Below are 59,099 nucleotides of genomic sequence, written 5' to 3' on the forward strand. Positions count from 1 at the left end.
GGTTCAGTTGGCAACATAAACTTAGCACAAAAAGTAAGGAAATCTGTTTTTGGTAGATTATTTCTTTTTTGTAACAATGCTTCAATAAATATTGTACCGTTGGAAAGCCTGTTAATTTCCCTTTTAAATTGTGCCACATTTGTAAGGAACATGCATTTGTGGGATGAGCAGCAGAGCTGTGTATATGGGTTACACCCATGAAAAATTTGCCAAATCTTCTCTGCCATTGCCAAACAGCTTATTTTGCTGTTGATTAGCACCTAATTGGCAGCACCTGTGAGCATGGGCCCTGCTACAGTGTTCAGTAGGTGTCTGCTCCAAGAATCAGCATGCCATGTTTGACTGCTCTGGATAGGGCCCGTGCGATAGGGAAGCTTCAAGCTGGTGTTCCGCAAAACCAAGTTGCAGCATTATTTGGAGTGAGCCCTAGTACCATCTCTAAATTGAAGTTCCATATAACGGGCGACATCAGAGATAGGCTGCGAAGTGGGTGTCCCAAGAAGACGACACCCCAAGAAGATCGTTTCCTCAGCCTGTCAGTACTTTGGTATCGTAGGCTGTCTTCTACAGATTTGCAGGACGATATGGCTGACAGCTATCTGCCCAGACAATCCAGAACAGACTGCATGCAATCTCCAGTCTCATTGGGCTGCCAGGAGGCCTGCCATGACTGTCCTTCACTGTCAGGCCCATTTGCACTGGTGTCAGCAACACGTGCACTGGAACCTGATCATGTGGAGGAACATTATGTTCAGCGATGAGTCCAGATTCTGCCTACAGCAGTTGGATCGTAGGGTCAAAGTGTGCAGAAGACACGGAGAATGCTATGCTGATTGCTGCACCGATAGAGTAACATCTTTTGGTGGAGGCAGTGTGATGGTGTGGGGCGGCATCTCCCTCACTGGAAAAAGGAAGCTTGTCATCATTGGAGGCAATCTCAATGCAGAGAGATATCGAGATGAAATTCTTCAACCAGTGGCAATCCCATATCTCTACAGTCTGGGACCTTCCAATATGACATCGCTTGCCCCCACAGAGTGGGGTTTATCAGAGACTACCTCCAGCATTTGGGAGTGGAGAGGATGGAATGGCCTGCCAGCAGTCCTGACCTCAACCCCACTGAACACTTGGATCAGCTTGGGCGTGCTGTTCGTGCCAGAGTGACCAACACAACCACATTGGCTGACTTGCGACAAATGCTGGTTGAAGAATGGGATGCCATCTCACAGCAGTGTGTGACCAGGCTGGTGACCAGCATGAGAAGGAGGTGCCAGGCTGTTGTGGCTGTGTATGGTTCTTCCACAAGCTACTAAGGTTCCTGTTTGTTAAATGAATAAATTGATAAATTGCCAATATGTCTTGTTTCTTCAAACTTCAATCATCCAGTCCACCAAACACCAAACGAGCCAATGGCAGACTAAGCTGTTTGGCATTAGCAGAGAGTATTTGGCAAAGTTTTCATGTGCGCAACCCACATACTGAGCTCTACTGCTCATCCCACAAATGTATGTTCCATACAAATGTGACACCATTTAAAAGGGAAATTAACAGGCTTACCAACGGTATAAGATTTATTGCCAAGAGGCATTGTTACAACAAAGAAATAATCTACCAAACACAAATTTCCTTACTTTTTGTGCTAAGTTTAGATAGTTGCAAATAAATAGTTGACTATTGGTAAAACTGTCATTTTAATTGTTGACATACGTCCTATCAGAGAAATTCATCCAGCAAATTAAATAATCTCATATTGTTTTTAATAGTGTTGTAAAATTAAGGTGGAATAATTCTAAAGGCTTGGTGGTTACTGTTATAGCTAGATATGTAATACTTTCTGTGTTAGTTCAGTGGCAAGGGTGGACATCCTTGTCGTGTCCCACGAGAAAGTGTAAAGCTCGATGAGGTGATGTCATTAGTTATAACAGAGGCAATGGGTAATGAATATAATATTTTATTCCAGTCCATAAATGATGTGCCAAAGCTAAATTTATGTAGTGTACTAAAAAGAAAATCCCAGCTTACTTTATCAAAAGCTTTTTCCACATCTAAAGATAGTAGTTTCCTATTACTTTTTATTGTAAAGTTAATAAGTTTGATGAGATGACATGTGTTATATGTTGACTGTCTCCCTTTTGTAAAACCTGTTTGCTCTGGATGGATGAGATTGGAGATAACTTTTTCCAGTCTTTTTGAAAGTGCCTATGTTCATTAGTTATACTGGACGGTAACTTGAGCATAATGTTGAATCTTTATTTGGTTACTGAAATTAGTGCTGTATTCATTTGAGATAGTTCTTTTAAGTTCATTGATCATCTTTACAAACGGGGGAAATGGTTGGCCAGAAATGTTTATAGATTTCAGCAGGGAATCCATCCACAACTGGTGATTTATTGTTTGACATTAATTGAACTGCTTTCCTAAATTCTTCCTACGTTAATGGTGCTTCTAAAGAGTGTCATTGTTTAACCTAGGAAGGGTGATCATCAAGAAACGCATCAGTTTCAGTGTTCTGTAACTATAAAAAAGTATAAGGTCCAAAGTATAAGGTCTTGTAGTAATTTCATTTATCACTTTGGGGTTTTGGGTATTGTTCCCTGATGACTCTTGTAAAGTGGTTATAGTGTGTTTTTCTTTGTTTTGTTTCCATTTTCCCAATTTGTCATTATGTTCTAAGTGGTTTTGACAAAGTTGTGAAAGTAAAAATAGTGTTTTTTGATTGATTTAAGTATCTAGCTGGGCTTTAGTTTCATTACTGTTTTTAAGAGTTTTCTCAGTGGGATTTTCTGCATGTGAACTCTGGAGGTGTTTTAAAAGTTGTTCTAGGCTGTTTTGCTTTTCCATTTTTTTGTATGTCACTAAAATTAAAAGGAATTGTTGGAAAAGGATTGTTGATTTTGATACATGTGGTATGATGGAGTTGCTTTTGAGAAATATGTCAATGCGAGCGAATGAATGACGAACCTGAGAGAATTAAGTATGCTTTTTAACTGATGGGCTTTGCAAAGAAATATATTGTTATACAGACTCTTCATAAACTCTGGAATTCTGTCACACTGTCATGATTTAAGATGACTTGCCTGTTCTGATTCCTCCCTATCCCCACCCCCTCTTCTCTCCTCCTCTCTCTTTCTTTCTCTTTTTCTGTCTCTCTCCCTCTCTCTCTTTACCTTGGTGTTTGTCTTTAACTGTGAGAGGCTGTTTAGCTGTTTAACTTTAACTGTGAAATGCAGTAATAATGTCTGATTCTGTATGAAGTGATCAGCATGATTACTAGTAAAATATATTACAGTAAAAATCAAAGCTGGGTAAGTTGCTGAAGCTGCTGATTTTGATGGTAGAAGGGTTCTGATATCAGATATCAGTGAAAATGTACAGTTTGAGGGCTGTGAATGTGTTTACTGTCTGTAGAGGTTCACAGCTATTAATGTAAGCTAGAGTCCAGGGAGCTGATGGGCAGCAGGACTCACTAAAATGACTTTATTAATTAAGAATGTACTCTTAATTTTGACAGTTTTTTTTCTCTTAAATAAACTTCATTAAACAGTAACAACTCAATGAGAAGAGATAGATAACTAAGAAACTGGAGTTAGGGTTAGGTTAGGGTTAGAATAACCTCCTAATTTACTTTTACTTAAGTAGTTTTATTTACTAATACTTGTGCTTGAGTTTTACTTCAGTCTTTTATTTCTGTCAGTCAGTGAACTCCATTCCCACATCCTACATTTTTCAGTAAAGCCCTTTTGCAGTGTAATAACAATTATCAGTAAAACCACTATATAATAAAATTTTTACTCTTTCGTTCTTTTTTGTGGCTAAGCTGATTACCCTTAGTTCTTCAGAAGTCTGAAAAGTCTGAGTTGAACAGTTAGCTTGTTATGAGTCAGTATCACAATTTGACTCCCTCTTTGCTGTTGTATTGTCATCTGCGCTTGTTGGAATCAGCTACAGGTGATGCCGATTTCTCGTCTTCTGTTCCCCATCAGGAGAACGCACCACATATGAACGGGGTGTTGCACATTCATGTCCACTGTGTTTTCTTGAGCTTCTCCAGAAAAGGGCATAGCAGTCGCAAATCATGTTTCCACTTTAAGTAAAAGATGTGCTGCTTTTCAGCCTCCCTGTTACATTTGGACCACTTAGGGACCAGATTGAGCTCCACCGTTGGCAAAGTGGTGCACCAATCTTTGCAAACATTGCTTTTAATTTAACTACTACTTACTCTGCAGATGTGATAAGTAGGTGTAGAATTTCCAAATAATATGAATATTAATCATAAACTACAACATAGTGTCAGAATTGGTACTCATACAGATCAGTTGAAATTTGCTGTTATAGTCTATAAGGTAAGGGCATAGGACAATATTATTTTTCTTTTATACTAGATATATTTTGCTCTTTTATCCCAGAAGGTGTAACTGATTTTTTATGAAGACCCACTGCCCTCATCCATTGTGCCCAGCATGTGTTTAAGCCACAAAATGCTTATTTTGACAGAATATGGCTCCACTTTTTCTTTGAGCTGTGTTTTGGCTGGTTGAGTCTTTAGTGTTCTATACTCCTCAAAGCCTGAACTGACTTCCTTTATTCACCTGACACACCTCTGTTGCAGCCATTCTACTGAGGAGAATACTTTTCAATACTTTTGCTGCATGCATGGCAAGGGTGTCTTGCTTTGTGTGTCACAGCAGTGCTAAAATACCCAATGCAATGTAATGGACACCCTTGACTGTTGAGTGTTATGTTGGCTTTGTCTAACAGGTTTAGTGTTTGGAACGTCTTTCTGTTACGTTTGCTCCCATATGTTTTTTGAACATGTGTTTTACTGATGTTCAGAGTAAGAGACTAACATCTGTATTGTTGTCGGTACCTTACAGCTCTGAAGCAGTACTTTAATTCAATGACCTGCATTATTTCTTAAACCACTCTGCTTTTGCACTTATTGTCTTAGTGTGCTTTCTTTGTGCATCATCTACATTCAGTGCCTGATGCTGGATGATTCTGCTTGTTCTGTGAGTTTTGTTTTGCTCCACTTAGACAGTCATCCTCACTACTGTTTGTCTTGCCAGATTTTCTGTCTTTTGTTTGAGTTGACCTGGTGCCCATTCTCTGGACCTGTCTTTGGGGATGGGTGATCTCCTGAATCCTGCACATTGACTCATCCTGCTAGCTAGCTGTTTATGTGATGATTTCTGCTTCTTCTGACCATCTGAACAGCCTTGACTAAGTTAGTAGTCATTTTCACAAATCCTTGTGTTGAATGTCTACAACACTAGACTAGCATAAACCAGCTTAGGCTAGCATGGAATTCATGGTGGTCTGTGCCGTTTTTTTTTTTTCAGTAGTGCTGTAAAGAACTGTTGTATTGTGTACAATAAATATTTACAATAGCATCATGTACTCTGAAAGTACTTTATTAGCAGGGGGCGTAGTTGAGTGCTGTCTATAGGGTGGAGACCTGGTTCTGGTGGGACAGCAGACTGATTAGTCATGACTTCCACCTGTGTGCTGTTGTCTCTGGGCCTACTAATATGCCTCTTTTTCACTGAGTGGGTGTCAAGAGTCCAGAGAGAGAGGAGCTACGAGGCACTGAAGCAAAACAAGTCTGAGAGGACTCAAAGTTGACCGTCTTTATTTGTGTTTAGGAGCAACAGGTTTGTAGGTCATGTTTTTTATTGAATAAAATATTAGTTTGCTATGATTCATGGTAACTGCTGTCCAGTTCTAACAGTAAATCATAGAATTTGTGTACAAATTCACCTCTGCAGTGACTAATGTATGGCTTGTAAAAGTGGAGGTTTGAAATAAAATTGCGGCACCACACTGTACTTGGTGTGCCCTAAAAAAGTTGTTGTTACATATTTTATCTGCCATTGTTCATTTCACAAAGGGACACAGAAGTAGAGCTAAGCAGCTCAGTTGGGATTAAGTGCCAATACTATGTCTTTAAGAGAGTTTCATATGGCATAATGTGGTCATTCTGAACAATATTAGGGGAATAGCTTGATGAACAAAAAACACAGATTTATGTGAGACTCTTAAAGGGACCTCTTGATTGAAGGGATATATAATTCACAATTTTAAAAAGCAGTTAAATAGAGATCTCTGGTCAAATACTCATAAGAGCATGTTACTAGGCTGTTGTTACTAGGATATTTCAACTTGACAAAAGAGACATCTTTAGGCATTTTATTGATTTTGTTGATTTTCCATACAAATAACTATTAATAATGAATGGAAATTAATACACACACATAGCTTACTCAGAAGTTTCAAATTCATTTGATTCACATTCAAGCATGTGTTTACATAAACTGCTTAGCATCCTTAAACAATGTGATGCATGCAATCACTGGTTTTACTAATCAGTGGTTTTATTAATCAGTGGTTTTACTAACACCATTTAGATCACAGTTAAGGCACAGTTCAAAAGATTCACTTGTAATTATTTTGAATAGCATAATAAATTCTTTTTCTTATGACAATCCATTTCTGAGGGATGCCTATTCCAGCCAGGGAATGCTCAGGGAAGTCCAACATCACTCTCACAGCTGAAAAGAAACAACATTTTAAAAAGAGACTGTATTAAGGAAATTGTTCAGTATTGTGTTTCCCACTTTTTGAAATTAGTTTGATGAAACAACAAGACCAGGCCATCGCTTGGCCAGTTTTAGCTGAGCTCAATTCAGCCACAGTTTTTCTTATTCATTCTTCTTTATTCCACCATGACATTTTGACATTTTCATCTCCAAATTTACATTATACTCTGACAGCAGAGTGCTAAACCTTGGAGAGGCACTGCTGCTGCTCTAATCCAGCAATGCCTCAGTTGTGCTACCCAGGAAATTGCAGGAGACTTTAGGGAGGGAGAGCCATTTTGTCCTTTCACTTTGGGAGCCACAACATCTTGTGTCCATTTTACCAACATGTCCATTTCACCATCTTAGGTGTAAATATGTCTGTGTGTGCTAATGTACTAGTACAGGCTAAAAATATAATATAAGACTTACTTTGCTCTGCTTTAGTTATAGCCACTTTTCTCACATCTCTGACAGGAAATGTCTCCACAGTTGAAAAGTTTAATTAATTTTAACCTAAAAATCTAATTCTGCTGTGGAGCCACAATAGGGCAGCACAGGAGCAGCTCTGGAGCCAAGAGTCGCAGAATCTGCTTTAGGGGGTAAAAAAGCCCACATAAAGCACTCCTACTGTATTTCTAGGTCTAACAGTGTTCCAGCTTCTAGAGATGAATGGGGGGTCTATGAGGTTCCCAACATTCATATCAGTGTCTAAATGCTGTGCAACATCCTTAGCATTAACTCCTTAAATGGACAGGGCTTGCCCAAAGTTTCATTATACACTTATATAACCTAAGAATATCTCAGCCAGTTTGCCTTGTAGCTACTGAATAATAAGCCTTACTATGAAATAAGCCTGGGATTTTAAGGGAATAATAGCCTACACTCATAGCAAAAAGGGTTCTATAAAGTACCAAAAAGGGGTTCCTTGACTTGTAACAATAAAAGCCCTTTTTGGTGCTATTTAGAACCCTTTTCAAAAAGGTTATATATAAAACCATTTAAAAAACGCATGCTTTAATCATGCAATCAGGGTTCTTTAGTAAAGTACTCTTGAAGAACCATCTTTTTAAGAGCATATTTTTAAGTAGGTGATCTATAGGAGCATAACACTGGTACTATGGAGTGTCATTTATTCAGCTGCTCCACTGTGCTTATGTAATCAGAACTTGATGAAAATATTTTAAAATTATTACTTTAGCAAAGTGCTCAACATATGATATGACATTAACATTTCAGTGATATCTTGAATTATGGAGTTATGTATTTTCAGTGGTAATGATGGAGAGGATAAGACTCGTTATGAACTGTTGCTATTCTTATCTTCAAAAACAGCCTTTTTCAGATATTTCCAAGGGTGAGCTATGGCTATTAGAGCTAGACTCTCATTCACTGATTTTGTTTGGAGCACATGAGACGCTGCTGCAACTCATCTGCTATAAAATGCGCTGTTACAGTGAAATAAGATCCCGTGATAATGGATGCCCACGCAGCACATTACAGCCATCCTGCCCATTTTCTTTAGTGATTTTATAACTTGGGATTTGGTCATGTTGTAGAATCAGTTGTCACTGCATTAGTCTGCGAGATGGGACATGCACAACATAGCACAAAAGGCCCGTTTCTCAACAAGACTGCAGGTCACTTAGCAACAGCATCTCTCCTGGCTGGCAGCTATGAAAAAGCACAGAGAGATTTTTTTGGATACTTATTTGCATTTATAAGCAGCGCAGTTTGTTTCGTGGAATGTTAAATCTGCAACGAGAGACTGTCAAACACTAAAAAGTTTTGAAGCAGAAGCCGCTTCTCAGCCCCTCAGTCAGAATTTAAGGTGTAATGGAAAAATTTGAACAAGAAGCTGTAGAATAAGAAGCGGCTTCAGCCTTGTAACAGCCGAACAATGAGAGACATTTTATAATAAGCTGCTCTAAAGGTTTTCTGGTGGAGATGGCAGGAAAGCGGCTATAGCTGAGCTAAAGTTTAAAGCAGAGCAAAGTAGGTCTGTGTTTTCGTTCATAATTTTTTAGCCTAGACTAGGACATTAGCACACACTGAGACATACTGGGCATTAAATGCTGTGGCTCCCAAGGTGGTCTGATTTTTGTAGAAAGGACAAAATGTCTCTTCTTAACTTTTGGGTTGTGACTCCTGACCTAACCTGGCTTTAATGCAGAGCTGGTCGGATTTCTCACTCATCCAGCAGTGTTTTAGTTATGTGCCACCAGAGACTGTCTGGGCGCTGCACTTACCCACTTCCCAGTTCCGCTTTTTATATTCCGTCAACATTACGGTATAAATTCAAATTAAGAGAATCGATTTTTGACATTCATGAGTCAATTCAGAATCGTTCACGTCTGCATCACGATGCATCTAAGAATAGATTTTTTCTCACACCTCTACTGTGAAGTAATTCACAAACACACACACCCATCCTCTAAGCGGCTTCTCATTGTGGGTCATTGGTCTATTTTCATAGATACAGATTTAGTCATAGACTGTTAAACAGGACAGAAACCAGATACCATCCTGTAATAGCAATAGTTCACCATTCTGCGGATTCTTTGTATTTGAAAGTAGAAGTGCATTTTTAAGGATTAAAATAATACTTACCTTTGATCATACCCACAGTTTCATGAATGACAGATCCCCAGTTATATTTTGGAGGTTGTATTTAGGCTTTCAGTCGGACTCTGTGTCCAAGATGTTTCCAGGCCCACTGGATTAAACAGAAAAATCATATTCATGATAAGATTTTCACAGTGGAGTGCCATCTTCTATTAATACCAAACTGTTCAATGGTCTTCACATGATCTAAAAATGTATGTTGCATGTATAATTCCAAGAATGGGAAAACAAAGCTTTCTAATGACCTTTAAAGACAGGAACAGGATAATGTTTTCATATGAATATATATAGTAAACTGTATTTTGCAGCACAGATATTCACATAAACACATTCATTATCATGGTTCAACCATAATAGTCCGTCTTACTTGAGTCAGTACTGGGAGCTAGTTCCATATCAGAAACTGCAGCCTTCCAAGATTTATGCTCTGGGAAATCTACAGTCAAAGTGTCACCATTAACAGCTGCAGAAGGAGACAAAGACAATATTTATTACAATGAGATCATATGGATTTAGTGTAATATATATAATTAATTAATGAAGGACTCAGTTGCAGTAATGTTTTTCCAACTGTATAAATGACTGTAAATGTTCTTGCCTGTAACCACACCAACACTCCTGTGAGAAGCACTTCCCCAGTCGTATTTTGGAGAACTTACAGAGGCTTTCACCCTGACCCGGTCCCCGACCCTGAAGTTTTCTATAATGAGGTTAGAGGAAGTGTTCATCTTGCACTCTCTAAGTCAAATGTTATTTATAATAATTTTCTAACATTGTTCTTTTAGCCCTGCTTGTCTATGTGTCATTGTTTGTAAAGATCACCTGAGCCACTATTATCGTATTTTATAAGAATAGATACAAGAATAAATAAAATAAATAAATAAATAAATAAGCCCTTGATGTGGACATTGAATGGCCTTAAAGCGAGATATGTTTGGTATCAGGTGTTTCCTTCTTTAATGCATACTACATTCCCAAATAGTCAAACACTTTGCTTTTGCTTTAAATTAACTTAAGCACTGTATGACATACTGTTAACTATAGAAATGGACAAAAGGATAGACACAATTCAGGATTCCACATAGCTGCTACTGTTTATGCATTGTATTTTTTCTATTGTTATAGATACAGATGTAGTCATAGATTGTTACACCGTGTCAGAAACCACACAAGCAAGTCTATTTCAAATGCAGTTTGCACAATGCTAACAGGTTCCATAAACACCTTCGCTGCTTGTTAGCAGGGGTGTAGCAGCTGACTTTGGATTTCTACATTAGGACAACATTTAAAAGCACATACATAGTTTTCTTATTAGTGTTTAATTGTATGCCTTTGTTATACATTGTGCTTAATGTGAATTACTGTTACATTACTGTAACTGAATATTTTAAAGGAAATCAACAGAAAAGAAAACAGGATAAAATCATTTTCAGTTTTCCCAAAGCTACACTGTTTTTAAAAATGTGGCTCACTGGTATAATATTATTTTGTTAGTACAGTTTAGCAGCACTGCTCTGTGAGGATCATTATAAGGGGCTATGCAATGGTAAGATGAGTTAGCTATCAAAAATGATTAATGTTATTACTGTTAGTAACTATCATTTCTTGTTTAAGCTAAATATTTTGACAGCTGAGTGCTGTGTTTTATTTAGTAAGCTAGATTTCTTCAGAGGTGAATAAAGAAGTCTGACACTATGCTAGCAAAATAGTAGCAGTGGAAAATATTATTCTTATAATGTTATCTGCCTTTGTTTTTATAAAATCACTGGGTCAAAACTGGTCATCCTTTTGAAAAGACTCTTGCTACAAATGTGCCTCTTGGCCTTATAGCTAAAGTACAAAATTAAATAAGTAAATGTCAGACACAAAATGTCTTAGCTGATCAATTGCATTCAGGGTAAGGTGACAATTGTGTAGTTGTCTGACTGAATTTCAAAAATATCATAATCCAGTACACTCATTATTGTGGTGTCACCATTATATACAATCTTACCTGAGTCTTCACTGGGAGCCAGTTCCATTTCAGAAACTGCTGCCTTCCAAGATCTATGGTCAGGAAAATCTACCATCATACTTTCACCATTAATAGCTGCAGAAGGAGAATAAAGACAATATTTACTATATTCAACAAAATTATTTCAAATAGCGGTCCCACAGTAAAAAAGCTACTTAAAAAAACAATAATAAATCAGACCTAAAATATTTACATATATTATGTTATGATCTATTTAAAACCATTGCATTAATTGAGATGGTAAAAAGCTACATATATACAAAATCATAATTTATAGGCTATTTTCTATTTGGAGGTGGCTGTGCCAAACCCCTACATTTCAACTTGAGAAAAGAATGCTTGTATTGTACATCAAGTTGAAAGATTTAGATTTATCATGAGTTTAATTTTTAAATAAAAAAGTCAAGAAATGCTGTCTCATATTGTCATGTCACTACCAAACACAGAGAGTTTTATTTTTAAACAGGAAGTGAGACTGCATCCATGTCCTTTATGACTACACAGTAAACAGTTAAATTCCACTGTTTTGTAAATGTGCCCCAAAATCTGAAAATCAGTGTGTAACATTAAAATGGTTACTATCAAAACATTTTCTGCAATATATTTTTTGAGTTTTAATGAAGAATGTGATTTTATGTGTGCTCAAAGCAGTGTTTGATCCTCATGTACTGGATATTAATTTTGAGCTTCAAAATAAGCTAAAATTCTCAAAATCAAAACAGTCACCACAGAAACTTTTAGAAACAAAGTTTTAGAGACTTTGTTATTGTATTGGTAGTTATGAAATACTCTTTTATTTATGTTAAGAAAATAAATGTAATTAAGGTATAGGATCAGCAAAATGAAGCAAAATGTTTTATTCTGAAGTCCAATTCAGTTAAAAGTCTGAAATGGGTTTTTAACTCTGAGACTGAATTTGAGCCAGTTTGGTTAAATGGTCCAAATATGTCACACTGCAGCACCAAAGCATTACTACTCTCGTCCGTCTAGAGCAGATGTCTTTAATTAAAATTCAGTAAGGTCCAGTTAAAGAAAATTTCCTCAGGCAAAGGTCCAGAACCTCATAATGTCTAACTTGTGAATCAGTACAATATACTGTATACTGAAGTAGTAGTTATATAAACATCTTATGTAATCAACAACTGAATGTCGAATCAAATAAAGTACAATTAAATCAAATAAAGTACATTAATAGTTCAACAATATTTGTCAGTTTTCTCTTTTTAGAGCACACCATGTAAAATAACCTGCCTCACTTTCTTCTCCAACTGCTATGCCTTGCCTCGTCCCTCCATTGTTTATGAACCATTCACTCCAGTCTCAGTGCTCAACATAATGCACAGATCTGATTGGCTGAGTAGCATCACATGTGATTTTTATAACGCATGTGATTGGTCTGTGAGTTTCCTGGGCAGCTAACTCAGTACTGTAAATGATAGAAAAGTTACATCACTTAAAATAGGACCACCTGGTTGAAATTAAAACATTCTCCTTAGTTTATCGGTTATAGGCCCAGGTCTACATAAAACAGTGTCTGGGTCTGGACTCGGACGGCGGGCGCCTTTTAGCGACCTCTGGTCTAGACCTTTCTAGGTGTGGCTTTAAAGTTAAAGCCACCTTTCTCTCTCTGTAAGAATTCTGCCTTGCTTTTGGAATTGTTCCTTCCTATCTCTTTTTGTTCTTGCTTTTAGTTTCTTTATTTCTTCTATGCTTTAGGTTTTTCCTCTCAAAGGGTTTGTTAATAAAAAACACATCTGATGTAAGTAGCCCTACTGCATCCTGGTCTACATTGTGTTCAGCTGTGACAAAATAGAGCTGATGATACAGATTTAGTGCAACTGATATGACTGCTTCATGAAGAACAGTGAGTCACGTTTTTTTTTTCAGTTGCATAAATTGATTGTAAATGTTCTTGCCTGTAACCACGCCAACACTGCTGTGAGACGCACTTCCCCACTTGTATTTGGGAATACGAACAGAGGCCTTCACTCTGACTCGGTCACCAATCCTGAAGTTTCCTATAACATGGAGAGAGAAAACAAATACCTAGCAAAATTCTTTATATGGAATTTAGACCTGCTTATCACTGCTTAATAGTTTTAAAGACCACCTGAAACAACATAGAAATGATCTTACATTAATTAAGACACACCTTCTGAAGACACCAAAACAGATAAATTAAGGCTTTGACCCCTCAACTTCACAGACCTTTCAGTGAGTGCAGACTTCCATTTATAACTGACTTAATGACTCAAATGCTTTGTACAATTTTCCATGTAGTTACTGAATAAAAAGCCTTAAGATGTGGACATTAAAATGAGTTTAAGGGGTTAACCTTTGCTATAGCTTTTAGTTTACTGAATGCTAATAGCTTGTGCAAACTGCATGCCTATAACGTAATACATTTGCCTCTTGCCTCAGATCAAGTTCAGTTGTTAATTAATCTCAACTATTATTTTTTGTGTGGTTTCTGACACTGCACAACATGTGGTTATCTGCCTGTGAGAGGCACGTCCCCAGTCATCTTTTGGAGAAGTAACAGAAGCTTTCACCCTGAAGTTTCCTATAACATGGTTAGAGCAAGTACTGAATTTAGTAAAGATACAAATATTACATTTCAGCTAATCAGTACTGCTATAATCAGTCCATTCATTATTATGGTGTGACCATAATGGTCAGTCTTACCTGAGTCTGTATTGGGAGCCAGTTCCATTTCAGAAACTGCAGCCTTCCAAGATTTATGTTCAGGAAAATCTACAGTCATACTTTCACCACTAACAGCTGAAGATGGAGAAAAAAAAACATTGTTTACATATATGTGACTTGTTATTTAGTGTAATTGATATGAATAAAGGACTGCCTGTCTGCCTTCCAAAATGCAGCTACAAAGGCCAGAGGAAGTGATTTTGCTTATATCTAGACACTGCAATGAATCCAGAGTTGTTTACTACTATCAATTCTGCTCTGTCCTCTAGAAATTGTGAGGATTTACAAAGATTTTTATTGGCAAAATTAAGAAAATCAAAGTCAAGTTGACACACTCTGCCAATGACTCCCTCTAGATTTGGGATGCACTGACAGTTTTAGTGTCTTTGAGCCCATGTCTCTTTCAGACTGTTTTAGTCTCTTTGAGTCCATCTCTCCTTCATTTTTGAGATCAGTGGTTTTTCACATGAAACCTACAGCCTCTCCCGATGATATTATCCCCACTCCTCTCTTGGAAGAAATGTTTGACATAGTAGATCCCAGTGTGTTACTCATAATAAAAACATATCTTCTGGCACTGTTCCTGCTTGTTTCTAGCATACTTTTACTTTAAAAGCACAATCTTACCTGTTATACTCAATTTTCATTACTCATTTTTGTCTAATTTTAAAACTACCATTTCTCACTATGGTACAGGAGAAAGTTATGCTTTCACATCCATGGGTCCATATGACTAAAAATGACTTTTTTGATCGTTTTCAGTCTGGTTTTAAACCATTCCACAGTACTGAGTCAGCACTCTTAAAGGTGACCAATGACCTGCTGTTTGCTGTTGATACAGAAGTGTGCTATTCTGGCTTTACTGGACCTGACAGCTGCTTTTGAAACTGTGGACCACAACTTACTCATTCAGCATTTCGAGCACATGGTAGGCCTCAGGGGGACACTGCTGAATTGGTTTAAGTCCTATCTTTGTGATAAGACTTTTACAGTACATGTTGGTAATTTACTCCTCTACATCTACCATTAGTTGTGGAGTTCCTCAACAATGCATTTTAGAACTGTTGCTATTTTCATTATACATGCATGATATTCAACTCCATTGTTATGCCGATAGCACAGCTGTATCTCCCCTTGTGGCCTAAAGACCCGTGTTTACTCAAGTGACTGAATGAATGAATTGAGATTAAGGGTTGGTTGGAAGGCAGTTTTCTCCAACTAAATAAAGATAAAACTGAAGTGTCCCTCCACCTACCAGTCTTTTTATGAATAAACGGTGGACTAGTGGAATATGTGAAACCGCATGTAAAGAACTTTGGGGTAATATTTGACCCTGACCTGAAGTTTCATAAACAAATTGACTATGTAAATTTTAAGGCCTGGAGAAGGTTATGCATGCTCTCATATCATCTCACTTAGACTATAACATCAGCCTGTACCGGGGTGTAAATCTTCAGCTTGTTTACAGTCAGTCCAAAATGCAGCAACTTGCCTTCTCACTGGGACAAAAAGAGGAACCACATGACGCCCGTCTTGGCATCCCTACACTGGCTTCCTGTAAACTACATGATCCAATTCAAAGTTCTTTTATTTGTTTTTAAGTCACTAAATGGATCTACCATCTTAATTAAGGGATCTGCTCCAACCATATTCTTTCACCAGGTCATTGACATCATCAGATCAGTTGTTACTATCTGTGCCACATTCTGTGGAACAGTCTATCTGGATATTAGGTCTGCTCCGTCTACTGATGCATTTAAGTCTAGATTAAAGTCTAGATTACCTGTTTTTTATAGGTTAGCCTTTGATTCTGTGAATTGATTTTACTGGATATTTTTATTGTTATATTCCTTATGTTGTCTTTTATATGCACTTTAAACGTATCCCCTTTGTACAGCACTTTGGGCTTAAATTTGCTTTATAAATAAATACTTAACTTACATATTTGCAATGGAGATGATTACTTTATAAAGAGCTTTGAACTACAGTTACATTTTTCCAAAAATATGAATGATTTAAATAAATGTTAATTGTTCTTACCTGTAACAACACCAACACTGCCATGAGAGGCATGTCCCCAATCATATTTTGGAGAACTAACAGAGGCTTTCACCCTGACCCGGTCTCCAACCCTGAAGTTTCCTGTAGCATGGTTAGAAGAAGTATTGAATTCAGTAAAGACATAAAAAAAGTCCACAGTGATATGATGCCCAATCCATTTATTATCATGATGTTACTATTATAGTCAGTCTTACCTAAGTCAGCACTGGGAGCCAGTTCCATTTCAGAAACTGCGGCCTTCCAATTTTTATGTTCCGGATAATTTACAGTCATACTGTCACCATTAATAGCTGCAGAGGCAGACAGACGACACAATTTACTACACAAACTGGCCACTGTAATTACTCAATGAAGAACACAGTCAAAGTTTTACAGTTGTATAAATTACTATAAACAACTGTAAATGTTCTTGCCTGTAACCACACCAATGCTTCCGTGAGAGGCACTTCCCCATCCGTATTTAGGAGAACTTATAGAGGCTTTCACTCTGACCCGGTCTCCAACCCTGAAGTTTTCTATAACATGGTTAAAAGAAGCACTGACTTCAGTAAAGACATAATTATCACAATATTTCAGATCATTACAAGAAATCAATTTTGTAAAATCTAACTGATGACTTGGCTTTTAGCCTGGCTTGTCGTTGTATAATTTGTTATAAAGGTCACCTTAACCACCATAATCTTATCTTTTGGGAAAAAATAAATATGACAAAATGAATGACAAAAATAATTGATAAATGATGGAAGTGACTGCTTAAAGATAACTGTGATGGACATTCAATAATCCCATAATGATTCTATCATTATCAAGTAGTCATCATAACAATCGGTCTTATCTGACTTGCATGTCCATTAATCATCCTTTAAACGTCAGTCTTACCTAAGTCAGCACTGGGAGCCAGTTCCATTTCAGAAACAGTGGCCATCCAAGACTTATGCTCAGGAAAATCTACAGTCATACTTTCACCATTAATAGCTGCAGAAAGCAAACAAGCAAGCAAACAAACAAACAAAAATAAAGTACTGCTTATAGATATAGTGTAATTAATATGAGTATATAATATAAAAAAAAACTGTATGTCACAGTTACATTTTCCAATAGTGTAAATGACTGTAAATGGTCTTGCCTGTAACCACACCAACACTGCTGTGAGAGGCATCTCCCCACTTGTATTTTGGAGTAGTAACAGAGGCTTTCACCCTGACCCGGTCTCCAACCCTGAAGTGTCCTATAATATTGGTAGAGGACATACAGATTCCATTAGGGAAAGAAATATCAAATATTTAAAATATTATTATCATTTTTTAAATGCACAGTTATTGTATTGATTTGCAATATAATATTACAGCTGCCATTCTTTTCAGAAAACTTGCTTTAAGTGTTTCAACGAATTCTGCAGGGATATTTTTTCCACATCTACAAGTTCAGTCTTAAAAGCCGGTTGCATTTATTGCTTCTCTCGATCCCGGTTGTCCCTAACAGATTTAATTATAAGTAAGATCTGGTTTGGTCAGTCTGTTTTTCTAGGAATGCCAGCAGCTTCTTTTTGATTTGCAAACATTCTTATTTTCTTTTATAGCAACAGCTTCTTGAAAGATACACATCATGTTGTTTCTGTAATAATAATATCATGTTGTACAAATGTGTAATTAGGTTTTTTTAACTTCACTTTTTTGTTACTTAATTCATTATTTAATTAACTTTCCTTTATGTAATTATTCTGTTAGTAGGTTTCATGAAAAACTCTTTTTCTCTCCACTGCTGCTCCCAGAGCAGAGAGGCCACTGATGAGATTATTAGTTTGATCATTCATTTGAAAGACGTAATTCATTCTTTTCTTAAATTATGTGTGAAATGTATAAAACGTGCTACATTTCAACTCTAATTACATGTAAAACATTTGCATGATTTTCAAAGTTGTAAGAAACACCAGCTGCATGATATGAACTTTATGTCCTATTATCAAATAATGAGCATCTGGGAGTGATGATTCTGGTATCATCCCAAACATCTTCCATCTGGTACAAGAACTAATAAGTATTGAGGATCAGATGTTACAGGGATTTCAGTGCCTAAATCTTATAAGTGGTAGCCTGTCAAAAGGTGGATTTTTAAACAAGAACAATCTTGAATGCAATCAATGCTTTTCTGTTTTCCTCTCCAGTGTTGGCATGGTGCTTTGTTCTGAGATACTGTTTGGTGAGACCATAAGGTAGATACATTAGTTGTTATTGTATTTCATCTTTCATCATGTGAAATATGATGAAAGATGATAGTCCCACTCCTAGTTTTCATTTGGGCAGTTTAATAATTCCTCCTGCTTTGACTTAACCTATACACTCACACACTTTTTCACACCTTTAACATCAACACCATCTCCACTCAGCCTGACTTCATTCCTTTGGGCTGTGGGAAGAAACCTGAGCTTTCACTGCCAAACTGCAATGCCTAAAATCTGAACTTGAGTATTCAAGGTATCTGACTGAAGCTTAAAAATCCTATAATGAGTATTTTCATTGTTATGCTGTCATGATAACTGTCAACATGAAACTCACCTGAGTCCGTGCTGGGAGCCAGTTCCATTTCAAAAACTGTGGATTTCCAAGATTTATGCTCAGGAAAATCTACAGTAATTATTTCACCATTAACAGCTGAAGATGGAGAAAAAAGTATTTACCTTGTGTAGTTGTCACACATTTAATGAAATTCATGTAAAGACATAATGAGCTTTGAGTCACAGTTACATTTTTCCAGTTAGGTACATGATTGTAAATGTTCTTGCCTGTAACCACTCCAACACTCCTGTGTGAGGCATCTCCCCATCTGTATTTTGGAGTACTAACAGAGGCTTTCACCCTGACTCGGTCTCCATCCCTGAAGTTTCCTATGGTTAGAGCAAGTACTGATTTCAGTATATAAACTAACATCACAATATTTCTAATTATCAGAAGAATACATTTTGTTATCTAAGCAGTTATTCCAGAATGATATTTATTATAATTGTCTTAGAGGGCTTTTATCCCTGCTTGTCTGTGCCATTTGTTGTAAAGGCCACCTGAACCACTATAAACTGCTCTTAAGAGAATTAACAGATGCACCTTCTGAAGACACCAAAATTGATAAATAAATTAATGGATTAGTTGTCAGGTCCAGACTTCCATTCTTCACTCTTATAACTTAAGAATAATTGAATCACTTTGTATATTTCCCATGTAGTTACTGAGAAATATTCCTCACAATGTGGAATACATACATAAATGAGAAAAAAGCTCAGACAATGAAATAATCAAAAAGCAATGAGAGCATCAACAAGTAAGTGTTTTTATTACAGTAGTAGTAATTTGGTAAACCAATAATATTTTTAATATAAGCTAGCAGGTACATTGTAAACCATCAGTGGAAATTACCAGGTCAAAAAATATAATTTCATGTTTTTTCTGAAGTCAAAAGGTCTAAACATTAATATGTTCATGGTATCAGGCAGTGTTTTCACTGAATGTATACAATAAATGTTTGTAACAGATGCAGGTAAGAAGTATTTAACAAAGTATAAGCTAACTTTTGAGCTTCATAAAAACAAAATATATGAATGAAAGGCAGAGAGACAAATGAAATGAATTTGACATTGGGTTACAGCACCATGATCTGAAAAAGATAAATGCATACTAATCTGCAACCGGTCTCATCTGATCTCATTTCAATATGACATAAAGCCTATAGTTTAATCTATTGTTTGTTTTTTTTAAACAACATTTACGTCATTTTCTCCTTTCCTTCATTACATCCCAGATTCATGCCTGAAGATTGCTGTTATTACCATTTTTGCAATGTACTCTTGTCCATTTTTAAGCTTTTTATGGTATTTTCATAGAATAGCAAGTATACATGAAATTACCAACAATATGGTTTAAGCCAAGCAATCATGCAGGCATGCAACTTGCATGATGCTAACAGGTGATTATAAGTATGCATTAGTTATTAGACTTATATCAGCAAACTTCACTGATTGATACACAGTGAATAGTTTAGTAAAGCACAAAATCTGTATATAACAACTTTACTCTGTTTGACCGACTAGAATTTCATAGAACAGTGTGAGCATTTAAATCATAGATCCATGCACAATGGTCTATTCAAAGGTAAACTAAAACTACAGCTTGATCAGCCAAAGACTTCAACAAGACATAACACTCCACAAGTGTGCTCCTCAGATTCTTTAGCCTCAGATGTGATTCCTACTGTCACTAATTTACAAAAGCTGTTGTTAAAAGAGGCAGATGAGGAGCGTGAGAACATAATTGCGAGGAAAACTTTACTTACAGCTGTACAGAAGTGCTTTTCTGACATGGAACAAAAGCTGCACTTCTTCACTGCAACATGACTTAATCCAAGGTAACTAATGTAGTATAGCTAGCTAATGCACGTCATTTAAAATCAGCTAGATTTCCATTATGTAACTGTTATGTTACACTGCAGTCATTTACACTTAGAACAACTTAATTCTAAGCAGGTAATCCATTATGGTATCAGACCCTGTATCAGCAAGTACTGAAAAAACAAGTACTCATACTCAGTCTGAATAAAATGGTATCCATGCATCCCTATCTGAGGCATTAAAAAGTCGCTTAAAAGGGGTTAATATTAGAGACAGAGAGTCAAGCTTGGTGTAGCTCAGGTCATAGTGGAGGAAAGATAGATTGTTTCCTAGCAGTAGCTCAACAGTTGATGTGATGGAGCTGCTTGGGTCACGAAGATAAAAGCTGACCAGAACACTCAGCAACTGAGAGGGACTCAGGCTCTGATTTTTTTAAGCGTTATTCATGTTATTCATTTCTTACATTTGAATCAGTTAAAGCATGTTACATATGATTTTTTAAATTATTATTTTGCTTAAAAAGATTCATTTAAAGGATAATTTTGTCAATTTTATTTTTTGGACAGATCATGCCTTTAACATCTGCCTGAAGTCCAGTAATGTTATAACTATTTTGTTCATTTTCATAGTGTCAACATAATATAGTTCCTTCAATCCTGGGAGTAAAAAGGTCAGTAGACCCCTGATGTATTCCAAGGTGAGAATGAATCAGAAACCCACATTTAGTCTGAGATTCATGAAACAGTTTAAGGAATTAACAAAGAAAAAAACACTAGGTGTCACCATAATAGTCAGCCTTACCTGAGTCAAAACTCGGAGCCAGTTCCATTTCAGAAGCTGCGGCTTTCCAAGATTTGTGTTCAGGAAAATCTACAGTAATACTTTCACCACTAATAGCTGAAGATAGAGAAAAAAGGACATACTAAAAACTATATACACTACATTAAATACTACACAGAGCTGACATACAGATGTAGTGCAATTAACATGGTTACTTAATGAAGATCTGTGAGTCACAGGGTAAATACCTATATAAATGACTGTATCAATGATTGTAAATGTTCTTGCCTGTAACCACACCAACACTTTTGTTAGATACACTTCCCCACATGTATTTTGGAGAACTAACAGAAGCTTTAACCCTGACCTCGTCTCCAATCCTGAAGTTTCCTATAACATGAATAGAAGAAAATACAGATTTTATAAAGGAAATAAATATTATAATATTTCAGATAAACATGAGTTCATTTCTTGTTCAAGCAGTCTAATGTTACTTACACCATACAGCCTAAAGTATGTGGACACCCTTCTTAATCTTTTGAGTTCACATTTCTTGCAGTATCCAAAGACAAATGTTGACAGTAGAATAGGTCGGTGATAGAAGAGCTCAGTGACTTTAAAGACAGCATTGTCATATGATGCCACAAGTCAGTGGTAATAGTGCTAACTGTTAAGTTTGGTGGAGGGAAGATAATGGTCTGGGGCTGTTTTCAAGGTTTTGCCTCAGCCACTTAGTTCAGATAAAAGGTGATGTTAATTCTACAGCATGCAAATACTTTTTAGGCAATCATATGCTTCCAGCTTTGAGGCAGCAGTTTGGGGAAGGCCCTTTTCTGTTCTAGCATGACTGTGCCCCAGTGCACAAAACAAGATCAGCCAAGATCCACACACTTAACTTTTTTCTTTTTATGTTGAGCTCTTTAGCAATTCTCCAAAAACTTGCTTGTGTTCTTTCTGATACTGTATTACATTCAGTTAACTATAAAAATTGACAAAATTCTGGACAAGATTTAGTCTCCATGACATCTGCTGCTACTACAGTTCATGCAAAGGATGTTGACTGTCTATATTCAGGGTAATAGGATAACTGATTAAAAAAAAATTGCATTTCTAACCAATAATCTACTATAACCAGTCAATTCATTATTATGGTGCAACCATTATAGTAAGTCTTACTTGAGTCAGCACTGGGAGCCAGTTCCATTTCAGAAACTGCAGCCTTCCAAGATCTATGTCCAGGAAAATCCACAGTCATCCTTTCACCACTAATAACTGCAGAAGGAGAGAAAATCATTATTGACCATATACAGTTTTTCCACAATAAATGTAATTGATATTATTACTTAATGAAGAGCTTTGAGTCAGTTACTTTTCCAGTTGTGTAAATGATTGTAAATTGTCTTGCCTTTAACGACACCAACACTCCTACGAGTGGCAGTTCCCCATCCATATTTAGGTGAACTAACAGAGGTTTTCACTCTGACCCGGTCTCCAACCCTGAAGGTTTCTATAACACACAGTTAGAAGAAGGACTGATTTTAGAAAAGACACAAAAATCACAATATTTTAGATCATCCAGAGAATTCATTAAGTTATCTAAACAGTTAGCCCAAAATGTTACTTCTAGAAATGTTGTTACATCACTTTTTAACCCTGCTTGTCTGAGTTTAATATTTTGTATAGGCCAACTTAGCTACCATCATCTCATCTTCCAAGAAATAATAGAAAGTGACCTCTTAACTCAGTTGTAGGCTTTTATACAGTGTCAGAAGCTACAGTCAGGTCTTACACATAATTTCTGAAATGTGTCAGCCTTGAGTCGAGTTTAGATTTCACATTTGAGTTCTCACAGCCCATCTTCCCCGTTTACAAGATGTTATACTGTATTTACCCAGCTTTAGCTTTCCTCCTTACTTTATTCTTCTGTTCTCCATTCATCATTTTAAAACATTTTTAATGAGCTGAGTTATTCTTATAATAATAGAGAATTAGATCAAATGAAAATTAAAAACTGGATTATTTACATGAATTGTAATAAGTTTAATAAATGTAAATATAGTTTATATGTTCAATGTAGTATGTTCTCTGTATAGAATGGGTCTTAGTAATAGAGAGGTGATGGCTAGCATCTCATTATACTAGCAACACACAGCATGAGAAGAGTGTATTATGTTTGTCCTGGCTCAACAATCTGTTGTTTAAAAGGATTGCTAAATGTTTAAACCACTTATCACTGAATTTAAAGGAAATTTTGGACAGCTGACTGTTTTGTTCATTCATTTTTTCAGCTTATCTGTGGTGTCCTTAAGGCTACTATCATTAAAATGTGATGTTTTATTCAGCGCTTTAAGTGGCGATGGGCTAGTTCAAGTTAAGACAAAAGTTTGGCAAGTTCAGGTTGATTTCATGTGAAAAACCTTGGGTTAGAAACCTGATAAGAAATCTTTTTCAAATAACTTTACAACATAATGTGGTTTGAGAAAATTGTTGATCATTCAGGCATGCAGTTTCCATGATGCACACAGATAAGTGTTCTTAGCCTCATAGCTAAAAAAAGTCAGTTAAAAACTTCAAACACATTTAAACATTCTGTAAATCAGAAGGAGTGCTGCGTGCTTGCTTTAGCCAAGTGGCTGCTGCACTTACATCTTAAGTGTAGCCTCCTAGTGTTGTGGCAAATTGTGCTACCTTTTCAATATGTCCCACAGTAGGACAGATTTATTGGTTGTTCTGTACAAAAAAACTCTAAGTAGGATATTTTTCCACAACTTACATCACCTGAAAAACACTACCAGCATTAAAACTACAAAGCTGAAGTCAGCTTCTTATCTACCAGCTTCTTGTTACAATTTTCCCGTTCCACCTTAAATGGTTATGTCTTGGCGCCTCAGGAATAAGAATAATAACTGCTACACTATTTAAGGTGGAAAGGGAAAATTCAAATAAGAAGCTGCCGGATAGAAAAGAACTTCAGCTTTGTGTTAAAACTATAGATAGGATAGTTTGATAGTCTAAATGTCCTTATCAGAAAATGCTTCCAGCATTAAAAGAACCATTAGGATATTTTTATGTCTAAATCAGTTTACCAGGGGGAAGTAGTAATATAAAGGTGAGTCTGTACTGGATTAGATCTCGGTAGCTAATATGGCATGAACTGTTTACCGGTGCCTATGTTTAGCCAATGTTTGAACTTAGTGTGAGCTGCTGACAACCTGGCGTAACTAATTTTGTATTGTTTATGGTTGTTAATATTTTCAACTGTAGAGAGATGACCACATCCTTTTCACATCTTTGCATTTTTAATCTTTTTTTTACATTTCGTATAGTGGTCTGATGAGTCCACCTTTCAGAGTGTTTATGGAAATAATGGATGTTGTGTGTACCGAGCCAAAGAAGAAAAGGACATCCTCATTGTGGTCACATAAACAAGAAGTCATATTCTTAACATGTTACAACAGCAGACTCAAAAATACAGTAATGAAGGACCCATATGGTTGAACCGCTGAAAACTTGTAAAACAGAACAATGGCAAACAATTTTGTTTTCAAAACCGGATCAGTTTGTGTCTTCAATCCCTAAAGGTTTATTAAGTGCTGTTAAATATATACTTGTTTCTTTTGTTTCTGACACTGTATAACATACAGTTAATTATGAAAATTAGCCATGCTGATATACTAGTCAGTCCTACCTGAATCAGAACTGGGAGCCAGTTCCATTTCAGAAACTGCAGCCTTCCAAGATTTATGTTCAGGAAAATCTACAGTCATACTTTCACCATTAACACCTACAGAAGGCAGAAAAAACATTTACTATATAGAGTTGATACAAATTTAGTGATAGTGATTACCAAATACAGTTATTACACAATCAGTGCTGAAGATGGAGAAAAAAATATTATTGACCATGTACAGTTTTTCCACATTTAATGTAATTGATATTATAACTTAATGATGAGCTTTAAGTCGGTTACTTTTCCAGCTGTATAAATGATTGTAAATGTTCTTGCCTGTAACTACACCAACACTCCTACGAGTGGCAGTTCCCCATCCATATTTAGGTGAACTAACAGAGGTTTTCACTCTGACCCGGTCTCCAACCCTGAAGGTTTCTATAACACACAGTTAGAAGAAGGACTGATTTTAGAAAAGACACAAAAATCACAATATTTTAGATCATCCAGAGAATTCATTAAGTTATCTAAACAGTTAGCCCAAAATGTTACTTCTAGAAATGTTGTTACATCACTTTTTAACCCTGCTTGTCTGAGTTTAATATTTTGTATAGGCCAACTTAGCTACCATCTCATCTTCCAAGAAATAATAGAAAGTGACCTCTTAACTCAGTTGTAGGCTTTTATGCAGTGTCAGAAGCTACAGTCAGGTCTTACACATAATTTCTGAAATGTGTCAGCCTTGAGTCGAGTTTAGATTTCACATTTAAGTTCTCACAGCCCATCTTCATCTTAAAACATTTTAATGAGCTGAGTTATTCTTACAATAATAGAGAATTAGATCAAATGAAAATTAAAAACTGGATTATTTACATGAATTGTAATAAGTTTAATAAATGTAAATATAGTTTATATGTTCAATGTAGTATGTTCTCTGTATAGAATGGGTCTTAGTAATAGAGAGGTGATGGCTAGCGTCTCATTATACTAGCAACACACAGCATGAGAAGAGTGTATTATGTTTGTCCTGGCTCAACAATCTGTTGTTTAAAAGGATTGCTAAATGTTTAAACCACTTATCACTGAATTTAAAGGAAATTTTGGACAGCTGACTGTTATGTTCATTCATTTTTTCAGCTTATCTGTGATGTACTTAAGGCTACTATCATTAAAAATTTTATGTTTTATTCAGCGCTTTAAGTGACGATGGGCTAGTTCAAGTTAAGACAAAAGTTTGGCAAGTTCAGGTTGATTTCTTGTTAAAACCCTTGGGTTAGAAACCTGATAAGAAATCTTTTTCAAATAACTTTACAACATAATGTGGTTTGAGAAAATTGTTGATCATTCAGGCATGCAGTTTCCATGATGCACACAGATAAGTGTTCTTAGCCTCATAGCTAAAAAAAGTCAGTTAAAAACTTCAAACACATTTAAACATTCTGTAAATCAGAAGGAGTGCTGCGTGCTTGCTTTAGCCAAGTGGCTGCTGCACTTACATCTTAAGTGTAGCCTCCTAGTGTTGTGGCAAATTGTGCTACCTTTTCAATATGTCCCACAGTAGGACAGATTTATTGGTTGTTCTGTACAAAAAAACTCTAAGTAGGATATTTTTCCACAACTTACATCACCTGAAAAACACTACCAGCATTAAAACTACAAAGCTGAAGTCAGCTTCTTATCTACCAGCTTCTTGTTACAATTTTCCCGTTCCACCTTAAATGGTTATGTCTTGGCGCCTCAGGAATAAGAATAATAACTGCTACACTATTTAAGGTGGAAAGGGAAAATTCAAATAAGAAGCTGCCGGATAGAAAAGAACTTCAGCTTTGTGTTAAAACTATAGATAGGATAGTTTGATAGTCTAAATGTCCTTATCAGAAAATGCTTCCAGCATTAAAAGAACCATTAGGATATTTTTATGTCTAAATCAGTTTACCAGGGGGAAGTAGTAATATAAAGGTGAGTCTGTACTGGATTAGATCTCGGTAGCTAATATGGCATGAACTGCTTACCGGTGCCTATGTTTAGCCAATGTTTGAACTTAGTGTGAGCTGCTGACAACCTGGCGTAACTAATTTTGTATTGTTTATGGTTGTTAATATTTTCAACTGTAGAGAGATGACCACATCCTTTTCACATCTTTGCATTTTGAATCTTTTTTTTACATTTCGTATAGTGGTCTGATGAGTCCACCTTTCAGAGTGTTTATGGAAATAATGGATGTTGTGTGTACCGAGCCAAAGAAGAAAAGGACATCCTCATTGTGGTCACATAAACAAGAAGTCATATTCTTAACATGTTACAACAGCAGACTCAAAAATACAGTAATGAAGGACCCATATGGTTGAACCGCTGAAAACTTGTAAAACAGAACAATGGCAAACAATTTTGTTTTCAAAACCGGATCAGTTTGTGTCTTCAATCCCTAAAGGTTTATTAAGTGCTGTTAAATATATACTTGTTTCTTTTGTTTCTGACACTGTATAACATACAGTTAATTATGAAAATTAGCCATGCTGATATACTAGTCAGTCCTACCTGAATCAGAACTGGGAGCCAGTTCCATTTCAGAAACTGCAGCCTTCCAAGATTTATGTTCAGGAAAATCTACAGTCATACTTTCACCATTAACACCTACAGAAGGCAGAAAAAACATTTACTATATAGAGTTGATACAAATTTAGTGATAGTGATTACCAAATACAGTTATTACACAATCAGTGCTGAAGATGGAGAAAAAAATATTATTGACCATGTACAGTTTTTCCACATTTAATGTAATTGATATTATAACTTAATGATGAGCTTTAAGTCGGTTACTTTTCCAGCTGTATAAATGACTGTAAATGTTCTTGCCTGTAACTACACCAACACTCCTGCGAGAGGCGTCTCCCCATCCATACTTTGGAGAACTAACAGAGGTTTTCACTCTGACCCGGTCTCCCACCCTGAAGGTTTCTATAACACACAGTTAGAAGAAGGACTGATTTTAGAAAAGACACAAAAATCACAACATTTTAGATCATCCAGAGAATTCATTAAGTTATCTAAACAGTTAGCCCAAAATGTTACTTCTAGAAATCTTGTTACATCACTTTTTAACCCTGCTTGTCTGAGTTTAATATTTTGTATAGGCCAACTTAGCTACCATCTCATCTTCCAAGAAATAATAGAAAGTGACCTCTTAACTCAGTTGTAGGCTTTTATGCAGTGTCAGAAGCTACAGTCAGGTCTTACACATAATTTCTGAAATGTGTCAGCCTTGAGTCGAGTTTAGATTTCACATTTAAGTTCTCACAGCCCATCTTCATCTTAAAACATTTTAATGAGCTGAGTTATTCTTACAATAATAGAGAATTAGATCAAATGAAAATTAAAAACTGGATTATTTACATGAATTGTAATAAGTTTAATAAATGTAAATATAGTTTATATGTTCAATGTAGTATGTTCTCTGTATAGAATGGGTCTTAGTAATAGAGAGGTGATGGCTAGCGTCTCATTATACTAGCAACACACAGCATGAGAAGAGTGTATTATGTTTGTCCTGGCTCAACAATCTGTTGTTTAAAAGGATTGCTAAATGTTTAAACCACTTATCACTGAATTTAAAGGAAATTTTGGACAGCTGACTGTTTTGTTCATTCATTTTTTCAGCTTATCTGTGATGTACTTAAGGCTACTATCATTAAAAATTTTATGTTTTATTCAGCGCTTTAAGTGACGATGGGCTAGTTCAAGTTAAGACAAAAGTTTGGCAAGTTCAGGTTGATTTCATGTGAAAAACCTTGGGTTAGAAACCTGATAAGAAATCTTTTTCAAATAACTTTACAACATAATGTGGTTTGAGAAAATTGTTGATCATTCAGACATGCAGTTTCCATGATGCACACAGATAAGTGTTCTTAGCCTCATAGCTAAAAAAAGTCAGTTAAAAACCTCAAACACATTTAAACATTCTGTAAATCAGAAGGAGTGCTGCGTGCTTGCTTTAGCCAAGTGGCTGCTGCACTTACATCTTCAGTGTAGCCTCCTAGTGTTGTGGCAAATTGTGCTACCTTTTCAATATGTCCCACAGTAGGACAGATTTATTGGTTGTTCTGTACAAAAAAACTCTAAGTAGGATATTTTTCCATAACTTACATCACCTGAAAAACACTACCAGCATTAAAACTACAAAGCTGAAGTCAGCTTCTTATCTACCAGCTTCTTGTTACAATTTTCCCATTCCACCTTAAATGGTTATGTCTTGGCGCCTCAGGAATAATAATAATAACTGCTACACTATTTAAGGTGGAAAGGGAAAATTCAAATAAGAAGCTGCCGGATAGAAAAGAACTTCAGCTTTGTGTTAAAACTATAGATAGGATAGTTTGATAGTCTAAATGTCCTTATCAGAAAATGCTTCCAGCATTAAAAGAACCATTAGGATATTTTTATGTCTAAATCAGTTTACCAGGGGGAAGTAGTAATATAAAGGTGAGTCTGTACTGGATTAGATCTCGGTAGCTAATATGGCATGAACTGCTTACCGGTGCCTATGTTTAGCCAATGTTTGAACTTAGTGTGAGCTGCTGACAACCTGGCGTAACTAATTTTGTATTGTTTATGGTTGTTAATATATTCAACTGTAGAGAGATGACCACATCCTTTTCACATCTTTGCATTTTGAATCTTTTTTTTACATTTTGTATGGTGGTCTGATGAGTCCACCTTTCAGAGTGTTTATGGAAATAATGGATGTTGTGTGTACCGAGCCAAAGAAGAAAAGGACATCCTCATTGTGGTCACATAAACAAGTCATATTCTTAACATGTTACAACAGCAGACTCAAAAATACAGTAATGAAGGACCCATATGGTTGAACCGCTGAAAACTTGTAAAACAGAACAATGGCAAACAATTTTGTTTTCAAAACCGGATCAGTTTGTGTCTTCAATCCCTAAAGGTTTATTAAGTGCTGTTAAATATATACTTGTTTCTTTTGTTTCTGACACTGTATAACATACAGTTAATTATGAAAATTAGCCATGCTGATATACTAGTCAGTCCTACCTGAATCAGAACTGGGAGCCAGTTCCATTTCAGAAACTGCAGCCTTCCAAGATTTATGTTCAGGAAAATCTACAGTCATACTTTCACCATTAACACCTACAGAAGGCAGAAAAAACATTTACTATATAGAGTTGATACAAATTTAGTGATAGTGATTACCAAATACAGTTATTACACAATCAGTGCTGAAGATGGAGAAAAAAAATATATTATTGACCATGTACAGTTTTTCCACATTTAATGTAATTGATATTATAACTTAATGATGAGCTTTAAGTCGGTTACTTTTCCAGCTGTATAAATGACTGTAAATGTTCTTGCCTGTAACTACACCAACACTCCTGCGAGAGGCGTCTCCCCATCCATACTTTGGAGAACTAACAGAGGTTTTCACTCTGACCCGGTCTCCAACCCTGAAGGTTTCTATAACACACAGTTAGAAGAAGTATTGATTTAGATAGATTAAGGTACTAATATTTAGGTAGAGTGATTGAAGTAAAAGAAGTTATGATTTATCTATGGAATGGGAAAATTTGAACAAGAAGCTGCCAGATAGGAAATCAATTTCAGCTTCATGTTAAACCTATCGATAGGACAGTTTGATGGTCTAAATGTCTTTGTCAGAAAATGTACAATGTATAAAGGATGAATTGCTGTTGTTGCTATTGACTTTTATGATACTGTTTGAAGGCTATGAATGTAATGTTTACTGTCTCTAGAGGTTGATACTGATGAGTAAGCATTTTTGGCCTTTTGTTATGGTCCTTGTGAGGTCTTATTTGAGCTATCCTTTTCAATACTGAGCCTTACTTGCTTTTAACCTTCTGCTTGTGTTTCAGTTTTCTTGTACTTGGAGTTTGTCTTTGGTTGAAATCAGACTTATTGTTTATTCTTTTCTTTGACTGGACCAGTTTATTCTTCTAAAAGAAGTCTGACTGTCATTGTTACCATTGGTAATGGACAGGTAATGGACAGAAATGCATGCTACATTCAGGCTTCAACATAATTTAAAAAATCTCATAACTAGTCTATTCACTATCATTGTAACACAGTAATAGTAAGTCATACCTGAATCAACACTGGGGGCCAGTTCCATTTCAGAAACAGCAGCCTTCCAAGATCTATGCTCAGGAAAATCTACAGTCATTGTTTCCCCATCAACAGCTGCAGAAGGAGAGAAAAAATACACTCTTTACTGTCCTCAGTCTGGAGACTAAATACTTTAAAAACAAACAATGTTTTATTATGAAAAATAGTCACTATTGCATACTAAATAATGAAATGCATTTATTTATTTATTTATTTATTTATTACCAATGTTGATTATTATCACCAATATAACAAAGCAAGCAGTACACTTTTTCTATACTGTTTACTGTATGTACAGTTGCTAAATTCCAAATGTCCAGTATACTGGACACTGAAGACCATTAAAATAGCATATTTTGTCTCAGCAGCTGCCATATTTATATGACAAGATAAAAAAAGAAAATCTTTTAATAAATAGCCAACCAATAGAAAGAGTGGCTTCTTAAGAAAAACAAAAAACATAAAAAAACAGTGTAGTTATGTACCTGCTTATATAGACATAATATACCTGGGAAAAATGTCCAGTATAGCTGGATGTTCAGAATGAGAAGGCTATATAGAGTTTAATATTGATATCTTTATTTACTGAGTCACTGTTACAGTTTTCGAACCATATAAATCACCATAAATGACTGTAAATGTTCTTGCCTGTAACCACACCAACACTCCTGTGAGAGGCATGTCCCCAGTCGTATTTTGGAGAACTAACAGTGGCTTTCACCCTCACCCGGTCTCCAACCCTAAAGGTTTCTTTATCATGGAGAGAATAAGTACAGATTTCATTAAGAAAATAAATATTATAGTGTTTCAAATATTCAGAGTTCACGTGTTCACAAAGCAGTAAAATTTATTTATAATACACACACAAACACAAACATTCCCTAAGCAGCTTCTCCTTCTGGGTCGCAGGATTATTTATAATAGCTTATGATAATTATTTTTAATACCTTTTGTATTGTAAAGACCACCTGAATAATCATCTAAATTGCTTTACAATAATTACTAGACACATATTGACGAAATCAAAACTTTTCCAGGCTTTCGTTTTTCACTTTTATGAGTTAATAATGTAGTTACTGAATAATAATGCAAACTCATCTTGGTTGATCAACTACATTCAGGGACAGTGTCAGATACTAGCTAAACAAATCTACTTAAACTTACTAATGAACCTTTAACCTGTTTTGAGTTTTGATTAAGTTTGTGATAATTAAAGCATGCAGATTGCAAAATGCTGAGAAGTGTTCATTACTTGCCAGCCATACAGCTAAAGTGAAAAACTAAATAAGTAATCTAAATGTATATTAGCTGATTAACTGCATAAATTTGACTGGATCGATTTAATTTAGATTTAATTACTGACTGAACCCCAACAATCCTATATTGAGTACTTTTATTACCATAGTGTTGCCATAATAGTCTGTGTTACCTGAGTCAACACTGGGAGCCAGTTCCATTTCAGAAATAGCAGCCATCCAAGATTTATGGTCAGGAAAATCTACATTCATACTTTCACCATGAATAGCTGAAGACAGAGTGGAAAAGGGCATGGTTTACAATATACGGTTGATACAGATTTAGTGGAACTGACTTTTTAATGAAGAGCTTTGAGTCCCAGTTACATTTTTTTCAACTACAATATATATATGACTGTGTAAATGACTGTAAATGTTCTTGCCTGTAACCACACCAACAGCACTATGAGAGGCACTTCCCCATCCATATTTTGGAGAACTAACAGAGGCTTTCACTCTGACACGATCTCCAACCCTGAAGTTTTCTATAACATGGTTAGAAGAAGGACTGATTTCAGGAAAGACACAAATATCAGAGTGTTTCAGATAATCACAAGAGTTTTTCTAAAATGTTAATAATAACTTTCCTGCTTTTACTCTGCTTGTCTGTGACAAAGGCCACCTGAGCCACCATAATCTTATCATACAGCACAAGTTTCCAACCCTGGTCCTGGAGCACCCACTGCCCTACACGTTTTACCACTGGTCCCAACACAGTTGATCCAACTTATCCGCTCATTCAAGACATCATCGAGGACCAGAGCTAGAAACATCTGTCCTACAGGAATAATAGATACACCATTTGATGAAACCCCCAGCACAGTGTTTCTCAACCTTGGTTCTGCACATGTTAAGGCTTTCCCAGCTTTATCACAGCCACTATAATTCAATAATGAACTGTTAATGAACTGATTAGTTGAGTCAGGTGTGTTGAGAGCTGAATACATACTGAAAAGTTCAGGGCAGATAGAGGATTTTTTTGTGTAAACTGGATTTTTGGCTCAATTATTACATTATTATCTGACAGACAAAAACAAGTTCATTCATTCAAGTTCATTCATTGTCAAGTTGTCACCATAATAGTAGATCTTACGTGAGTTATCACTGGGAGCCAGTTCCATTTCAGAAACTACAGCCTTCCAAGATTTTTGCTCAGGAAAATCTACAGTCATACTATCACCAGTAACAGCTGCAGAAGGCAAAAAAACACTATTTACTGTTTAGAGTTAACACAAATTTAGTGTTAGTGATTACCAATACAGATATTACACAATCAGTATAATTAATGTAATTATTTAATGAAGATCTTATAGTCACAGTTACATTTTTCAATAGTGTAAATGACTGTAAATATTCTTGCCTGTAACCACACCAACACTGCTGTGAGAGGCACTTCCCCACTTGTATTTTGGAGAACTGACAGAGGCTTTCACCCTGACCCGGTCTCCAACCCTGAAGTTTGCTATAACATGTATAGAGAAAATACAGATTTTATTAGGAAAACAACTATCACAGTATTTCAGATGATCATTTGTTATTTTTTATTCAAACAACTTTATATTAGCTCAGTCACGTTGTTCTGGTGTGAATGTTATTACTGAATAATTAGGATATGGACACGAAAAAGGAGCTTAAGGGGTTGATCTCTACTGTTTCGCCTCTCCAAAAGTATTTAGCAGGAATGTGAAGTAATTTAAGTAAGTAAATAAATAAACCACAGTGTGTGAAACTCAGATCCCACCTTACAATTTATTTACACATCATTTCAGACCTGTGGCATTGAGTTTTCTTTTGACTGTGGAAAGATTTTGTCCAATATCTCAAAGATAAAAGCTTTGTGTACTTTGTGCAAATTAACACAGCTGTTGTGCCTTATGGAGTGTGGCATTGCAAGTGCTACCGCGTGCTCAAGGAGGACAGGGTTCAGAGTTGCAATAGCTATATATTTTAATTCACCCAAATTCAAACAAACAATACAAACTCAAACAAACCTAAACTAAACCTACACTGGCGACTTTTCAGTGGCTTCAGACGGCTAGGCTTTTCAGCCTTTTTACTCAAGCTTTTCTTCTAGTCTTCTGTTGCTGCTTCTGCTGCTGCTCATCCCTCTCTCTCTCTGCTCTCTCTCAGCTCAGGAGCACCTTTCTAAAGAGCTGAGAGGTAACAAGAGCTCACTGCTCGTCTTCGCCGAGGTTTATCACCATTAGGTGTTTGGGCCCCGCCTTCCTGCTGGCTCTCATGGCTGTCACCGTTGAGGCCGGGGACGGGCGCGGTGGCCTGTTGTTGCTGTCTGCAGCATTAAGTGGTACTATGGAACCTGATGTTGTTTTTTTAGTTGCTCAACAGACCACTGGGTGGCATCATGGAACCTAGCCCTGGCTTCATGGTGGCCTACCTGCACTGTACTGGACTCAAGTACTAAGACAAGGATTCCAACTTTGCGTAATTAAATTATTCTTCAGATAGTGAGAAAATTGTTTGATTCTGACACTGTTGGTGCCCATTGTGTTAGAGGTAATATTATTATTAAAAGGTATCAGTTTAAATAGTAATTCTAATTGTCATTTTTTTGTTTTGTTTTGCCAGATCTTGCCATTTTGTCCTTACCCTAAATGTTGTCAATAAGCCAAGACATTTTTGGTGCCTGAAGTTTGCTCCTTTGGTTTTACACTGGCATTATGATGCTAACATACCTAATAGGTAATGGACATTAATAGTGACACATGCAAAGTAAAGGCCTAAATTCAGCCTGGAGGGTAGCTGCTATGCAGTGTACATATGCCCGATGGATGGATGGATGGATGGATGGATGGATGGATGGATGGATGGATGGATGGATGGATGGATGGATTCTGAGCGAAGATCAATAATGCTATAGTGAGTCTGTTCATTACTATGTTTTCACCATAACAGTTAAGCTCACCTGAGTCAGAACTGGGAGCCAGTTCCATTTCAGAAACTGCAGCTGTCCAAACTTTATGCTCAGGAAAACTTACAGTCATACTTTCTCCATTAATAGCTGCAGATGGAGAGAAAAGGGATTATTTAACAAATATGAAGTTACACATTTTGTGTAATTGACAATTATTTAATGAAGAGTGCTTTAAGTTACAGTTACATTTTCAAATTGTGTAAATGCCTGTAAATGCTCTTGCCTGTAACCACACCAACACTCCTGTGAGAAGCACTTCCCCATCCATATTTTGGAGCACTAACAGAAGCTTTCACCCTGACACCATCTCCAACCCTGAAATTTCCTACAACATATTTAGAAGTAAAAAGATACAAATATTGCAATATTTCAGATTATTAGGAGAATTCGTTTTGCTACCAAAGCAGTTCTCCTAAAATGTTATTTATAATAATTGCTCTACTTGGCTTTTAGCCCTGCCTGTCTGTACACATAATGTAATGCTAAAGATAAGTGTTTCTATTACAGTAGTAGAAATTTTGTAAAGCAGTTTTAACTAAATCTAGCAGGTAAATTATAAATATTCAGCTGCAAAATCACTTGACAAATGTTCTGAATATTTCAGAGAATCAAACAATGTGTTTACAGTATCAAGGCAGAATGTACAATGAATGTAATTAAAACTGATGCAGATAAGACATATAGGTTAACTTACTTTTGAACATAAATAAATCCAAGCTGGATCGACATGTAATTTAAATACTATTAAATAAAGCTGTGTGGTTTCTGTGACTGTATTACAAACAGTTAAGTGTAAATGTTTTAGGGCAAGCAGGTGATCACTGAGACATGCACTTTTCATAGTACTAACTGGTGGCTCAGTTAAGCGTTCATTACTTCTTAGTCATGTAGCTAAAGTGAAAAACTAAGTAAACTTCAGACACTTAACACGTCTTTACATCCTGAATATCTTTCATTTTATTACAAATGTATTTTTAATTATTGATTTACTACATTTGTGTATATTGCTATATTTTTGCCTATGATCATTGTTTATCTTCGCACGAATAAGGTGATAACTGACGCTCTCCTGAGTTCCATTGACAGTACAAGTAAGTAAGGCATAAAATATCTTGTTTCCATTATGATGTCATTGTCCTAAAGATTCAAGAGGTACAATGCAAGTTAAATGGTATGCTATATGTCACTGATCTAAGAACTGTCGATTGACGGCCCAAATTATTGAAATAAATGGATTTAATCTTGGAGACACAAGGAGTTAAGCTTGGTGCAGCTCAGGTCATGGAGGGTGAAAATAAGCTGATGTGATGTAGTTGCTTTGCGTACTGAGACAGATGTCCAGCCAGAGAGAGCACTGAAAAGGAGTCTATTTTTTTTTTAAGATTTTTTATTTTATCCTTTTCTTCAATAAATCCTTTTTGATCATTGCTTTAATATCTGCTTGAAGTCAAGTATAACAAGACTAGCCCATGAATTTTCATAGTGTCACTGCAATAGTCTTTCTGACCTGAGTCAAAACTGGGAGCCAGTTCCATTTCAGAAACTGCAGCCTTCCAAGATTTATGCTCTGGGAAATCTATCGTCATACTTTCACCGCTAATAGCTGGAGAAGGAGACAAATGACACAATATAGTATACAGAGTTGATGTAGATTTAGTACCAACATGACATGGTTACTTTCTGAATGATTGTATAAATGAAAGTAAATGTTCTTACCTGTAACTACACCAACACTTTTGTTAGATGCATGTGCCCAGGCAAATGTTGGAGAACTAACAGAAGCTTTCACCCTGACCTCATCTCCAATCCTGAAGTTTCCTTTATCATGAAAAGAAGATGATATTCAGGGGAATATCACAATATTTTAAATAATAAGTTAATTTGCTGTATACACAGTTTAATGTAACATATAATAATAACTTTTTGCTGTTTTAGCCCTGATTGTCTGTAAATTATGTGTTGTAAAGACAGTCTGAATCATCCAAAAATTATCATACTGTTGCCTTGTTTTCTATGTAGTTACTGAAGCCATACGACGTGGACATAAAAAGGACTTGAAGTGGTAAACCTTTGCTTTCTTCTCCTCTTTGATAATAGATTTCATATTCAATTTGATATCGGTTTTGCCTCTTGCTTTAAATCATGTTGATGTGATTAGCAATTCTCAGCCAATTTCCAGTCTTGTGCTAATGTGGTTTGTGATACATGGACAACAGCAAAGACAACAGTTTTACGATACCTACTGTTATTGTCAATGTGTATGTTGGGACAGTATGAAAAATATAAATAAAGCAGAGAGCAATCTCTTTTTGACCTTTATTCAACTGAAGACAGTACAAAGGCCCATTCTTTTTTTCCATTTCCATTCACCAGTTGGGGGTCTCGGTTGTCACATATTGCACTTTATAATGTGTCATGCGTTTTAAATGGAAGACAGGAAGATAAATTACCTAGACTGCAGAATATCCTAACACTGTCTAACACTGTCTCACTATGATGCTATGCTGTTGTGACATGCAGAATGCACCGTGTTGAAACAAGCAGGGAAGTCCCTGACAAAGACATTGTCTAGATGGTAACATATGCTGCTCCAAAATGCATATGTACCCCTCAATATTAATGGTGCTTTCACAACTGTGCATGCCAACCTCTTTGGGCTGGTGAACAAACTACCATTATATCCAAAAACAATTTGATAGGTGGAAAGGTCAGATGAGCTTTAGCCCAGAGAAATCTGGTTCATCTTAGGGATCAAAGATTCAGTACTCGTTTTTGTTCTTGCCCTTTATGCACAGAGATTTCTCCATTTGAAAACTGGAAAACCTCAGCCCATCCATGCTTATAAATGACTAATGGAATTTCTTCCAGCCAAATGGAAGAAAAACTAGCATACTCATAAATTTGAGGAAATATGGCATCTTAAAAGAGACTGTCATAAATCGGAGCACTGCACATACTTTATGACATTCTCAAAGAGCAGATCTCCAGCTACAATCATGCCATTAAAATATATAGTCATACCTCTCTAGAGCAATTAATAACCACAGATATCATACCAAAGTCCTTTTGTCCACCAGACTGACTTATTGAACATAACTTTTGTGTGAGTGTGTCTCATAGTGATTTATCTTCTAAAATTTCTGACGTTTGCAATTCATTTTCAAAATAAAATAGCCTTGATAAGACAGAGCAAATAGCAGACTATTAAAACAAGCTCCTATAACATTAGTGATAAGCCACCTACATCAGTAATGACATCTTTCTCTGTTATCAATTACTAGGAGCTTACAACTATTATAAACAAATTAACAATGTCCTTGACTCTATTCCTACTTCTCTCCTTAAGATGGTTTGATTGTGTTCAAAATTGATCACAAATTTTTATTGCTTTGCAAAAAACCTTTGCTAAGTGCTGTGTTAAATTAAATACCTTTAAAAGACAGTTTACACATCTTAGCTTGATTTTTAATTAATTTATCTGATTTTCCCTACTGTTGCAACTTTGGAATTAGGGTTATAGGTACATACTAGCATACAATGTCAGAAACCAGATAAGCAAATCTATTTGAAATTCTAATCAGTGTGACGTGGTTTGAGGCAAGTGTGTGAAGATTCCACCACGTGACTTTCGCTATCCTGACAGCTATCCTATTACTTGTTAGCCTCATAGCTAAAGTGCCAAAGTAAATAAATAAACATCAAGCACCAAACATGTCAGTCAATTACATTCAGGATGAAGGAATACTTGTAAACTAAAGCCTAGTAATCCCATAAGCAATCAATTCATTATCATGGTGTCACCATAACAGCCAGTCTTACTTGGATCAGCACTGGGAGCCAGTTCCATCTCAGAAACTAGGGCCTTCCAAGATTTATGCTCAGGAAAATCTACAGTCATACTTTCACCAGCAAGAGCTGCAAAAGGAGAAAAAAGACTATTGACTGCAAAGAGTTGATAGTTTTAATGCCAGTGATATCATTACTTGACATGTGAGTGACAGTAATGTTCTATATTGTGACTGTATAAATGACTGTAAATGTTCTTGCCTGTAACCACACCAACACTCCGGTTCGAGGCTTTTCCCCATTGATATTTTGGAGTACTTACAGTGGATTTCACCCTGACCCGGTCTCCAATCCTGAAGGTTTCTTTTACATGGAGAGAAGAAACGTGCATTTTATTAAAGTGACAAGACTTTGGCTAAAAGCATAAAAATATTACACCTTTTTCAGAATAAACAGACTTAAACAGTAATTAGCTACAGATTAAAGATACCTGTCTACTATATGTGTTTATTGGCAAATGGTGGTCAATATAGAGGTCTGTTGGGTTTTTACCCAGTTGCTGATTAGCTAGCTAACTTTAGGTTAATCTGAGGTAAAGGGAAGCCTATAGGCACACTAACATTAGCAAACTGAAGAGCCAACTGCTTTAAGTGTGAATTTTAAGAAATTCCACAGGTTCCACTTTTGCTCATTTAATACTTTAATTACAGCCCCAGGCAAAAGTGGTTTGATCCTCTGTGCACCAATTAACCATATAGACCACTGTAATGGTGCCTCATTCCGTAGCACTCGTTATGCCCATATAAGGAACTCCAGGACTAAGCCATATTTCTCTACGACCAGAATGAATAGGGTTTTAGAAAAGTCACCTCTTTCGCACTCTGTGTTAAATAAAAATGTTCAGGACCTGACACGTTTTGTCCTGAGCACATTTTTCTTCTAATACCTCTGGATTCTCTGAATTACAAGGTCATAAAGGGCTATAATACTAATATTGCTACATGCGAGCTAAAGCTACCGCTCATCAATTTGATGTCACCAAGCTACATGAAATAAAGCTGGGCTGAGCCAGATGAGTTGTGCTATCTTATCGAAACATTCTACTTTAGCGCATATTTAGAGGTCTATTCATAAATAAAACCTGTAGGTAGGATATTTTTGATGGGCCAAAACTCCTTATACTACCCATGTTAAAACTATGAGGCTGAATTCTTTTTTCGCAGCTTCTTCTTTAACTGTTCCCATTCCACCTTAAATGGTGCAGCAGCTGTGACTAGCCATCACAAACATTAGCAAAGTAGACAAAATACTGACCTGTCGGTTCTGTTAAACAGCAAAATAATTTAATGTCACTCAGCTGTTTAGCGGAAATAGAGAAAGCACAAGCAGATGATAAAGAAGCAGGATTTGATTCAGTGCAGATGATAAGCAATTTATTTATGTAACAGACAGATCGTTTGGGGTCATAACCCAGTGAAGTTCAGCTTCTGTTCAGCAGCTAACCTGTCTGTTTCAGATGTCACTGACACTGTCACAGCAACACCTCTTTCTTTTCTGATACAGCTAAAGACATGAAACAAGGTGAGCTCACCAAAGCAGGTAGTGTGTTAGTGGGTGTCACCATAATAGTCAGTCTTACCTGAGTCTTCACTGGGAGCCAGTTCCATTTCAGAAACTGCAGCCTTCCAAGATTTATGCTCAGGAAAATCTACAGTCATACTGTCACCACTAATAGCTGAAGATGGAGGAAAAAAGGCACTTTTAACTATATTAAGTTGATACATACAGCACTGTGCGAAAGTCTTAGGCAGCCAAGACACATTTTCAAAATCAGTTTATTTGTGTAGTATGTGTTTATTTGCTGAGAAAAGTGTTAATATTTAAATAAACAAAATGTATTGAATATGAATTAAGTTTAAAAAAATCTCCTGGTTTGACCAATCAGTGCTTCATTATACTGTGCTCATGATGTAATTGATGATATTAACAAGTCTCTGTGGTGGCTGTGAAGGTGTCAAGGAAAAATATGGTCCCAAGGAATTCTTGTTGCTTTTTATTGTTTTTATGTTTATTTGAATTATGAATATGACTTTATTCTAATGTATATTGTGATAAACACACTACTGAGGTAAATTGTTTAAAAATGTGCTTAGATACCTAAGACTTTCGCATAGCACTGTACTTATTGTTATGATTGTTTAATGAAGAACTGTCACTGGTACAAACAACTATAAATGTTCTTGCCTGTAACCACACCAACACTCCGGTGAGAGGCACTTCCCCATTTGTATTTTGGAGTACTAACAGAGGCTTTCACTCTGACCTGGTCACCAATCCTGAAAGTTTCTTTATTATGGATAGAATAAATACATTTGTTTTCAGTAAAAAAACAAATATCATCATATTTTAAATATATATGTTATCTTAACAGTTGTTACTAAATGTTACTTACAATAGCTTTTTTGCATGAATTATAAACCTGCTTGTCTGTTTGTGATATGTTATAAAGACAGATGACCTTTCAAGAATTAATGAATCACTTTGCATTGTTTTCCATGTAGTTACTGAATAATACACCTTACAATGTGGATAAAGAGGATCTTAAATGGGTAACCTCCATTTGTGTAATGAGAACAATTACACAGATTTTCTTGATAAGTAACTCAACTTAAGGACACTAGAGTTCACCTAACTCTATTTAGTTTAGTAAAAAGTTCTCCCAATTCCCTTTTCCACGTGTGTATCTGTATTCTGTATTTTTTTTTTACTTAACCCCCAAGCCGTGGCCTCAAAGTTTTATTACACACTTCTGTAACTTAAGAAAAGCTCCATTTATTTGCATTGACATCCCTGTAGGTAATGAATAATAAGCCTGAATAGGTATAATAATAAGCCTGGAATGTTAAATGATACATTTCCAGCTTTGTCTTTTGCCATCACATAATCAAATACCATTTGGACCTCTGACAACTGTAGCTGGGCTTCATAATAATCTTCTGATGCTGTGAGGAATTATTAGACAACTGGACCACGTGACTATGCTACTTTTCAAAGTTGAAACAACAGATATTTTCTACAGTGTATTACATATTTATAGAAACAAAATATGAATAACTTCAGTTGTTCCCTAGGGTTGCAACAAACAAAGATATAACCCCCACAGGAGATTGGGATTTGAACCCCAGCCATAGCCGTCTGTTAAGGGCACTCAAGAGAAGAAAATGTCTGCTGGAATTGCCTGAGGGAGGTCCCAGCTAGTGTGAAATTTAATGTTAAAAATCTATCTTATTTACTAAACTAAGATGCAGGACTGAAGAATTATGGGAGCGTTTGACCAATTGGTAATTGGTCATTTTATAACATTTACGCAGTATACATTTGTCCATTTCTCGAGATACAAATATAGCGCATGGTATATAGACTGTCATACAGTGTCAGAAACCAGATAAGCAACTTTCTTTAAAGTAACAATGTGTTCAGAAGTTCAGTTTATTATTATTTAGGCACAATGTCAACTTGTGACTATATAACGCTGTTGTCGGAACAAAACCTTGTATCTCCAAAATGGTAACTTTACATGAGAAAGAAAAAACATACTGTGCTTTTAATGTAAGTCAATGGAACCAGACATTTTTCTAAGTCATTTTGGGCCATTTTTTTTGGTCCATTCATCATGAAATTTACACATGATGTAAGAAACAACAGGTATTTTCAAATTATATCAAAAACTGGAAAACGTCAAAAATGGAGATACAAGGTTTTGTTCTGACAACAGCAATAAGCCTTACATGTTAACCTCATAACTAATGTGCAAAACTAAAAAAGAAAACTTCAGACACCAAACCTGTGTCGGCTTATTGACTACAGCCAGGGAAAGAGTCAGTTATATTTAATCATTTATATTTAATATCTGACTGAAGAATAATAATCCTATAATCAGTTTATTCATTTTCATAACCATAACAGTCAGTCTTACCCGAGTCTTCACTGGGAGCCAGTTCCATTTCAGAAACTGCAGCCTTCCATGATTTTTGCACAGGAAAATCTACAGTCATAGTTTCACCACTAATAGCTGAAGAAGGAGAAAAAGACATTAATTACTCTATAGAGTTCATACAACTTTAGTGTAATTGATAGAATTGAAGAACTTCAAGTCACAGTGACATTTTCCAGTAGTGTAAATGACTGTAAATGTTCTTGCCTCTAACCACACCAACACTGCTGTGTGAGGCACTTCCCCACTTATATTTTGGAGTACTAACAGAGGCTTTCACCCTGACCCGGTCTCCAACCCTGAAGTTTTCTATAATATGAAGAGAGGAAATAAAAAATCATGATATTTTAGATAAGCACAATGATTCATTTGTTATCTTAGCAGTTAAAATGTTACTGATAATGTACAAGGATTTGTTTATCAATCTGACTGTCACATGGTAAAGACTGCCTGAGTCATAGAAATCGTTTAAGAATGAATAGACACAACTTCTAAAGAAAAAAATACTGATAAATGAAGACATTGACCCTTTAACTTTCACGGACATGTCAGTGGGTTCAGACCACCTAATAATTAATAATAACTCACTCACATTGCTTGTGTTGTGTGTAGTTACTGACTGATAGGTTTTAAGAAGTGGATGTGGAGCTGAAAGGGTCTAGTTTTTTTTTCCTCAAGGATTTTTGTGAATTAAATAAATAAACATATACATAGCCAGTGCTGTGCAAAAATCAGAAACCCCCTTTAAATTTTATTTCCAGTCAAAATGGCCGTTAATTATGTAAAATGTGCATTTTCGGTCTCAGGAGGAAAAAAGAAACAGAAAACATTTGTTTGCAAGAAAAATACACAGAAGGTATATTTAATAATATATAATTACATATAACAACAATTAAATATATTATAATTTTTTGGTCATTATGGCAGTATTTGGGAATATGTTCCATGCATGCAGTTAGTATATAATGCCATAATTGTGTGCAGGGGTGATTTAATGGTGAGGTGAATTTGACTTAGAAGCTACAACTAGACAGTTGTATGAAAATATAAGCTTAGAATAGGAGGAGACGGAATGCTGAGTTTATTATTTGCTTAATAGTGCTAACAGTTGTGCTGTGTTTCAATCAAGAAAAGGGGCCTATTTACCCCTTTGCAAACAAACCTTGGTTGTTTTGCTGATGTTAATGGTTTTACAGAGTAAGCTGTACCACCCATCAGTGGAGAAACGCTGCAGCATCACATGGTGAATTGGACAGATCGCAGATAGAGCACATATGAAATCCCGCTCATCTAAAGTTCAGGATAAGTTTACATATTATATTCTTTCTTACTGTACTCGTATGGTTGTCAGTGGAATCCATTTTAATAAATGAATTGGATTTATCACGTTTGGCATTGTTAACTTAGGCCTGCTTCACACACACTACCTCTGCAGGTGAATGCACATTTTTTGAAAACAAAGGTTTCAGGTTTTGAATGCTGTGTGCCATTTGATGCGTGGTTACCTTAGGCATTGGTGTAATTTGCCCACATCAGTAAGGAGGGAACTCCTGTGTCGTGTTAAATTATACTGAATCCATGGATTTTAACTACACCCATAGGGCTCACAACCATCTGCAGTCTCACAAACAGGTTATAGCACCCCTGACTGCACACATTGGTTCTTATACTTCAGAGGTATCAATGCTTTACATGCTACTGAGGTGTCTTTACACTCATCTTGTATTTGTTACATTGTTATATTCATGTTTTTCTTTATATTTTTATATCTGTTATCTTTATGTACTGTTAAGCTCTGTTTTCCTCTGTTAACGCGTGTGTGTTCTGTTGAGGGCCTCTCTTGCCCCCTCCCTCAAGCGAGGGAGCTAATGTATAGAATAGCATGCCAATGGGATGAGAGCAGTAGTTCCTTATGGGTATCTGTTTGCGTTAAAATAAACTTTTCCAGATATGGGAATGTATGGATGTGTGTGTGTCTCTAACCATGTTATGTATGTGCGTCCATTCAGCATATAAGACCAGAGGCAGCTTGGACGAGAGAGATCCCACATTCGGCCTTCAGGACACTTACGGGGCTTTAACACTATCTTATTAATTTGAAATAAAGTCATTCATGTTTAAATCCAGATAGTGTCTACAGAGCTTTCGTCTCCCCACCTACACAACTGAGAATAAACAACACTACACTTTTTTACATTTAGTTGTCACACAATCTATCTCTCTTTCCTATACAGTTTTTTTTTATCTGTAACGCTCACTCGAGATGCACCGATACCGCTTTTACTCTTCTCATACCAATACCAATGCAAGTTCCTTAAATATATGTCGATACTGAATACTGATATTGGTACTAACGTTCTTTAACCTAACTAACCTATAAGCCCTAATATTTATACAATTACATTTTAATATATTTTATTTTGGTGAAATCCATGTTCTGTGTCACAAATAAAAAATACTCAGCTTGACTACCTAGATGGCAATAGACCAATAGAGTTAGTTTAGTTACTGTATGTATTTAGTATTTTCCATCATTTATTAATAATAAGGATCATATTTAACAAGTTAAGCAAGTGTAAAATATATTTATTGTGCACAATACACAGAACTGGTCAATATAGAGGTGGATTGTACATATAAGCACACAGCAGCTGCTCTGGCTTGGCAAAAACACAGCCAAATGTTGTTTCACATCTGGATTTGTCAAGCTATTTGTCTCATATGTGCACCTCACGCTTACATTTCTGAGCCTCAACCAGAGTTCAGTAAACATTATAGTTGTTCATGATAGAGGTCTGCACACGACTGTTTTTTCAGTCCCATCCCACCCACACCAAATCTATTTGCCCCACTTCCACCCGTGCAGTCCCGTGCACATCCAATATCTGACACAGTCTAATCTCAAAAACATTATCCTCTGCTGAAATAACACGGCAATAATGGTCATCAGACTTACAGGGAATAACTTCAACAAACACCATTTATTCCCAGTAAACACAAAGCAGGATTAAACCACAGAGTGGTTATTTTTGGTGTTTTGCTGGACAGCTGTGGCTGTCGGACCGAAGGCTCCGCTGTCTCTCTAATGCCTTATTCACACATGCTACTCACACATGGCGGGAGTGAAGCGTCAGCATGAGCGCTACAGCTCGGACGTGCTGACCTTTCATACATACAGTGTTCAAGAAAGTTATGAAGACATTCCTGGTGTCAGATGAATAAATGGTCACATCAGTCACTCTGCTTTACAAAAGTATAATTTATAAACGCACATGGTATATTTGTTTATCCCGGACACCTTTCTGACTTTTTTGTCATGAATTACATTAAAACGCCTTTTATGGTCTTCTGTTAAATGTTTCATGGCTCATTTCAACGTATTTAGCTGTGTGCCGCACACAGAATGTGGAATAAATGTGCCCCTGGTCTATTCTCTAAATGCCGCCATGCTTCAGTGCGCCGTCTGGGACTCGGCATGGCGCCAAAATGAAAAGACTTTCCGTGTAGCTTGCGAAACGCCAAAGCAGAATGTGTGAATCAGGCCTATGAGAATTTGTCTGTTGTTCACGTGATCGGCTGCTGCATAATGACTGTATTCATTCTAACTGTTTTACTGTTATATTGTTTATGCATGATTTAGTGATTGTTCTACTTTATTTAGGCTATTCATTAATTTGTGGGATTTCTCTGTATGCGTGCTTCTGCCTGCTCCCACCTGAAGGGGTCTACATTCTGCCTGAATATTACACTGAACACTGAATATTAGTCCGTGCTGCAAGATATTATGTCAGGTCCCGCGGGAATCTGCAGGGGAGCGCAGACCTCTAGTTCATGGTGTCAGTAGCAACTACTTTCAGCCTTTTTTCCAGAGTGTTTGAAGCAACAGGACATGTGAGCCTGCTGCTGAGTGATCCAGCTGACAGAAGTAGATACACAGCAAGCAGGGCTACTTTTTCACAGTAGCCCAGCTAGCATGCTGCTATGCTAAAGGCTAAATCAAGGTTAAAGGCTTAAAGGAGTTCACTAGTTCCTTTCACTCCCTCAATAACAATCTGGCCTAACATTAATGTTAATGACTAAACAGTGGCAGATGAGTGATTGCTGAAAGAAGCCTGGCTCAGCCATTCAAGGAGCTCCCATTAGTGTGTTTACCCCATTAATTCTACAATTATAGATTTTGCCATGAGGATTTTTACTACTGCTTATCATCCCACACCACTGAGTGTTCTGTCTACTGGTGTCAAAAATTGCTTCATGGTATCAGTCACAATTGTCAGTATCCCAGTCATCGATACTGATAATATGTTTAAATGCCAGTATTGGCACAGATACCAATATGTTATCAATGTCAGAGATTTGGGAAGTGCACCCACTGCAATGTTAAAATTTCAGAAACTGAAAGTGTTTTTCAGGTTGGAATTATAAATATTGCTTTTGTTCAACTGAAGTATTATATTGCATTGCATTGTTTCATGTATAGTCTATTTGTGTTGCTAAATACTATGGTTATTATGCAAAAATACTGCTAATCAAGTTACTTTTTTAGATTGAACTGAAAACATTTCACTGACAAAAATACAAAAATAGTGCTTTGAACAGACATCATTAAAATGTGTTACAAATGAAGAAAATGTGTTACATCAACACAATAATTGGCAAAAAAAGTTAACTTTAACAAAGCAGTTGTGTTGAAGTAACTTTTTTGTGTGTAACCACTTAACTCTATAAAATACTTTCAGTGTGAGAATAATATTTCACTTTAAATAAAATAGTTTTATGTTTGTAAATTCTCAAAACAGGTTAAAAACATATGCTGTCTAGAAATTCTGCCTGCAATTTATGCAATGTACATTTGTCTATTTTTCTAGATACGGATATAGTTATAGACTGTCATATAGTGTCAGAAACCAGATAAGCAAGTTTGAAATCACCTTCCAATATGTTTTTTTAATACACAGTAATAAATGAGTAAACTTCAGGCACCAAATACATCTAATCCTATAACCAGTTCATTCATTATTATGGTGTCACTTTAATTGTCAAACTTACCTGAGTCAGCACTGGGAGCCAGCTCCATTTCAGAAACTGCAGCCTTCCAAGATTTATGTTCAGGAAAATCTACAGTCATATTTTCACCATCAACAGCTGAAGACAGAGAGAGGCATTATTTATTACATACAGCTGGTACAGATTTAGTGTAATTAATGTGATTACTAAATGAAGAACTGTGAGTGTCTTTTTTTAATTCTGTAAATAAACATGTAAGTGTCTGAAAATGTTCTTGCCTGTAACAACACCAACACTCCTGTGAGAGGCCTCTCCCCACTTATATTTTGGAGTACTAACAGAGGCTTTCACCCTGACCCGGTCTCCAACCCTGAAGTAACCTTTAACATAGAAAGAGAAAATGCAGATTTACTAATTTATACTGATTGTTATATAAGAAATTAATGCTCGCTACGTGAACCAGGCCTTGGATCTGCAGCATTGTCTCGTATATAATTCAATATTTTCAGTCAAGTTCTTCCACACCAAACCCGCTCACCCAATGGACCTTGCTTTGAGCACTGGTGTGCTGTCATGTTGGAACAGGAAGGGGCCATCCCCAAACTGTTCCCACAATGTTGGGTGCCTGAAATTGTCCAAAATCTCTTGGTCTGCTGAAGCATTAAGAGTTCCTTTCACTGGGGCCAGGCCCAACTCCTGAAAAACAATGCCACACCATAATCCTCCCTCCACCAAACTTTACATTTGGTACAATTGCAATCAGACAATTACCGTTCTCCTGGCAATTGCCAAACCCTCATCCATTGGATTGCCAGATGGAGAAGCGTGATTTGTCATGCCAGAGAACACGTCTCCACTGCTCAAGAGTCCAGCAGTGGCACATTACACCACTGCATTTGACGCTTTGTATTGCGCTTGGATGCAGCTGCTCAGCCATGGAAACCCATTCCATGAAGCTCTCTACACTGATCTTGAGCTAATCTGAAGACCACATGAAGTTTGGAGGTCTGTAGTGATTGAAAGTTGGTGACCTCTACGCACTATGCGCGTTAGCATCTGCTGACCCCACTCTGTCATTTTACGTGGTCTACCACTTTGTGGCTGAGTTGCTGCCATTCTCTCTCGCTTCCGCTTTGTTATAATACCACAGACAGTTGACTGTGGAATATTTAACAGCGAGGAAATTTTAGGACTTGCTGCACAGGTGGCATCCTAACACGGTACCATGCTGGAATTCACTGAGCTCCTAAGAGCGACACATTCTTTCATAAATGTTTGTAGAAGTAGTCTGCAGGCCTAGGTGCTTGGTTTTATACACCTGTGGCCATGTAAGTGATTGGAACACCTGAATTCAATTATTAGAATGGGTGAGTGAATACTTTTGGCAATATAGTGTACCTCACTTACACAAGTAAGTGAAAATTCTCTTTCAACAGTCATTCATTATCTAACTACAGGAAAAACAAAGACGATTCCAGTAGTGCTTGCTTTCCAAAGCCAAAGAGTCCAAAATGCAGCTAAATGAAGACAGCCATGGATCCTAAAACAGATATTATATTCATTGTTGTTAGCTCTCCAGTGCAGCAAGTGGGGCACCACCACCCTCTAGTGGACTGTTAATATCACTTGTTTTTTTATGCACAGAGCTTGTTTGGCCAACCACCTTTAGGCAACAGAGAAACTCATCTTTCTTTGAAAATGTGTGAGCATTTATTGGAAATGTGCTTTGTGGCAAATGAGAGACAAACCTGACTGAATTGAAGTTGTGGGGTGGGTGGGTTCAATGCAATGGTATGATGGCTATATTTCAGGGAGGATGTGGGGGCCCCAGTAATTAATGACACACATACTGCCTCTTTTAGTTTCCAGGGGGGTTGGCTGGCCTGTGTTTTGTGGTAGCTGCAGTGGATTAGTGCCCCATGGCTTGGTTGTTGGGAGCCTTAGAATGAGAGTTGGTTACCCGCTCTGATGCTCTGAAGTATTTTCCAAACCAAATGTTGTGCCATCTTATCTGGTCCATGATCGGCTTCTTGACCAATCCCTTTACTTCACTCACACCTACCCTTTGCTTCACTAATGCCTACTGTTGCCTACTGTTTTAAAACGTGTTAAAGATGCAATAAACGTCTTCTTTAACCTTGCTTTTTTGGCTTTCTAAGCTGCTTGGAAATGTCATTCTTCTCTATTTATTCAAATTAAAGTCCTATCTGAGTACATGCAAACCTCTAGGGCACCTGCGCTAACTCAGTCACATACAAAACGCATTACAGTGTGTCACATTTTGCATCACTCAAACCAGTGTAGTTGTTTCATGCCACTGGTTTTACATTCACCTGCGCATGATTATCTTTAAGCGGTTATCCTCCAGGGGCCATATTACAGAAACCTGGATTTAGGAAGCTATTACAGAACAACAGTTATTAAGTTCATTATCTTGTCCAGATCAGAAAACAGTATTACAGAAACAGAAACAAATCATGACATATATACTGTCCTAACTTTAGGACACTGGTGTCCTAACTTGTGTTTAAACTGCCTGTTGCTATTATCTCAACTGTGATAGGCAGCATGGTTTTCTAACTTTGTGTTTTAATAATCCCAGATACTGCCGTCACAATCTCCACTGTCCTCTGTTATTGTGTGTTAATGATGATAAAAACAAATATTACAGCGATAGTGGTGAATAATGTAGAGACTCAGTTCAATTGGTAATGAGTGTGGTTTATTATTGATATGAATAAGGAAGTGTGGCTCAAAGTCCTTGCTCTAACAATTTGTCCTATGCGGCGAACAAACCTACTGAGTATGGGCATATTAGTATAGTGTAGTAATTGTATTTCGTATGTTTTATTGTGTTTTTAATGTTAGGCTAATTCAGTACAGTTTCAGTTTAAGATTAATACTTACTGCATGGTAGGGTAGGTTACACTTTCAGAATATCCTAGTTATTCTCTTAATGCTGGCAATGTTTTCTGATAGGGATATTTAGACTATCAAATGATCCTACCTACATATTTTAATGCTGGTAGCATTTTCTGACATGGTGATTTAGGCTTTCAAAATATCCCTACAAAAAAGCTTACAGTTTTATGCAACCTATAAATATGTGCTGCGGTTCAACATTTCGACAAGACGGCACAATTCATCAAAATCCGTTTCATTGTTTATCAGGATAACGGTAGCTGTCACTTACATTTTTCGCAATATTTTGATTACATGTTCAGCTGCTTGGTAAAAAACATGACACTTGATTGTTGACTTTGAATAAGTTATGATTTCATAACTGAAGGTAAGGCGCTGTAAGATAAGAGCTGATTAGATCAGCCCTTGATCAGTTTTTGGGCTTAAATGGCTGAAACTTGAGAATAACTTCAGTACTGCCATGCTTGAAAGTCCACCTCCTTTTCATCTTACACCCTGTGTATCCTGCTCTCCTTCCTTCCATTTTCATGACTGAGACAGTAGAATCTCAATGGGATATTCAAATTCTATTTGATAAAAAAATTGGATAATTGATCAGAGAAAATATCCATAGCCATGGTAACTTTTTTCATTTTAACAGTGCTTAATAACAGGCAAAATAACTAAATCCAACAAGTGATTGTTTTCTCTTTTCCTGTTTTGAGCATCTTCCCTTAACTTCTGTGAACTTCTGGCATGCTACAACTTGGGTACCTTTTACGTTACATGATTAATTCTTTTCAGACCACAAGAAGTTTCCCTGTGAAAGCCTTAACCATGGTAATCATGGGTTACCTATGCATTTTTGCATTTTCTGTAGGGTAATTTATGTGGATTAAAGCAAAAGAATTGGACTGTCTAGAGGGTCCTGAGGGCTGCTTTAAGAGTCATTGCCATAACCAGTACATGTACTATTATGGTGCCATCATAATAGTAGATCTTACCTGGGTCTGTACTGGAAGCCAGTTCTATTTCAGAAACTGCAGCCAGCCAAGATTTATGATCAGGAAAATCTACTTTCAAACGATCATCCATAAGGGCTGCAAAGGTAGAAACAAAATGTCACAGTTAACCATATATGGTTGATACAGATTTAGTGAATTCATATATGATTACTTAATACATAACAGTGTTACAGTTTAATTTTTCCAAGTGTGTAAATGACTGTATTAATGACTGTATAAATGACTGTAAATGTTCTTGCCTGTAACCACACCAACACTCTTGTGAGAGGCATCTCCCCATCCGTACTTTGGAGAAGTAACAGAGGCTTTCACCTTTATTCGGTCTCCAACCCTGAAGCATCCTATAACATGGATACGGGAAGTTTTGATCTCATTCAAATATAGTGTTTTAGATGATAATGATGGGTAATTCATCATCTTATATGCTATGACAAAAATTGCTTGATATTATATTACACTCAAAATGTTTTTTTTTTTTTTGGGTGAAAACATTGTCACTGGGTTGATTTTCGCAAGAGTACATCTTCAGTACCTATACTTAGGGAACATAATTTTATTCAGTTGCAATTATATTTTGTTTTATTATTTATTATATTTTGACTCCAGCCTATTTATTTTAACTACTTAGTAGTGCCCCTTTCCTCTGGGAAAGTGAATGTGGTGTACTTTTAAAATTATTTACATAATTATATACATAAAGCATCATAAAGCATACATGAAGCATCAGCAACTGATAAATAAGCATTCACCTTTAAATTACTCATAAAAAACTCATTAGTGACTAATTTAAGTTCAAAAACCAAATCCCGGTAGAGTGGTCCAGTGACATTGTTTCTAGGAGAGGTCCATTTGTAAGAAAATTTGAAAATCATTGCATCAATTATGCATCAATGCCATTCTAAAAACTTGTATGATTTAAATGTTCCATAATGATTGAAGAATTCCAAATATGTGAAAATAAAACCAACTGCTCATGAAGTGTGGCTCTCCTTATTGTTAACTTTCTTATAGTTCTGATTGGGCCATAAAAATTTATATTGAAAATTGGAAAATTGGCTGAATAATGACTGTGAGCTGCTGTCGTGGCTGTACTGTGCTGTCCTCAGTGCTTGGCTGACAGAATAAAAGATGACTGAGAGAATTTGGAGGGAATCATAACTAGATTCTGGGCTCACCCATCCTGAAGAAACCCATATTAGACAGCAGCTGCTGACCGGTATCACTCATTTTTATTCTTGAAAATTCTACTACATGCAATCTACAATAAATTTTCCTGCAACCACAGTCAACCACAAGATCCTCTGGTCTGTCCTTGCCCACTCTAGAATTTCCGTTTCTGCATGGAAAAGGTTTGAATCCTATATTATCAGGTAATATGGAAAGGATCAATGTACATGTTTAATACTTTAGTGATTTTTTAAACTATAGTATCAGTAAACTATCTCTTCACAAACAAGTTGTTTTCAAGCATTAGGTACAAGCTGAAACAAGTTACAACTTGGCTGGGCTAGTAGTATTAGCTGTGGTAACAGATGGTTAGCATTTGCCTGTTCATACTATAGCCTGTTTATACTGTAATGACCTCTGGTGCTGATTAAGACAATGTATTCTGCTGACTCAGCATACCATAATGCAGTGGTCATGATAGATCCTCAGAAAGTCCACATTTTTGGTTATGATTTAAGCTGGAGCAAAAATTTGGACCATCTAAAGGTCCTGAGGACCAGTTTGAGAACCACTGCCATAGACCACACCATTCTAAGAGAGTTAATATGCAATGAACTTTTGTACAGCATCAATTATGCTGTGTCAGTTTGTAACATTGGCAGTTCTGCATGTGAAAAGCTGATCCTACAAGAATATTCATTACATCTGTGCCTCACACAAACATGCTGACCATGTTCATTGACTGGATATAGCACATGAACATGCCTGGTATTTTCAAGCTACCTCCCCTCACTTTAACGATAAAATGAACACAGTGTTAATATCAAGTGCACTCTCTGAATGTTTGTGGTAAAATGATGTAAAATTAGTTTCTTTTATTGAGTCTTTAGTGCATTGCTACTCCAGAATTAGGATTTCCCTAGCGAAAGACATTTCCTGTGGAAAAGTTAAATTCTATTATGCAACTTTACAAATTTAGCGCAACTTTTTAAAGTATTATTGGTTAAACCATTTTATAAAATACTTCTCTGTGTGTTTTTTCTTAAAAGCAGAGAAAGATTTGCATAAGACACTCATTTACTTCATTTGTCACTTTAAAAACTGGTATTTACTCACCACAGTCAGTGACCCTCTTATGAAGTCCATCTCTCTCCCTTTGTAACTCGTCCAACTGGTTTACTGTGGTGTTGTAACTGGTCTCCCATTTTTCCTTTTCTTGAGCTAATTGCTTTATTTTGTCCTGTAACTGGTCTCTTTCTATCGTTACATTGTAACTAGTCTGAAACTGGGGTCTCTCTAGCATCAGGCTGTTGTAACTGGCCTGTAACTGGTCTCTCTCTCTCGTCACATTGTTGTAACTGGCCTGTAACCTGTCTTTCTCTGCAATCAACCTGGTGTGCAGCACTATGATGATAGGCAGCAGGAGAACACACAACAGGCCCAGGCTCACTCCAATCACTTTGTAGCACCTGCTTTGTGGCATCACTTTGTAGCATCTGCTCCGTGCAGTATTAAACACTGAAACTTAAAAAAAAAAACATTATTTTGAGAATAATGAATGCCAAGTGTGCTGTAGAACTTTAGTGATTCAAAGGAAAATTTAACATTTTGTCTCTTCTCTTAAACCTCAAGCTGTTCAAAACAGACTAAGTCTGTAAGACATAATAGAGCAGGCTACTGAGATATTATTCATTACTCAGCTTCCCATAGAGAATTTGTCTAATCTATTCTGAACAGAGCAGAGCTAAATACATTTCAGAATGATGAATGAGGGTAAATGTTTCTGTTTAAATCATTAACCATTTCCCTTTAGAAATATTATTGTACTGGCTCAATCAGGGTCTGAATTATACATATGCACAGCAGTAATTATGCTCATAAAACAGGTTAAAAGAGAGGCATAATGAGTTCCTTATAACAGTTTACCATGTCCAGGTAAGGGCAATATACAGTGGAATTAAAAAGTTAAATAGATTAAATAGTTAAATAAATTTAAAAAGACCACATTAAACAACACTCTTTTTGATATAAACAACAGACTCTTTTGGACCCTCAAAAAAAACAAAAACAAAGAAAAATTATGAAAATGAAGAAGAAATATTCAACATTTTACACTATTGCAGGACCACTATTCAAACTGAAGCACATTTGTGAAATTGACCATTAAGGCCTTTTTAAAGCTCTTTTTTTTTTTTTTTAAATTTTTATTAAAACACATTTTCAGATAACTCTCAAGTAGATTTGATCTACTGATCCTTGACCACACACTGACATTAAAGCAGAAATGGGCCGTACCAATTACTAAGAAATTCTTAAATTCTTGTAGTATTTAAAGATTTTACCTTGCACTCAAAGTGTTATGCTGACAATATAATTTGTGATGATAACCGTTGTATTAAATTAGACAGGAATGCAAAATAGAAGCATTTTTACAAATGGTCTCCACTGGAGTCCACTGTGCTTTGTGTTGCCTTGGGGTGTCCAGTCTTTTCTGTAGGTATTCATTTCAATTAGACAGAAGCGCACCTGCCTTTTTGAAATTAAAACTTGCAGCCACGCCAGACCTTTAAGGATAAGACTGGACACCCCTGTTTGAACACAACCAGATTCTAATCTTCTTTACCACAGGCCATGTGTTCAGATTTTTAACACAAAAATCTCAAATTCTACGCAACAAAAATGCTGTGCTCTTAAGATCTCACACAAAATATGTTAAAAATATAGTAGCACAGCTCTGTGGAAAGATAGAAAGATGAGAAAAATGAGGTAATGTATGTGTATGTGCTTATGAATATACTTTACCTAAGTTTTCAGGTCCCATACTACTTTTGATCCTGTAAGTCTTGAAGTTGTCTTCAATCTCATAAATCTCTTCATTTGGGTTCTCGTCGACGCCTGAATCATCAATGATTTTTGAATATGCATAAATTTTCTCAGTCATCTCCATTTCGCTCTCCTCTGGTGATTGTTGTCTTATATTGAAGTTCAAATCAGTTCAGCTGTTTTGATTCATGTCAGTTTGGAATTTTTAACACTACATGAGACTCAAGCAACGTAACAGGTTGAAATAAAAATCTGTTACTATTGTTTTGAACATGTACATCCTCTTTTATTAATTTTGTTTGCTGATCTTGCAAGACGTGATCTCAATATATTGTCCTGCAAACTAAGAGGTTTTTGAGGAAAGAGAACTCCAGACTTGTGCAATCTCTGGTAAAAAAAAATGGCCTGAATTATACCTTCACATTGACCCTAAGGTACAGCTGCTGTACCCAGCGATGTGGGCACTTGGACTGTTTTGTCTAAAAAAAAATATTGGGGTCACTTTGTAAACCTCTGAGGCTGTACTTAAAAGAAGTGATGCATAATCCTGCTTCACTGCCTCCTTATTTATACACTGTGACAGTCAGCCTTCTAGAGATGAATGAGGACCTTCAGAACAGTGATGAAATATTAAATGTTAACCATTTTATATATAAAACACACTTTAAAAGGTGTATTTGACATGATATTTTAATGATCAGGTCAGCGATATCTTTTATCTCTTAGTCAGCACAATGCAAGTCCACTTTCTCACCAAAAAGTAATCAGTTACACAGAGACTTTAAGGAGAGAACTTGGGTAGTCTCTGGGAAACAAAGGAAAGCAAATGCCCAGAATTGATTTGTTAACTTGGCAGTAACCCTAGGGTGCAGCTGATGTGGGTACTGTTTTGTGTGAAAGGACATTATATGGCTAAAAGTTTGTGGATACAAACACCATACAGATTATTAAGATCAAGTGTTGTATAAATCAAGCACATAGCCATGCAATCTCCCTAGACATACACTGGCAGTACAATAGGTCAAGCTGAAGAGCTCAGTGACTTTAAGTCTGACACTCATGGTATGCCACTGCTGCCACATCAGTTGTGAAATGTCTGTCCTGATTAACTGTAAATGCTGTTATTGTGCAATAGCAGCGTCTAGGAGAAACTCCAGCTCAACCCTGAAGTAGCAGATCACATAAACTCACGTAGTCCATTGCCAAGTGCTAAAGTGCATATACACTATATTGCCAAAAGTATTCACTCACTCATCCAAATCATTAAATTCAGGTGTTCCAATCACTTCCATGGCCACAGGTGTATAAAACCAAGCACCTACGCATTCTGACTGCTTCTACAAACATTAGTGAAAGAATGTGTCGCTCTCAGGAGCTCAGTGAATTCCAGCATGGTACCGTGATAGGATGCCACCTGTGCAAGTCCAGTCGTGAAATTTCCTCGCTACTAAATATTCCACAGTCAAATGTCTGTGGTATTATAACAAAGTGGAAGCAATTGGGTATGACAGCAACTCAATGGTAGGCCACGTAAAATGACAGAGTGGGGTCAGCAGATGCTGAGGCGCATAGTGCACAGAGGTCGCCAACTTTCTGCAGAGTCAATCGCTACAGACCTCCAAACTTCATGTGGCCTTCGGATTAGCTCAAGAACAGCGTAGTGAGCTTCATGGAATGGGTTTCCATGGCTGAACAGCTGCATCCAAGCCTTACATCACCAAGCACAATATAAAGCACCGAATGCAGTGGTGTAAAGTGCCGTCACTGGACTCTAGAGCAGTGGAGACATGTTCTCTGGATTGACAAATCACGCTTCTCCATCTGTCAATCCAATGAACGAGTCTGGGTTTGGTGATTGCCAGGAGAACGGTACTCTGACTGCATTGTGCCAAGTGTAAAGTTTGGTGGAGGGCAATTATGGTGTGGTGTTGTTTTTCAGGAGATGGGCTCGGCCCCTTAATTCCAGTGAAACTCTTAATGCTGGCCCACAAAGCAACATCAGTGTCTGACCTTACAAATGCACTTCTGGATGAATGGTCAAAAATTCCCATAAACATACTCCTGAACCTTGTGGAAAACCTTCCCAGAAGGGTTGCAATTTCCCCCTGGGATCAATAAAGGAATCTGAATCTGAATCTGAAGCTGTTACAGTTGCACAGGGTGGGCCAACATCATATTAAACCCTATGGATTAAGAATTGGATTTCACTCAAGTTCATATGTGTGTGAAGGCAGATGAGCGAGTACTTTTGCCAATATAGTGTAGCATACAAATCAACTGTGCTCTGTTTCATCCCTGAAATAATTTTCCAGGTTTGGACCCCTTACTTCCACTAAAGGATAATGTTAATGCTACAGCATATAAAGACTTCTTAAACAATTATATGCTTCCTCTTTTGTGACAACAGTTGGGGGAAGGCCCTTTGTGCCCCTGAGCTCCATAAAGACATGGTTTGATGAGTTTGTGAAGGGACTCCAGTGGCCTAAACAGAGCCCTGACTTCAACCCCACTGAACAATGAACTGGAGATCAGTTGTGACATGTATTGTGAGCCACTGGAATAGGATAGGATGTCCAACAGGTGTGACAGTCAAGTGTCCTCATACTTTTAGCTGTATTCACTGTGTCCCAATGCAGGGACTGGGTCCTTCAAAGGACACAGTCTACGAAGGCATGTCCTTCAAAGGATGCTCACACCCGTGAAGGCTGAACGCCACTCCTGTCAAGTTCTTTTAAATTTCTAATTTATGTAGACATGGTCACTGGTTCATATCACCACCACTCTAAAGAAATCAGAGTTGCTATGTTTATCTACAATGAAACATTTCATATCACACCAGCCTGAATGATTTTCTTCACATCTCTATGATTGTATCATGCAGAAATGCAAAAAAAATGGTGGAATTCTCCTATAAGCATTTACATCCTGGCCATAATTTAACTTGCTGATTTTATAGCATGCTTCAAAGTGCTGGCCTGGCAAACTGAATAAAGGCTGTGGTTACTTGTGATTTCTGATTAAAAACAATAGAAATACTTTGGTTAAATCATGGGCTGTGAGCTTTAGGGAAGTGAGATGTACTACTACAGTTGTACTTCTCTTTCTAGAGACTACACAGTTAGGGGACTGATCTGTAACTATTTGTCATCCTGAAACTGAATTTTAGCCTTTGGTCTCCACAGAGCATAGCTGACGGTAAAAGATGTATCATTTTCCTCG

At 36.6% G+C, this 59,099-nt stretch overlaps 1 protein-coding gene across 4 annotated transcripts; it reads right to left on the reverse strand.

Moving 5' to 3' along the window:
* Positions 1-6,171: 6,171 nt before the first annotated feature.
* LOC108411315 lies at positions 6,172-56,126 on the reverse strand. Of its 4 annotated transcripts, XM_037537946.1 has the most exons (46): positions 55,860-56,126; positions 54,174-54,581; positions 52,130-52,231; positions 51,870-51,965; positions 48,243-48,344; positions 48,007-48,102; positions 43,165-43,266; positions 42,940-43,035; positions 41,208-41,309; positions 40,603-40,698; positions 39,225-39,326; positions 38,997-39,092; positions 36,894-36,995; positions 36,685-36,780; positions 35,401-35,502; positions 35,169-35,264; positions 33,606-33,707; positions 33,339-33,434; positions 32,629-32,730; positions 32,380-32,475; positions 31,599-31,700; positions 30,930-31,025; positions 30,183-30,284; positions 29,862-29,957; positions 27,663-27,764; positions 27,345-27,440; positions 25,143-25,244; positions 24,825-24,920; positions 22,542-22,643; positions 22,313-22,408; positions 21,425-21,526; positions 21,158-21,253; positions 18,764-18,865; positions 18,537-18,632; positions 17,108-17,209; positions 16,861-16,956; positions 16,395-16,496; positions 16,176-16,271; positions 15,961-16,062; positions 13,900-13,995; positions 13,131-13,232; positions 11,194-11,289; positions 9,799-9,900; positions 9,568-9,663; positions 9,186-9,291; positions 6,172-6,548 (listed from the first exon to the last, which is right to left on the reverse strand). In XM_037537946.1, exons 1-45 carry the CDS (start codon positions 56,002-56,004, stop codon positions 9,227-9,229), a joined length of 4,776 nt encoding a protein of 1,591 aa, XP_037393843.1. In that variant the 5' UTR covers positions 56,005-56,126; the 3' UTR covers positions 6,172-6,548; positions 9,186-9,226. The 4 variants fall into 4 exon arrangements, with proteins under 4 accessions (XP_037393843.1, XP_037393844.1, XP_037393845.1 ...); XM_037537947.1 differs by lacking the exons at positions 39,225-39,326; positions 40,603-40,698; XM_037537948.1 differs by lacking the exons at positions 16,176-16,271; positions 16,395-16,496.
* Positions 56,127-59,099: the final 2,973 nt, after the last annotated feature.

Source organism: Pygocentrus nattereri, chromosome 4 (genome assembly GCF_015220715.1).
Source record: "Pygocentrus nattereri isolate fPygNat1 chromosome 4, fPygNat1.pri, whole genome shotgun sequence".
In the NCBI taxonomy this organism is placed as follows: Eukaryota; Metazoa; Chordata; class Actinopteri; order Characiformes; family Serrasalmidae; genus Pygocentrus; species Pygocentrus nattereri.

Excerpts from the sequence above, each read along its gene's own strand:
- LOC108411315 (XM_037537946.1), bottom strand. The coding sequence starts at position 56,004 with ATGGAGATGACTGAGAAAATTTATGCATATTCAAAAATCATTGATGAT. Across the intron at positions 51,966-52,129 it reads GAGTGTTGGTGTGGTTACAG|CCCTTATGGATGATCGTTTG; the intron begins GCAAGAACATTT and ends CTACCTTTGCAG. Across the intron at positions 16,063-16,175 it reads GGCTCCCAGTGCTGACTTAG|GAAACTTCAGGGTTGGAGAC; the intron begins GTAAGACTGACT and ends ACCATGCTACAG.